The 72,089-nt window shown below is 38.2% G+C and overlaps 2 protein-coding genes across 2 annotated transcripts; both read left to right on the top strand.

Annotated features, from left to right (window-relative positions):
* The first annotated feature begins 33,015 nt into the window (after positions 1-33,015).
* On the top strand, positions 33,016-41,561 carry LOC139146124 (polycystin-1-like protein 3). The gene is made up of 6 exons (XM_070717553.1): positions 33,016-33,127; positions 38,508-38,625; positions 38,908-39,035; positions 39,375-39,603; positions 40,427-40,518; positions 41,091-41,561. Exons 1-6 carry the CDS (start codon positions 33,044-33,046, stop codon positions 41,181-41,183), a joined length of 744 nt encoding a protein of 247 aa, XP_070573654.1. The 5' UTR covers positions 33,016-33,043; the 3' UTR covers positions 41,184-41,561.
* Positions 41,562-54,293: 12,732 nt separating this feature from the next.
* On the top strand, positions 54,294-63,312 carry LOC139146210 (uncharacterized). Its single transcript, XM_070717617.1, has 7 exons — positions 54,294-54,348; positions 57,022-57,115; positions 58,168-58,496; positions 60,731-60,848; positions 61,132-61,259; positions 61,622-61,750; positions 63,220-63,312. The coding sequence occupies exons 1-7, from the start codon at positions 54,328-54,330 to the stop codon at positions 63,310-63,312; spliced, it is 912 nt and encodes a 303-aa protein (XP_070573718.1). The 5' UTR covers positions 54,294-54,327.
* Positions 63,313-72,089: the final 8,777 nt, after the last annotated feature.

Here is a 72,089-nt window from a genome sequence, read left to right as displayed (position 1 = left end):
AACAGTGTGGCTTTCCGTCCCAAAACACCCGTTTCATATCTCACGAGAAATCCTACCGATACATTCCCGGCGCCGACGGCGTCATAACGACAACGACGGTCGTAAACCGCACCCTGCGAAGTGCGAGGGGAGTTTTCTCAACGTCATCGCGCTGAGGATGTTACCGCATACAGTCTGTAATGTTGGTGAGACGCCACAGCAATAAATACTCCTACAGACATCCCGGTGTTAAAATGAGTTTATGCGAGTGGAAGTAATGTCTCCCAGCTGTAAAAACCGACGATTCTGGCGATTGTATAAAATTGTGCTGTCATATGCAATCGCATCGCCCATGTCTACTAGCGGAACGATAGTGCGTTGAAGTGCGCTATGCTAAGGTTCACAACCATATGGGTAAAGGCACTGTACTATATAGCTATGAAATTTGCACGAAACTAGCGGAAGGAATTTTCGTTCTTTCCCCCATTTTTGAGTAAACTGTTTCGTTTTATTTTACGTACAAAGTGGCCAACTACCGGAGAGAACCCAGCGAAACATTAAACACCTTGAAAGAGAATATTCCGCAGACAAATTGCCACTTGCTGTCCAGCGAGCTTACCAAACATTCTGTAGGTCAACGCTGTAATGTGTTACTCTGGCTCATAATGATGCGTAAAGGGTTTAACTAGAAAAAAACTCAAGCAAGTGAAGAGCTGACGTCATCGTGTGAAGACTCCACACAAAATGTAAAAACACTTCATTTCGCTGGGTTGAATTCAGAAGTGGCATTACGTTTCCAAATTAGACCAGTTTCAAACGCAGAAGTACCTGCACTATCCAACCTGCAAATATCCGAAGTTGTCGACGTCGAGAATCTGACAGGAACACCTGATCTCAGTCCGTGCTTCCGTCTCTTGTTATTTTTCAAGTACGGCACGTTGCATCCTCTTTCGCCTCCCCTGCGATTTTTTAAGGAGCGCAGGAAGTGCCGTTGAACCTGGACATGCTATTTTCGCACTATAGCCAAGGTCATTGTCTCCTGTTAATGCCAACGTTGTGCATGCCTTACATCACAAATGCATACATACGTGTTTTACGTCATTGCCTGAAGGTACTATGAATTGAAATCGTTACTTACGAGAAAATTAACCTACCTAATCTTTTCTCTCAAGATATCATCACAGACCACGTGCGCGTCAAAATTTTGTGGGATTGTACCTCTGTACGCTCATTGAACCTCGACGGTATCGTACTCGTACAACTGATATGAACCATCCCTTCCCTCCCTCTCTCTCTCTCTCTCTCTCTCTCTCTCTCTCTCTCTCTCTCTCTCTCTCTCTCTCTCTCTCTCTCTCTCTCTCTCTCTCTCTCTCTCTCTTCGATATAGAGATAGACAGATATATTAAGAAAGATTGATAGACAGGAAAACAGGAGACAGATTCAAGCATACAATGTAATACGTATAGCTGTATGTACCTACTTTTGCACCCACGCAAGCAAGCACATACATACATACATACATACATACATACATACATACATACATACATACATACATACATACATACATACATACATACATACATACATACATAACTACAAAGGCGTTAATTCCGACATTAGCTGTAATGAGTCTTTTTACGTTATAATTTTTATAAGAGAGGATTCTGTAGGGTAAAGCATGACATACTTGTTCAGTGACGTGTATCCATTTCACTGATTATCGTAGGACCATATTTTAGTCACGAGGAGGGTTCTGCAAGCATTGTAGAAACTACCTCTGAGCCTTACCTAACCATACATATTCTGCTGTTGCACTCATCCATGCGGAAAAGCCGCCCCTTTAAACGATAACGATATTTTTTGTTGTCTGCTACAAGCTGGCGCCTAATATGCTTCGATTGTAATGGAGAACCGCTGTTGATATGGATTGGTGATTAACACGCTTCGTTTCACCGAGGCTGTTGTCAAAACGACGAAAGATAACTGTCGATAGAAAGAAATATGATATAATTTCGCCAAGTAAACGCGTTATTACGACTACCGATGGCAAGCTGTCTGGAGCAGCTTGGTTGCAGAAGATACTTGCCCGTGCGGAATACAAATGCCTGTCGGGATTTTTTAGGTAATAAGGGCAGAACAGAAATGGTGAATGATAAGCAAACACAAACAGCAACAAGACTTTATTTCAGCGACATGTAAGTCAGAACAGTGACATTACATGCTCTTTACCGAGCAAGCTATGATGATTCCTAAACCATTCCAGACATGTCTTTTGAAGTAGCAAGACGATACCGCATGAATGATCGTCGACCACAAAAGTATACAAATTATAGACTGTTGGAATATCCTATCGTTTCCGTACTGAAAATTGGAGGTTTTGCATTTCTACTAAGAAACCAGTGACTCGATGAGGTAATCTGATATTTCAATTAGTGAAGTTAAACCTGGTGGATTCAATACGATTACTGTGGTGTTAGAATTAAGTTTTATTCAAAATGAAAATCTTGCCTTGGGAATTCTATGCCTCGAACACTTTCACAACGCTTCCAAACTTTAATGTAATGTGGCTGGTGTTTAGCTCCTACAGCAAGACGTCCCTTCCTTGGGGACAGCGTTAGCATTTTAAAGGGTACCCCGATTATAGTATTGAACATTCCATCGGTAGCAATTTCTTAAAAGACATAAAACTCGAATTGCCCATTAATCGCCCGTCAGAACACATTTCCGCAATCAACGCGACGTTGAATTGGCAGTTTTCATTGCCCGTAGAAATTGAATGGTCTTAAAAAGCGCCGACCGCCGATTGTAGTAAATCCCAAACGTTATACAGGTAGTTTTCGCTTTGCGCCATGGGGACGCGTGGTACTTAGCGATACTGCTGTTTGTGGATTGTCCTTTGGTATATTGACATTTCGGCATAATGAAAAAAACGGAGAAATAAAATCGAAAATTATCATGGGAAATTATGTTATTGCCGAAGTACCAATTTTCATAATAGCGGTAAATGTCTTACTTTCGCCAAAATGTTACATATTTGGTTCCCGCGTAACCGATAAAATCTTTAAGAAAGTTGTGTGTGCAAATAAGAGTACATTCTAACTTTTTTGAGGGTGGGTTTTCAATACCCCTGGACCAATCAAATTAGATCATTCAAAGAACGACAAGTGGCTTGACATGTATTTGCATTTGATGAACACTTTTTGAAGTTCAGAACATTGAGGTACAGTCGGCGTGATTGGATCACCACAATACATATAATCAGATAAGGTAGCAACACGTGTTCGCCAGTGCTTTCTATTCACTTGAACGTGACTAGTTCACCATTCGGAGAGATTTTCCTGTCAAATGAAATTTAACACCCCCATGAATTACCCCCGAACTTAAAAAAAAATCTATACAGGACGCGGTGGATGTCACATATTAACAGCCGTTGTGTCGTTTGACGAAGTACGCTGTATTTTTGAGTAACTGTCATTTCATCGGCGTACTGAGTGTATACACTTCGACTGATATCAGAAATACCGCTTTTTTCACCACAAGCGATATTGGCAGATACATTTTGCTGACAACTCTTTCAGCTGGTTGCAAAATGTAAAATGATAGAACCGACTTCTCACACACAAGTAATGCAAATTTGACCAATGTTATGTGCAAAGTGAGCAATTTCGCTACTTTCAAGGGAAAAAACAGTCACCCGCTGGATAATTACATAAACTAAACCCAAGCCTAAATATTCGATACCATAACATCTGCTGAAAGACAGTTATTGATCCGATTGATAACATTTGACAACGAAATGTAACGCAACTGAATGTGGTTGGAGCTCATGAACTAAGCAATATCTCGTGTAATTGTCATCGTTTACATAAAGTGTTTGAGCATTGTAAAAGTGATACGGGAGCGTTATCGCTTGATATCACAAGCTTGACGTATTAACAAGGTGAACCTCATTTAACCCCTACTGCACAGTCTCCGCTCGTATTCGATCTCCACGAAGTGTAATAATTTGCGTTCAATAAAACTAAAATAATTTCACAAATATGACAAACTGGATTCACGAGAAGCTCTTTTTAAACATCTTACTTTTTATCCAATGACTTCAAGAAAGTCTGTGCAACATTCTATCTTGGCTCTTCTTAATTTTATCAGCGTTTCCGGGATTAAAAGAATACTGATGGATCGGAGAAAGCATGCCACCATTTCATTGATGAATGTAAACAAGTCGGGTTTTTGGAAATTTCTCTTAACTGTCTTCTGATATTTTGGATTTTTATGTATTAGTGTAAGTAACATAAAATAAAGCCTGTGTTAGCATTTGTTAGCTTTTGATTTAAAGTGAAAAAGAGTACCAAGTAATATTAATGTTTTTCAAAACTTTTTCATTAAATTTTCTAACCACAGTTACCTGGACGCAATAGCAAAGCCCATACGTTTGATATGACTCAAATGTAATAAAGAGATGATGGAAATGTGGAAGAAATGACTATTTTATGACGTATAGGCTGATTTCATGGAAACAGTTAGAGTTAAATAGCCTGTCACGATTCTAAAGCTCGGTGGCACTGAATGCATGACATTGAAATTTTATGTGATTTGAGCAATTTTATGAGTTTTTTTACTTTCTATCAAAATCTGTACGTCAACTCTTATTTGACAGGTATCTATTCTACTTAAAGCAAAGGCCTTTTGGTACTGCAATAGACAGTAGAATACTGACAGTCGCTGGTTGCAAATTTTCTTCATTTTTCATTACATTATTACGGAGCTACCTCTCCTTGCTCTCGTTGTATCGATGGGCGTCTGACAGATTCACATATTACAGGTCTCAAACAGCGGCGTTGTCATAGTACGTGAGCAGCTCATTACGAGTCTATGCAAATGAATGCGTGTCCTTCCAATTTGAAAAGAATCACGTTTCCAGCTGCAATCAGCACAATGTTTCCTTGTCGACAGATATTTCAATGTCACCAAACGTTAGAAAATGTAGGAGCCTGCTTTGAACTTGCACTTGATGGAGTCCATTTGATAAGAAATGTGGTAATTGGCCATTAAGGATTTTCATGGTCGTTCTCCTACAGTGTACATGTTGTATATTACTTCCTCAATTATAATTTGCATCGAACACTCGTCGTGATTGATGACACATCACTGTTTACGAGGAGTTCTAACGAGGGCGGGTGGCGGGAGGGGAGACGTTCCCGCTAGATTTAAGGTCCTTGCAAGGTATGTTGTTTTCAGCGTTACTCATGTCAGCATGTCATAAAGCTGCCCTGGTGTTAACAACTTGGAAAATATACCAACAAACGGGAAAATATCGCTTTATGTTGGTCCGATCTGCAACACGTTGAAACACGAGAAAAACAAGTATGACGAGACTATGCCTGTCGGGAATGAAACTTGTTTTCGAGCTCCCATCCGTTTTTATTTGATAAGGTATAGGTGATGATGATGATGATAATTAGGCAATGATGATGATGATGATGATGATGATGATGATGATGATGATGATGATGATTATGATGATGATTGTAATGATGGTGACGATGATGATGATGGTGGTGGTGGTGGTGGTAGCGGTGCTAATTATTAGGATGATGACGGTCGCGATGGCAGTGGTGCCGATGACGATAACGATGACAAAATATATACAAAACACAAAACCCTGCACACAAGAGATAGGCGTCCCATTGATTCACTAAGTACCTACAAACAGACTGTTGTCAGACTTGTTTCTTGTATGCGAAGTACGATGATTACAACCATCTCCCTAAGGGTTCAATCATCACTACTGGTAGTCTCTTATCCCTGCAGCATATGATACAGTCTCCGCTGGAGGTATACTGTGAACTGTTGGCGATTTTAGTCAACACAATTCAGTCACTGCCCGTCAATTTAACAGTGTGCTACTTTTCAGTGAATAAATATGATTTGGTTTTTACCTCGCCTGCTGTTTTTGTTTTATTCTTTCAGAGAGCGATACCGATAATTTGTGATCTCATCTGTATATTCTAGAGTTTTTTTATAAGCAACAAATAAGAATGAACTTATATCCTTGACCGGGATTTTAAAGAGATGCATCATAGGCAAGCGACAACAAGTTACTTGACTTTCTCATATCACCCATTTTCTTGTCGATATTCTGAACTTCACAACAGATTTCATTAAAGTAGTAAATAACACTGAGGTAAAATGCAGATGCTGCTATCTGAAGCGTTCGATACGTCACCGATTTAACTTCCACGCAATTCGTCCAATTGGATTTTATTTCATCACAGTGGTGAAAACATATGTTTTTGGCATTGGCTGTTATAAATTGCTGGCTGCGTTCGCTATAACCCACAAACGAGACACAAATTGAACAGAGTCCGGCATCGAAACACAACTGCAAATCTTGATGCATGTTTATGTCACTTATGGGCTGCAGACTTTGTAGGGTCTCGGATTCAGTGACTCTGCCGATCATAACGACAGTACCTTGCGTCTGTTCGGATCTTATGTTTCATGGTGACTTAGTCTGGTGTCTTGAGTTGATTGATATTATAGGATAATGGGTATATTGCACTGTCAAGAACATGTCTAACTATAATCCTGACGCAATCTATGTTTACCGCCCTCTGTCTTGGATTTTCGCCAAGTTGTAAACCATGATCGGGATGCCTGATTGTTTATTTGTCTCTCTGTCCGTCATAGTGTCTTTCACCTGCATGTGATACTAATGGCCCTTTTCTCCATCACTTTGTCTTTGTACGCCTGTAACTAGTGCACGCATTGTCCATAGTACATTGATGTATTAATCTGTCCGTTCCTCAGTCTGCTTGACTGCCTTAATTGCGTTAACAGCCTGTTTGTCCTTCTACCTGTTTGTAAACCTGTCTTCTTCCATATTTCTGTACACTTTCAGCATAAACTCGAATAGCTCTTAAGCTGCATATATGTAGATGTAAGGTTTGAAGAATTTTACGGAGATGGGAACAGTTTGTACACGTATAATAAAACCTCCATTATGCTTTAAGCAACTTTGTGTTATTGCCAGAGGTACACTGAAGAAATCGTTCAGAAAACGTTCAATTACTCCAACCTCTGACAGGATCTGCACTCCTCTGCTAAGCCTCAACCTCTTCATATGGAAAATTGCCCTAGGATTAAATCAAAGTTTGATTATTAAACCTCCTAGGCTATTAATCAAGACGTCAATACGATGTCGAAAGCAAAAAAATGCTTAAAGTCTTGGTTTAACACAGAGAGAGAGAGAGAGAGAGAGAGAGAGAGAGAGAGAGAGAGAGAGAGAGAGAGAGAGAGAGATTTTGACTAAGAGACGTCTTGATTTGGAATGAGATGTATTAAAGCTGCATATTTTGTGTACCTTTAACAATACAGAACCTATCTTTGCATATATATATAACTCATCAATGATGCTGATCATTGCTACATTCTCTTTCGAACAGTATGCATACAGACAGTACAGCTTGAACAACTTCACGGTTTTCGATGATGAATTGCATTCCGCCCTCAGTGTGATGGTGATACTCGTGCCACCTAAGAGGGCGCTGTTATGTTTTCAAACTTTTTCCGAAGATACTTGTCATTTGTTTACTTTTTCAACAAATCCATTTCTGTTGGGGAAGGTATACTTTACACCCCAGTGTTGAAACAAATAAAAATAATTATGTGGTTCCCATTATATGCCTTTAAAAATAGGGTAGGTAGGTTGCGATAATGTTTGCAATCATTCAAAACAATGTAGCGCTTGATAGTATTTTCAATTCACTATTGAGGATTGGATAGTGTTATTATATTACAACACAGGGCTAGTATACATATATTGCGTGTTTGAATGCTATCAAAACTGAAGTGACTCATCACAATGCTTCAACAAGAAATTGAATCTTGTAAACATTTTTCTCGAAGCGTCCCTCATGTGGTTAAGGCGTTTGGAGGTTGGTCCAAGATCGCACGAGAAGGAGATGGGAGATAGCGTTACATTTTAATGAATGATTGGTAAACACTTGAATCTGAACAATCGAGAACAGGATATTCAATATATAATGATAATAATTTGTTAGTTATGGAAGTTTAGATAAGTATATTCCTTTGTACAGAATGTACACTAGATAGAGAATTCAAGATCCTTTTGCCATCTCGTAATAAATACTAAGATGGAGCACACAATCAACTTTTTGGTGTGTCAACTGCAGTTACTGAAAGCATTACGATCCCAAATGGTACCTCAACTCGTACTCATTGGGGAAAGACTGCATTAACTTGAATAGGTACCTGGAACCCGGTCCTTGCCAGACCAACTCGGATGACAAACAGAAGACTTTTAATCCCCCAAGGTGTTACTGTTCCATTGTTACATTTATCTTATCCAGCTGGTGAAAGACAGGTCTGTGAAATTAATCCTGTGATAACTATGTAGGGAAGTGGGGCATTCCCAAGTTAATGGAGCTTTCCAGTTATGTGCCCAAACTAATCAATCAGCGACAAGAACAAGAGACAGCAGAACAAGCAGAAGTACTATTCCACCGACCTTCACACGCTTTGGCCACATGAGGGGTGCTTCGAGAAAAAAAATGTTTACAATACAGGGCGTTGTAGTACTAGCGTGTGTGAAAGGATGAAGAACATTAGGCTTAAGGGGCAAAATATTTATATTCATTTGAGAAGTTTACGTGGAATAAGTTTTTTTTATAAATCATTACAACCTTTCAGGTCAAAGAAACTGGTGAAAAGTGTTAAAATAATGCAACATTAAATTTAATGTTGCTTCTTTTCAAACTTTTACTATCGGGTACTGTGTGGTCATGAGAATGACATACTGTACTGGAGCAGGGTTGTCGAAAAGTCACAATTTTACTGACTTTCGTTATTTGTTCTCAAACACAAAATGTCAACAACTTTTCATTTCACCAGGTTATACACTGAAGTACATTAAAATTCCTCATTTAATCTGAGAATGGTATTTATCAATGTTTTGTCTTGTGGTTAGCCAAAAAGTGGTAGCAAAGTTTCCTTAATATCTTAAAGTGTTGCCATGATATTCTTAGGGTCCTCGTATTCGCTTACAGTTATAGCGAATATTATGCCTCGCCAACGTGATCAAGTTTCAACTTGTTTATAAAGCATTTAAACAAAGGGAAGAATGTGTTTGACCAATTTTCTGTACTTCTCCTCTGTTTATAAAGTTGTATTATTGTATTTGATTTGCAATTTGGGCCGGAGGCCTGTAAAAGCAATAAAGTATTATTATAACTAAGCAAAGTGCAAATAATCTCTGTGATGTGAACGCTGATATTCGTCTGCTGCCCTTGCAGCCAGGCAAAGCAGTCTGGCTAGCACATTCAAGGCAAGCATAGGGTAAACCTGGATAACGTTTCTCCGACACGCGTTCAAAACTCCGCTCTTGACTTGATATTGACAGCAGTCATGCAGAAATTGGTCAACGATGTTTTTCGAAACCAAGAGCGTCTTAACTTTTTTCTGTGCGAAATGATATTGTTTACATGTGATGGACTTTGCTGGCTGCCATGTTCCTTGTTTGTAGCGTGGACATGTTCCTTGTTTGTAGCGTGGACATGTTCCTTGTTTGTAGCGTGGACATGTTCCTTGTTTTTAGCGTGGACATGTTCCTTGTTTGTAGCGTGCACATGTTCCTTGTTTGTAGCGAGCACATGTTCCTTGTTTGTAGCGTGGACATGTTCCTTGTTTGTAGCGTGGACATGTTCCTTGTTTTTAGCGTGGACATGTTCCTTGTTTGTAGCGTGGACATGTTCCTTGTTTTTAGCGTGCATCAGTGAGTAGAGTTCACTAAGGATCTAACTGTTTTCCCGCCAAACTTCACATGTTTAAATTTTCTATACTACTTCATGAAGATGCAACAATACGACAGAGTCAATTGATCTGCAAAGCTCAGTGCTAAAATAAACTACTTTTAACAAAACGATCTCGCTCGAAAGTGATAGTGCAATAACTCATTACAATAGAAACAGCTTGTGATTATTTGCCGATTGTTGTCTCTGGATAATTATGTATCTTTACAAAATATCATATGTCATATAGCAAGGAAATTACTTTTCGATATTTTCCTATGCAACCGTACCAATCTATCTAATGTTTTCCCAGTTGATTCAATATGGGAGATTGGCATCGTTAATACGAAAGTGTAACAATAAAAATAAGTCGAAAGGGACACTCGACAAAATAAATTTAATTGCCCTTGCGTCTTCATGAAGCAGTGCCCGGCAAACAGCGAACAGGGGAAGCTGGTATATTACCAAGCAGGTATATATTATCCTTACCGTAATATCCACGCCGTGTCTATCACACTTGCTAAAATTTCTAAACAATGTGTTAACTACAATGAATCTTCAAGCAGTAATCCTGGTGACACTCCTTTTTTGGCGCCAAACACATGCAGGTAAGTGGCAACAAAGGGACATTATTTAATGTTAGTCTATTGAAAACTTAAGCAATTAAATTGTCCGCCTTTCTCATTAACATTTCTTCTAAACATTTGTCGTTGTCAACCTCTCAAATAAGAAATGCACAGCATATGGAACAGAGACAAAGGTAAACGTGCTTTTTGCTTAGTGTGTTTTTAAGGAGTTTTGTATTGAGACTGCGGTATCATAGGAAATATGGGAATTATGAAAAATTAGCTCCGATCACAATTAGAAAAGCTCGGTTGCTTTTCCATTCCACCAATTTGTCTAGGGTCTGTCCTGCATCATATTAAGAAAATGACATAAACACTTCAACGGCTCAAGTATTGCATTTATTTCTTCATAGTGTTTTTTCTATGCTTAGCAACAAGAGGATATAATTTGACATAATGCTATAGCAATTACTATCGTGAAATAAAGAGCTATTTATTCTATGGATTTGATGCTTGAAGAAGTCGTAGACGTCACAAAAGGGAAGCAGTTAATTCCTGGATTGTCTTATAAGTGTTGATGCACGGCATATCAACTGAATCATGTCACCCTGCATGGATATAGTCTGACGTAGGCTTAATAATATTTATCGCAGTCGTCATCCTAAATCGAATACTCTGTGTCAATATTAAAAATAATCTGCATAGTGAAACAAACAATTTTATGGGGTTCTGTTCATCTATGGATGTGGTTATCTGAAAAACGACCAATTACGATGAAAGCTCTGAATGAGACCTTAGAGAAGAGTATTTCAACAATATGGCAAAGGCAGTTAGTGAAGCCTTGTACAGAAAGGAGGGGACGCATAAGGTTTGTGGACTACTGACTTGACCTGATGGTAACGGAAGGGAATTGTATTTCTGAGCATCGCGGTACGTGTGCTTTGCGAAAAGCTGTGGCTGGTCTAACCATCAATCACCAGCCTCATATCAATTGGATAATTTTGGGACAAACAGGCAAATAAGAGCTGTTAATGAGATTTGTAATCCCAATGAATACTGTCGCTTGGTTGCTATGGTACTCCTCCCTTCTGTCTCCCCATCATCTGTCTCTTATTCTGTCTTCCTAGGTCTATTTTCCGATCCCCTCCCTCGCTATCAGTAAGCTATAAATTTGTATGAATCGAGATCCCGACCTATTATCGTCTCGATTGAGACAGCAAGCAGGTCAAAATTCTCGTCTGTAATCTTATTAATCTTCAATAGTTTACAGTTTTATTTTCAAAAGAGATCATAAAACACAAAGACAAATTGTAATGCTTTTGGTAAAAGAACTATTCACAGTTCATCTTACTGATGAGGTAACTACTAAGGCGAACTATAAAACAAAATGAATAATTTAAATGTATCTCTGGCGCGATACGTTTACGTATACGGGCTTGCTTATACTAGGTTAATTGGTAGATCTTGGGCGCAAAGGGCAAAAATGCATCGTATTTTCCCTCTGGATATTAATTCATTTACTAACGCCTTTTTCAGGTGAAGATGTTCATGCAAATATCCGATTAGTTGGCGGAACTGGTCCCCACGAGGGCAGACTGGAAATATTTCATAATGGACAATGGGGCACCGTGTGTGACGACTGCTTCAATGAAAACGCTGCAAGAGTAGTTGGAAGACAGCTTGGAATTAGGTACTGTAGATAAACGGGTTCCTTGACCTTGCGATTGTTTTTGCCTTTGTCATCATATACTTTATGGTCTGACTTTGGATTTCAAACCCCAAACAGATTATGTGCCATTGGCATCAACTTTGTTGGTGAACGTTTGTACGTGATATGTACATATCGCAATTTTAACGCAATGACTCCCATGTATAGTGCTTATGTTTTGATCAAATTCAAAAATCAAATTTCTTGTACACATATAGCACTTTCCATCATCCTGCTCTAATCAAGTACACTAGTATTTAAAAAAACTTTATATGGTGGCTAACTTCACATCAGTTTACATATTATTCACAATGTTTTTTACTTCAAGTCAATAGTGTCATAGTGATGTAAGTTGCTCATTTTGGGCCGTGTTACATCTCCTTGCGATACTTCTCCCGTCCATTCTTGCCTTGAAGGCATTTCTTAGCAAACTTCTATGTTACCTTCTGCCTTTTGCAGTTTTGCAGAAAACATTGACTTTTAACGTCTGATCTGTTCAGCCGTTCATCATTCCGAAAACATTTGAAATCGTCCTTAACTCCATTTCAAACATCCGAATTCAATAAAACTAAATATGCATACACGAATTGCTACAGCTAAATCGATGACTTGAGACAAGTAATGCGATTTCCTTTCTCTTGCAACTGTCATTCAAAAACTGTGTTGTCCGTTGTTTAGCTTTGCCCTGTATTCTTCTCAAAACTTATTGGAGGCAGAGTCAGTGATCCGCCTTTCATTCGATATGTCCCGTCACACCAAGCTGCTGTCCGCTGGCAACTTTGATGTGTGACATGTCACGTCATCGGAGTATATCACTACCATCACCCCGTCGTCGAGGAGCAAAGTGTATGTTGCTCTAGCTTCAGCTAAAAAATTAATGTCTGACGTAATTGGAATAATGACAGTGAATACGATTAACGCATGATAACGCTATATCACTATATTCACCAAGTCCTACTGAACAAATAACGGGGCAGTATTTTATACACTATTTGTGAGGATTGCATCAAACCATCGACTGTAGAAGAAAGATGTTTTTAAACTGCAATGCTATGGGATATAACATTACTTTCAATATACGATGAAGACACTTCATATCTGTTTTGTATTGTAGTTGTAGGGTCAACGATTGTGTTTGCATTGTTTGCATTTGTTTAATTATATTATTTTTGCTACAGTTAAATTCTAATACAATTTCCAAATCCGTAAAATATGACCCTTCCTAAAACTCTTGTGAACTTTAATCCCAGCTTAAAACCATTTTTATAAAATGCAACCCCAATCCTCGTAAAATGCGTTTGAGATCTTCATTTCAAAACATTCAACATATATGGTCGCCTCTTTCCAGAGCTAACGACTCCGTAGGCAAAATAAAGAAGTATTTTAACCGAACAAAACCCTCCGATCCAACACGTGTTTTTGCCTGCTCAAGTTTCACGCGCGGTTTTGTCAAATTTTGCTGTTTTTTGACGCCATGCTGTTTCCTGAAGGCGCATTAACGGTAAACACAATATCATTGTATACCCTTGGTATATCTACGAGATGCAATCATTATTTGACTGCAGAAATTATACGCAATCAATGCTTAGCAACAAAGGTCTTAAGTATGCCATTGGAAGTAATTCCAAAGTGTCGGAACGATACAAACATTTCAGATCTGAAATTCAGATCCACTTACCACCAAAATGGTATGACTAAACGTAGGTATAATTTACGTGCTCTATTTTCGATATGTGCAGTTGTATCACTACACATTCCATCGACAACCCCTTCGGTACAGGCAACGGCACTATATGGCTTGACGATGTCTTTTGTACTGGAACGGAACACTATCTTGATGAGTGTTATCACCGTGCTTGGGGTTCACATAACTGTCGTCACTGGGAAGATGTCAGTATCAAATGTGCTGACTCCTTTGAAGATGTTAACCAAGAGCTGTCAATTTGTTGCCAAGGTACGTGTCGTATTTGAGTCTATTTTTTCTTTGGTTCAACTTGTTTTTCATACATATTCTTTTATTTGTCTTTCGTTATTTTGAACTTAAACATTTCAAAATAAATTTCCTTCTATTCCTTCTATTTTGAAAACTAAATGTTTCCCGAATCAACCGTATTGAACAAAAAGAACAAAACTTAAACGCAACACTGACTTTGAAGAAAATACCACTAACTCAAAAGTATCCCACCATAAATCTTTTATCACTTTATTTCCTTGCCTTACATCACTGTTTGTTAGGAAACCTATCCTGCGGAGTAGCGGAACGTCAAACCGTTGTATGTTAACATGAACTTTGTTATGCTGATCATGATTAGCAAACTTTCAAACATATTAATATTTTCTTACATTTAAAGGTGGTCATCATATATCCTGCCCTGGAAACATTGAAACATATATAGATTTCGTAAACCGAACAGCAAAGGTATCATGGTCCGTGAGGGTGGATCCTGAAAGTTGCTACTTTACTTTGTTCCTGATCGGAAGCCATGAGCCGGGAAGTTACTTTGGCATCGGTGATACTAACGTTACCTATGACACCATTGACGGCGTTTCTAGTTGCTTCTTCACTGTGATAGTGAAAGGTAATGCCGTGCCGTTATCTCGAATAATTTCAAAATGTCGTATAGTTAATTCATTGTATGTCTCAAATTTGATTTCTATACAACTTTTTGATTAATCCCTTTCATCACATCTACCTACACATGACGCATAATAAGCTAAAGAAAGATGTTCAAAATTAGAGGAAAGCAGCTAAAGTACTGCTATTTGCTTTCTAACCCATCGTCATCTTCATCGACTGCATGCTTATATTTCCTAACGTTTTGTCTTCCGTGTCAGACTTTATAACTTAAATGTAGTTTTGTGTCCTATTAAAACCGAACATATTGATCTTTATAATTATATGATGAAGTAAGGCCTCTATTGCAGTTTACTCTCACAGGTTGACAAGTCAGGTGTTCATTAGAGAATGCTTAGAAAGTCAAATTGGATGATGCACTATTTAGGAATATTTAGTATTTATTTATTTCACTGAAGACTTTCCGTAATTTTTGCTCAGCCACATGAGGAATGAGAAATTAAATAACAAGGGGAACATGTCAATGGAGTGTCAATCTATGATTTCCTGAAAAGCAAAGAATGTTGTGATATTATATATGCCTTCATGTAGTTTTCCATGATTCCTCACAGTATGTTTGCAAGCGGGCTTCCTGTTTGGAATTTCCCTTTCACTCCCTGTTCTCTATATTCATCAGATTAATACAAAACCAAATTATAAATGTTAAATAACGAATGGTACTTTCAAAAGCCATAAAACAATAATATGGGACATTTCTGATTTGTCTGGATATGAAATCAACCCTACATTAAATCAACATATATTTTATGTCCGTAAGCTCATATTTGGAAAAATAATATGATGTATACATCGTTAAAGTATTAATATTTATATGTTTTTCCAAAACATCAGTAGGGAAGATGGAAACACTATTCAAGACTTTAAACGAAAATATTGGGAATATGTCATTATCACAGGTTCGTAAATCAAATATGCAAAGAGTGTATCTCTTATTATTAACTTTATCATCGAACTAGCGTCAGACATATAATTGTCTAAACCTTTCTCTATTACACCGTCAAGGTGGCATTCTTGCTGAAAACCGAACTCTTACTATATTCTATCAATGTGGGCTGAAGTCAAGGTGTGCTGATGAAGATAGCATAAATCGGTTCAAACATAATATTAGGTGGGAAATCTCAGAACCAATAAACACGATTGAACAGTTGAGGAGTTTGCTGAAACACATTTGCATTGTGAAAATAATAGAGACAACAGTACGGTGAACTAATTGAGACGCAGTTTTATCAGCAATTGCGGTGAACATTTTCGTTTTGTCAACACATAAACTGGAGTACAGCCTGCGCTATCTTTATCTGTGTTCAGTTTATCCAAGAGAAACACCACATTTGTTGAGAAGTCACAAAGTGGTCGTGGCATATACAGTATAAATATTCATGTCGGTATACTGCCTTATGTCCCTTGAAAACCTATATGCATGAAAAGATGTTCTCGGATTTGTATGAGAGAATAGGTATTAATAAGGGATGGAAATAAGTACATTATCTGCTAACCAATCCCATCGTGATAAACATTTCTTTTATTCCCGACAGATCATCGAAAGGTTTGATGAATTTCCAACAATAATCTCCAACCTTGACAAAATGTCCTTCTCATCCTCAGAAGAAAGTCAAGCCACGGCAGAAGGTCGGTAAATTAACCATATCATTGGTTTTCTACAACACAAAAACAGCAATCATGTCCACAGAAATATCCCGTTGTCGTAAGGTTCCCACACCCATATATTTACATATTTTTCAACATGACTGTGACCTTTAAAAATAGAATATGTGTGAATGTTAGCTTCTTTGCCATATTATCAGCAATGAAGAAATCTGGCGTAGAGCAAATACCACAGAAAAAGGTACGCAATTGTCCTCGAAAAAGTTTTGTTTATCGAAGCTGTGCTTAACTTGAACGGGCAAGTAACTGTATCATTAAGTGATATTTACTACATGTAAGTTTGTTTGTATGTAAACCGTAATTGTTTGTTTTACTCCCTGAAACCATGTTCGCTAAACAGTATTTAGCCTGCTAACTTAGTCTCTACATGTCTTGTTTGCATTTTATCGTTGACATTCAAGTTAATTCAAGTGGAGACTACGATTCAACTATCAAACATAGAAGTGCACTCTTAACGTATGCACGCTGCGGTGACAAAAAAAGCAGTTTCCACTTGCTTCCAGGAGTGAAACAAAACTTGACATCACCTAGAAACCAAAAACAGGGAAAATCACCAAAAGTTAGCTAATAGCGCTTTTAAAAACTATTGCAATTTTTACTACTCCTCGTGTAAAATTAACATGTTCAAACGATACATATTACGCTCTGTGTTCAAAAAGCACAATTCTACATCATCGATATGCTAAAGAGTATGCAATGTAACAAGTTAAACATTTCGCAGCACAAAAACTCAAATTATTTGTTTTCATATTTTGACGACTAACCAGATTGGATCCCTTCTCTATTTCAATGACTGTACAGTGACCATAAAATACATCGTTAAATTCATTTGGAGAAAGATTTAATTCGTGGAGATATGGCAGAGGTAATAGAATAAATCGATTAATACGGTACATCTAAGCGTGCATTATGTAAGTTAAGAATTTTAAAAAATATTGTGTTGCTAAAAAGTTATAGCTTGCGTTCAATGTCAGCTTGTTTTTGAACGTAATATCCATTTTAACTTTCCTGTACGTTGCAGAGATTTTAGAGCACATGAATGAGGTAATTACAGCTTTCTTGGCAGTCAAAGCGATCAACAAAACCAGTATTATTGGTGAAGAATTACCAATTAAAACCATACTACAATTCACCGATAGACTCTCTAGGTTTGTTCTGCGAAATACTGAACCAGGAAGCGGTCAAGTCGTATTGGATACACAATACATTCGTTTGAACTTGGAGAGTGACTCTGCAGAGAAAGTGACAAACGCCACTATTGCACTCGGAGATGGCGACGGGTTTGTCATTCCACCAGCAAAGAAAATATTCTCCAATCAGTCTTTAGATGATGGAGTCATTAACAGAATAGTAAGTTTACTTCCAAGTTATATTTCTCTTTCCCAAAAAACCAAACGGGACATAAATTCTATAAGGTCGACTGAGACCTAATTTTTATCAAATATATTTGTTTATATTTTTACATAGAAATATATGTTGCCGACCAAAATAGGTCATCGGACTTTTTACTGGTTGCGAGCAGTGAAAATAACAAGGCCTTTCTCTAGATATTAAGAATTTTAAGGTTAATTATATTTGATTTCATATTTGTATCAAATACTTGATTTGAACAAAAATGAGAGACAAGCGGACAGTTTTTCCTTCAATGTTGAAAAGTCATCCATTATAGATAACAACATGCAATATGCTCTGAACAGAACACCTGCTCACTCTAGCGTTTGTACGTTCTAAGGCATATAAACGGCGACAGGTGCTTATCATTTACACTTGATGTTTGCATGTACGTCTCATGTGTGCGGCGCAACTCTAACAATCTCTAATTATCACGACAATCTGCTTATTAAATGTATCATACGGCTCAATTACCCTTAATTATACTTCCCCTCTTCCATGGCATGGCCACAACTACTCCGATACAAAAAAAAACTGGTTAAGTGTGTCCGCCCAAAAAATCATCCACTGAGTAACCGTAAAAGGGGGAATAGCATTGAAGTCCCTTTGAGCAGACAACCTCATTGATATGCCAGCCATACAAACAAAAATCTAATCAGTTCTTACCCTTAGCATATGGTTCCTATGTACCAAATCTGACGTGAATCCGTCCGACCTTTTTGATGTTATCGTGTAGACAGACAGACAGACAGACACACACACACTCACAGAAGGACACACACGGACAGACAGACAGACATCGCTATGGCATTAGCTCACGTGTGAAAACACGTGAGCTAACTAGAGTAAATATCCACAACCGGCATCCAGAAAGCGCTGGTACAATTTTTACTGGAAGGACAGCGTGTCAGAAGGACGTGACATTCGGTAAAATGTTTTATACAAAATATTTGCCCGTCCCTTATAAAGGAACGGTACAATTATAAGTGTTTAGTGGTTTTTTCAACACTCATAGAATAAATTTGCTCTCCTTGGCCAATTTCAGTGAAACATTGACAACAATTATTCATTGAAAATTATATTTATTGTTTTAAGAAACACAATGACAAAGGTACTGTTTAAATATTATTAATAACAATTTTATGCTTTTTAATATGTTTCGCAGGCGGTAAGGAAAACAAATTGAATGTTTTTATATGAGATATTAGTTTTTCGTTTTCCTCTAAAGTCGTGCACAGTCATTCACTTAGCTCAGAGATAAAACTTTTAAAAAAATATGTCCTTTGAGCTTTAGAAAAAACAATTATTCATTGAGCTGCCCACGATGCCTATGTTTGTAATTTTCTAGAAAAATGGACGTGCTATTCGTTTTGAATTTCAACCAAAATGTTGTTGAATGCCTCACATTCGGCACAATTAGTACGGGTCAGTCACAGTGATATGATAACTTCCCCTAGTAACAGGTGATGCTTATGAAGCCGACGCGATCTGGAGAGGGTCGGCAATTTCCATGTATCTTATCTTGAAAAGTTTTCTCCCGTTAATTTTGTCCATGCCCTTGACCATCACATTTCGTCCTCCATGATATATATTTTTTAATGTAAACACACATTCTGCTTCATCCTCCTACTTACCTGTCACTATTACTTTTGGGTTATCTCATTTGCTGCCTTCCAGAACGAGGCAAAAATTTAAATACACGTGATCTCATCCCAGGCGGAAACCGCCATGAGATTCCATATTCAAACAGTTCTCATTTGCCTCGGTGTGTGAAAACACACCGTGTTTCAGCCTTCCAGTATATGGTTTTTTGACGTCCGTTTTTGCTCTACTGTTCCTTCCTGGGAGCGTGAGTTACGGTATCGTCTATTATTTCCTGTTTATTTGCTCTCTTTTAGCAGTCAGTTTGGTTGACGGTAGTTTTTCAGGCCGTTTGAAGTTCTGCTTTGAGTTTCTGTAGCAAGTGTGTGTTGCTATTGTTTGCTTTCCACGCTCTTGAATGCAGTGACGTGTTTGGTCAGTCTGCAGCTGTGCGAGCCATTTTCTCGTGCATTGTGTATTGTACTTATGGTAATTTATCGCGCTGGTTTTTGTGTACTGTAGGTTTACCGGTTCTGCTTGTATCATGGACCTATGTGATGTTCCTGTGAGTGACGGTTCTAAGGTTTGCGCTGCAGCTAGATGTAGGAAGATTATTCCTGCTGATGACAGCCATGACAAGTGTCTTGCATGTCGCAAGTGTTCAAAGGCTAAGCCTTGTGATATTTGCAAGGATTGGTCGGATGAACTCACATGCGTTTCCCCCATAGGGATTAAGTTTGACGGACGCCATATTGGGAAGGGCGCCCTCTGTGGCCACTTTGAGAAATGGTACCAGCATTACACGTATACAATACCTACCTAGAACTGTGTTTTTTCATGTGACTGTTAGTGAAATTTGCTCAGCAAACCATGGAACTGACATTTAAAATTGATTTCATGTATGTAAATTTCTATTTCCCATAAGAGTTTGATTGCATAGCTTAATACTATTGATATTTTAAGAACAATTTTAAGGCAAAGTGTGTACACTTTACAAAAGATATACATGCAGTGACTAGTGAACACATACACACACTTCTTGTTACATCTGTCATACAATAAAGCACATCAGACACAACTATATATAATTATTTATGTCTTTTAATACATTAAAACATTTTTCTATTTCCACACAATTAATGTTTATCAACTTTATTTACATGTCAAATTTACTTTCTGTATTTCCCGCGTTTCTTGACAACAGCGCTATGATGGGACGGATGTGTTTTAATGTGATGGTCTTTCATCATTAATTCAACTTTCTTGCAGTCATCACCAGGTACACATTGGTAGTTGCGCAAAGACTCATTGAATCTATGGTGAACGGATTCAATCCCCTGCTCAGATAATAAGCCCAACCCTCGATTAAATTTTTTTACCCTTTCCAATACATGGCATTCCAAGAGATGCAATTTGGAAACACACTATCTTGCGGAAAGGTTGACCTGTAGTGGCTTAGAATAGTCTAGTCGGAAGGTAGGGTTCCCATGCACCCCATGGATGTATTTTTTTAAACTACATTTTTGTAATCCTTAGGGTCTATATTTAATGAATTTTGATGTTCCCAAAATCAAATCGTGTCCCATGGGGTTCATTTGGCGCCATCTTTACCGCCATCTTGGCTGCCATCTTGGATTTCAACGATGGGGTAGGGGTCACGTATCTACCGCTCGACGGAAACAGAAACAATAAAATACTATAAACGTTACATTTTTAGAAAGCCAAGATCATGGCCTTTTCATTGATATATAACTTAATAGGGATTAATTAATATTCGAACGTCGATTAGACTTTATATCGGCCATTGGCCGTAAATCGTAAAATTTGCTAAATTTCACACCCAATAATTAAGTTCCCGTTCCTCCAAACAATTTTTCATAAGGTATTTATATATTGTTTGGAAGAACTCAGTGCAATAAACAAGAAAAACAAGATTAAAAGTATGTGTCTTGAGATTTAGTGGGTGCATGAGCTTGTTTTCTTATTACGCGGTATGCCACATATCCGTGTGTAACATAAGGGGTAGGGGTAATGTTTCCCTTTCTGTTTCGAATCATGAATGATGAAACCATAAAAATGTTACATTTTTTGAAAGTGCTGCATCAGACCTTTCTAAAAATATATAGATTTATGGGGAAAAGTTGCATATTTAAAAGTTACAAAGCTTATGCCTTTCGGTTTGTGTCGATTTTAAGTGATTTTTTAAGAACGAAATTACAACATATGGGGTAGGGGTAATGTTTCCCTTTCTGCCTCGAACCATGAATTACGAAACCATATAAATGTTATACTGTTTGAAAGCTCTGAAATGGGCCTTTCCAAACATGTATAGTTTTATTGGGAAAAGTCCATATTTAAACTTACAAAGCTTAAGCCTTTCGGTTTGTGTAAATTTTAAGTGATTTTTAAGGACGAAATTACAACATATGGGGTAGGGGTAATGTTTCCCTTTCTGTCTCGAACCATGAATTATGAAACCATATAAATGTTATACTGTTTGAAAGCTCTGAAATGGGCCTTTCCAAACATGTATAGTTTCATTGGGGAAAGTCGCATATTTGAAAGTAACAAAGCTTAAACCTTTCAGTTTGTGTCAAGTTTAAGTGATTTTTTTCAACAAAATTTTAATATAAGGGGTAGGGGTAATGTTTCCCGTTCTGCCTTGAACCATGAATTATGAAACCATATAAATGTTATACCGTTTGAAAGCTCTGAAATGGGCCTTTCCAAACATGTATAGTTTTATTGGGACATGAAATGTAAATTGTAAAATTTGCTTAATTTCAAACCCAATAATTAAGTTCATGTTCCTCCAAACAATTTTTACAAGGTATTTATATATCAGTTGAAAGAACTTAATGCAATAGAGAAGTAATAAACATTAAAAGAGTGTATCTTCTTGAGACTTATGGGGTGCGTCGATTGTTTACCTAATATATGGTATGCCGTACATCCCTCTATAATATACATTTATGGGATAGGGGTATGGGTAATGTTTCCTCTCCTACAAAACGCAGCGAATAAGGAAGCCACATAAATATCATATCTCTGAAACACTAACGCAACTGTTTTTCCAACAAGATATGGCTTGATGGGGTAAACTCAAAAATTATGCAGTGACAAGGGGTAAACTCAAAAATTATGCAGTGACAATGCCTAAACTCAAAAGTTTGTGTTACTTTACTGACATTTACTTGTTGAAAGGAACATAGAAAAATACTCTATAGGCATTAAATAGCACTAAAAAGCTAAAATGGTGGTTTAATAAAAGACTTTTTACTCATTTCAATAACTCAAATTAGGGAAAGAAAATTAACAGCTATAATATGTCAAAAATTATATATTCCAAACCTGCAAACACTAAATTGGATGTCATAGTCGTCATGCAAAGTTGATATGACAGCAGCAACAATCAATCCCTTTTCTTTAATTGTATCGCAATATAAGCAATAAAGCACCACTTTGAAAGGATACCACACGGTTTCGACCGGTAAACAACATATACGCACGAACTTCAGTCGTGTGTATAAGGAGTGAAATGGTCAAAACCGAGCTCGAGTGGTGTACCCAACTTATAGGGGTTGTTTATCGCTATATTATATCAGTATATTGAAACTTGTGATGAAAATACAAACAATGTGAAAGAAACCCACTTTGGAGATAGGAATGGCAAACTTTACAGTATATCGTAAATACATGCACAGTCACGTGACCGTCTGGGCAAATCAGAGGTCACTATTAATAGTGTTACTTTAATACCACACGGGAACACGAGAGAATCTTTTATCGCTGAAAACCAATCACCATTAAGCCACAATATAGCTTCTCCAGAATAAGATAATATAGATCGACAACACTTTACCTTCCTTACCAGAAAACAAGAGATCATAACCAATTTTTCGAAATTATTTTACAACGCAATACACTATATACTCCCAATGAGGATTACATTTTCGACTGGGTACTAAAATTCAATAGCAAAATAATTCTGGAACTAAAACCCGAAAAGCCAAATGTCACAGAACGCATTCAAATTACGCAACTAAATAGTAAACAGAAGGCGAACAAACACTCTCTACACCGAGCAATAAGAAGGCGAGACAAACATCAGAAAATGACTAAAAAGGCTTATATTCCCATTGACACCTCAATGTTTAAAATGCCTTGTGAGTGAATCTATCATTAGTTTCTTATCATGGATGACATTTAACCAATGTTAGACCCTGACGTCTTTGAAGCAAAGACCCTACAAACGGACGTTTTAGGGTCAATGCTTGAAGATACCACTCCCACCAGCATGATCGAATCAGAGAGACTAGATTGATCTAACTTTCGAGCTAGATCAGCCACCAGCAGCTGAGAAAAAATAAGTCAACATAATCATCAGAGTCAAGCGAGCTAGACAACGGCTTCACACATTATACACCACAGAGAGGACATTCTTACACAATTCACAAAAAGCGTTCAAAAGCTTCGTTAAAGGCATTGTTCGCGATCCCAGGGACGGGCATGGCTGGTTGCGTGGCAAATGCAAAATGTTAGTCATGCTGAATCAAGGTGTAATCAAGTAATAGCTTATTTATAGATTGGGAAAATCCTAATCCTGATAGAATGATGGAATATAAACTTTGTGAAAAGTTGAGAAAATTTGCCACTTCTTTGATTTGTATGTTTTACATTCCACGTTGTACTAGCCTGTACTGTACATGAACAGTCAATACATCCGGCAAGTATTCCGTGCTGTTCTTTTATAGTTAGGTCCCCGCAATCCGAGATAAGTCTTTCTATAGTGTGAACCATTCTCTTCGATTACTGTAATCTACTCCAATAAATTCCCATTGAACTCATTTGTATGATTACAGGGAAGCCTAAGCCTATCTCTTACAATATAAGATTTGAGATATTTGACAGCAATATGTATGCAATTTTCATATTTTTCATAGGCCTAAATAACACACAGAAGAAAGTCATACTCAATGTTTTGTCCAATTGAAGTCAAATTTTCACCGAAACAAGTAGAGGTGGCAGTCTGTAAGCCAAACGAGAATTAATATTAGCAAAGATGGATATTCATTAAGCCTTTCCCATTTCCGATCCAGTTACTCATACAACGGGGTATAAGCGAAAGCCAAGAGTATCGAATGTGTTGAAACCTAAGTGGCCCCTATTCAGTACCACGTAGCCTACAGGTACACCTTAAAGAATACTTACCAGGCCAAAATACCGAGTGTTGAATTCCTTCAAAGGTGGCAACACCTGGAAAGACACTGCGGCAACCAATATATCACCCTGATCTCTAAATATTTACCTCTACACCCAATAAAGCACCGGGACTCAAGACAGTTGTACATCACAAACTTAAGAGAGCGATCAAAGACGCTCGCTACACAGAACGCAGGATGGAAGGCTGCAAAGACGATTCTTCAAATAGGCAAAAAAAAGAGGCTAAAAACAACACAAACATTCACAGCAACGACGACAGGTCGGGTTTTCTTCCTATACTACGGTACAAAACCAAACCAAAGGGTCTTTCAAAGGCCACCGCACTTCCCTTAAAGCCCGGCTCGAAATGGACTGGGATCATGATTAGTGCCAAGTTTGGTTGGGCGTTTTGGGGCATGGCTCTGCATAATGAGTCTGTTGGTAACGGTTGCGATCGTTCGCATTATCTGCGGATCTGTTTGCTCTCAGATCACGCTCAGGCTCGGACTAATATAGATACGTACAGCCTTCGTTTCAAGGTTCGTTTCAGTCATGCCATGGTAAATACTCGAAATAAAAAGAAAGGAAAACTATCAACTTAATCAAACAAGAGTTTGCTTGAATGAATTTACCGAAGTTTCAGGCCATATCAACGTTCGTTGTGTGAATGATTCAGCTGCTGACCGCCATGTACATACGGAATATTGGCGCCATCTAAAGTCGAATAATTATCAAAAAGTAAAAAGCTTATATCTGGGCTTTCTAAGAATGTATTGTTTATGGGTTTTTTTTTTTGTTTTTGTTTCCGACTAGCGGTAAATATGTTACCCCTCACCCATTCCTATTTTACTACCGAGGGCGTGACAGCCCTTCACAGACAAGTCGTTACACTCTCACACACCATCAGTTAAATGGAAAATAAGCAGATTATGACAGCTGAGAATACTAGCTAACAGATAATCATAATGGATAAAATGCCTTAGAGGGGACGATTTCGATACCTGGCCAACGGACTAACTGTTTTTTGCATATTGTTCAAAAAATCACTTAAAATTGACACAAATGAAAGTCTTAAGCTTTGTAACTTTCAAATATGCAACTTTTCCCAATAAAACTATACATCTTTCGAAAGGCCTATTTCAGAGCTTTCAAACAGTATAACATTTATATGGTTTCATAATTCATGGTTCAAGGCAGAACGGGAAACATTACCCCTACCCCTTATATTATAATTTTGTTTAAAAAATCACTTAAATTGACACAAACTGAAAGGCTTTAGCTTTGTAACTTTCAAATATGGACTTTTCCCAATAAAACTATACATGTTTGAAAGGCCCATTTCAGAGCTTTCAAACAGTATAACATTTATATGGTTTCATAATTCATGGTTCAAGGCAGAACGGGAAACATTACCCCTACCCCTTATATTAAAATTTTGTTGAAAAAATCACTTAAAATTGACACAAACTTAAAGGTTTAAGCTTTGTTACTTTCAAATATGGACTTTTCCCAATAATACAATACATGTTTGGAAAGGCCCATTTCAGAGCTTTCAAACAGTATAACATTTATATGGTTTCATAATTCATGGTTCAAGGCAGAAAGGGAAACATTACCCCTACCCCATATGTTGTAATTTCGTTCTTAAAAAATCACTTAAAATTGACACAAACTGAAAGGCATAAGCTTTGTAACTTTAAAATATGGACTTTTCCCAATAAAACTATACATGTTTGGAAAGGCCCTTTTCAGAGCTTTCAAACAGTATAACATTTATATGGTTTCATAATTCATGGTTTGAGGCAGAAAGGGAAACATCACCCCTACCCCATATGTTGTAATTTCGTTCTTAAAAAATCACTTAAAATCGACACAAACTGAAAGGTTTAAGCTTTGTAACTTTTGAATATGCAACTTTTCCCCATAAATCTATATATTTTTAGAAAGGTCTGATGCAGCACTTTCAAAAAATGTAACATTTTTATGGTTTCATCATTCATGATTCGAAACAGAAAGGGAAACATTACCCCTACCCCTTATGTTACACACGGATATGTGGCATACCGCGTAATAAGAAAACAAGCTCATGCACCCACTAAATCTCAAGACACATACTTTTAATCTTGTTTTTCTTGTTTATTGCACTGAGTTCTTCCAAAAATATATAAATACCTTATGAAAAATTGTTTGGAGGAACGGGAACTTAATTATTGGGTGTGAAATTTAGCAAATTTTACGATTTACGGCCAATGGCCGATATAAAGTCTAATCGACGTTCGAATATTAATTAATCCCTATTAAGTTATATATCAATGAAAAGGCCATGATCTTGGCTTTCTAAAAATGTAACGTTTATAGTATTTTATTGTTTCTGTTTCCGTCGAGCGGTAGATACGTGACCCCTACCCCATCGTTGAAATCCAAGATGGCGGCCAAGATGGCGGTAAAGATGGCGCCAAATGAACCCCATGGGACACGATTTGATTTTGGGAACATCAAAATTCATTAAATATAGACCCTAAGGATTACAAAAATCTAGTTTAAAAAATACATCCATGGGGTGCATGGGAACCCTACCTTCCGACCCGACTAGAAGGGCAGAAATTGCTGTTCCTGAAAGATAGAAAGAAAAGAGAATCAGAATGTACATAGAGTCATATCAGCATTTCCATTTTATACATTTTCTGCCAGCACTGAAAAGAGTGACACATTTCACGACAGTATAACACATGCAACAAACAAAATGTGAAATGCAAGAATACTTATCTTCATTTTGAGTCATATGTAAGTAGAACATCTGTACAAATCTGAACAAAAACAATAACAAAAGAGTTAGTTATAAAATTCAAGAATTCTTATATCAAGAAGTAACCCTTTCAACAGTAAGCATGCACATATAGGTGTCTTGTCTATGTAGACCAATGTTAACAGAACAACTGAATTGATAGGTGTCTTGTCTGTGTAGACCATAGTTAACAGAAGAACTGAATTGACAAAATAAGATATGAATGCTATATCTGATGAAATAATCCTATGCCTCTATGTACATACCCAACCTATTGATTTCCTCATCTGAAAGCTCTCTGTTGACTGAGTAGATGTTATGACATATTGCAAACTGTGTGAAAAGTGGTTGGTACTTCAACACAATTTGTCTGGCATTGTCAAGTAGCTGGGGGCACACTCTCTCTGTCTGTGAGACCACACTATCACAGAGGATGGTTACATTCTTTGGCTGAAAATGAAAAGCACAGAAGTAGAGAACAATCTCATGACATATTGTCAATACTAACCTTGAACTTGTCATACATTACATGCATATTTAAACATAAAAACATGACACAGACATGTGTCACTGGGCTGTGCCAGGGTGTGTCACAGGGATGATGATTTTAACTCTGCATACCTACAAACAGTTGCATAAAATAAAAAAAAATACAACACACAATTTGCATACATATATATATCAAAAAATGGAACAGTAATAACATGCTTTAGTATGTCAACTGTTGATAAATGCATATGAAACAAATAAATGTATAATTAACTGTAACAGTGATTTTGCCTTATTCAGAACACATAGAAATGAAAGTTAAAACTGCAAAATCATATCTTCTGCTCTGTAATCATTTTGGAAAAATCAAATATTACTTGATAATTCTACCTAAATAAACAAATTAAAGAAAATGTTATCAAAAATATTTCACATGCATGCTCACAAAGAATTTATAAACTGTTCTTTACTAGGATGGATACCTTACAACATCTATCCACATGATTTCCTACAAAAGCCTGACTATGGTAATCCTGTAGGTGAACATTAATTGTTGCAAGGGCTGCCTCTAGTCCTTTCACAGTATAACCTGCATGTTGTGGAAGTTTAGCCTTTAGGTCAGCAATTAATTCAGCCTGCAAAACAAAGTAATCATGAGTATTCCTGTGAACTGAAAGGATTATCAGTAAATTGACAAATTCAATTTCAACATACAACATTTTAAAGTATTAACCTTTTCCTTGACTTTCTCCTGTAAGTCTCCACATTCCTTTTCCATTTGTTTCAATTTAAACAGAGAAGGTTGAGCATTATCTTCATCGTCATCATCATCATCATCGTCATCATCATCATTTTCTAACATGACACTGTCAATGTAGCCCCGAAGAGTTTCACTTCTGGCTTCCATCTCACTAACAGCAGATTCCTCTTTCACAATTTGACCAATGATGGTGACATACTCATCAAATGGACCACTTGGCAGAACCGGCTCATCCAAGTCATCATCCTTGGCTAAGTGCATGAATATATCTATATCATGCTTTTGGCATGCATTCTGAAGCATTTTAAACCAGCGGTGGAAAATCCCTAGGGAAATGTGTAGAACTGGCAAAGCTACCTACATTATAAAAAAAGTTCAAGATCATATCACATTGAATATCCAGGCAAACCTATGTAAAATTTAAAAATAATCAAATTAGATTAGAAGTGATGTACACAGTGAAAATAGCTGGCAAGTTCACTAACCCTTGAAAGTGGAATGTCAAAGAAAGGCTGGCGAATACAATTGTGGAACTCCTTGGCATCTTTAAGCTTTGATCCATCTTTCAGAAAATTGGAATAGTCCTGTAAAATCATGTCAAGGGTTCTCTCTGGAATGACAGGTCTATTCTCAGGTGCCATGACTGATGTCTCCCTGGTGATGAGACACCACAGACAGAAGAACTTTCCTGTAAAAACAATAACAGAGTTTTAATGACAAACTAAAGACACTATAGTTGCATCATGATCATGATGAATTGCATTTCAGCTTTTATGTGATGAGGCCAGTAGTGTACATACCACTTGCTCCAGACAAGCCATGGATCTTCAATAAATATTCATAGTCACCGCACAGCCATACACGGAGCAACATTTCCCTGAAAGTGATTTAGAAATGGTGTCGTTAAGTTTCAGACATTATCTTATTGTAATTGCTTCAATGCATTATGGTAGACACATATCATAATTATCAAAATAAAACCTCAAAATATATGATTTACTCCCCTTGGGCAGAATATTTTGGTATATTCTGACAGATGCAGAAATTGTCTACTTGCCTGCAATGACAATGGCTATAATGTTACACATATGGAGACCATGTAGACAAGCAAAACACAGGAAATCTTAGCATGTTGATTGAGTAAAATATCCATACAAAAAACAGAAATACATACAGGCAAATTCCTACACTTACAGCAAATTTCATTTCAACTTACCTCCATTTGTGACCATCCAGTTGATTCACTTGCCCTGCATTTACATCCATTGCTGTGCGGAGATTCTTATCAGAATCACCAGCAAGGAAAATATTCCAGACTACAGTATTCTCAACACTGTTTGGCTTTTCTACATTTAAGATCTGAAATGTAGACTTCATGGACCCACCACCATGGTCTCCTCCAACCTTGACCCATATCTCATTGCTGGGTATTTCCTTGCAGGACACAAGTTTCAGTGTACTAGTAAAAGCAAAATAAAATTAATACTCACTGCTATTATCTGGAAAACAAACATTGAAATGTTAGAATAGTGTATTTGAAGTTCCTGCAAAACAAATAAACAACAGTTATTGAAACAGTACCTATCAAGGGCATTTAGTCTGCTTGTCACTGCATCCACTAGGCTTGGTACGGCAATGCACGGTGCCAGTCTGACCTCGCTCAGTCTGACCCCATCACTACCTCTCACCGGAAATGTAAAAGGTAATTTCTGTGAGGTCAACTCTAGCCTCAATTGATCAGCCAGCTCTCTATCTCTCTTCTCTCCTTGAATAGGACAATTCCACTGTCGCAGCCACCTACATAGTTGTATGTAAAATAAACAAATACATGTTATGATGACATGGACTCAATAATTTACAAATGTACACAGCCATATGCATGTAAATGCTACAAGTAGTATTATATTTTGCTCTAGTTAATGTAAGGATAAGAGTTTTTGGTGTTGTTTAATCAAGGGACTGTAAGCATGCATTGTCTGGGTATGTAATCAAAGCAAAATTGATGGCTAAGGGAGGTCAAATTTCCCCTTGCAGTCTAATGGGCTTTGAATATGATGAATACAGTAAGTTTTTGACTGAGATAGCACTCAAAAAAAGGTACCCAGTCACCTACCAAAGATACCAAAGTCAAAATTGCTCGGCCAAATGAATATATTGCATATTTTGAGATGCCAAAAATAACTAATTGTGACATGCAATTGAATTAATTTGAACCAACCTTCGTAATTTTCGTAGGGTTGACCACGTAACACCCAAATCACTTTTCAAAGCAAGACCAGCTCCTGGTGGGGCATTTGAAATCAACCCGAGTGATTCCAAAACAGCCTCGACGAACATCTGCACCAACCTGTACAAGTGCTGACTCACTGCTGCCGCTAACTCTCTGACGGAGATCTGCAACACTCTTTGCCCTTTCAGCAAGTGTATACTTGCTACACTCTGTGCTGGTCTTGCGTGGTCTTGTGACCTGTGTCATAACAAGTGGCTGCAGGTACACAATGAAATGAACAGAAAATTAATCTTTTCCCAGTATGAATAAACAATTTACTTCATGTTACAGTTTGCACTCCTGATAAAATATTTAATCTACCATCCTAATTGACAGCAAACTGGTCCAATTGTCAAAGCCACGTAAATTTATCAAGTATTTTATGTTAAGGACCATGACTCAATAAGGACAATAAACTACATGTAATCTTGAACAGTTAATAAATTGCTGTTATGAATGCATAAGTCTAAAACATAAATCCTGTATGCCTTAAGATATAGCGTGATGTTTGTTTACTTACCTGTCCTCCTGTCTTAAATTTGACAGTTTTGTCTCTGGTCATGGTCAGTTTTTCCTTGATGATGGTAGTGGCAAGCATTTCAAATTTTCTTGTGCCCCTGAATTCACTCATGTTGCCCAGCAATGTCGTAGCAGCTGTTTCTGTTGTGCTTGGAGTAATTTGTTGTTGTTGCTGGATGTCGTTTTCACTGGGACTGATTACATTACAGTAATCATGATCCCAGTATATTGATGAGGAGTACTTGCACCGTTGTGCATGTTGTGACAGATGCTCAAGAGGTACAGTGACAGTACACCCATACATAACATTGTCACAGGACACAACAAGAGCAGACAAAACATTGAAAAACGCCAGTGGAACACTCACAATAGAGGACACAGAAACAGGTACACGACACACAGGACATGACTGTGACGACGACTTAACAAACCATTCACAAATACATTCACAACAAAATGTATGGGGACCATCACACAAAACCTGAACACAAGCATCTGTCACATCCTTGCATATTGGACAGAGCAATTCTTGAGAGAGGGAGGATGTTGTGAACCTCTCATGGTTCAGCTCAAGCTTATGTCGCAGTGTTTTGGTGGCCTTGGAACGTACGGTGTTGCATAGTTCTTCAGTATCTACACTCATGGTTTCTTCAGAGTCAGTCAGCTTACCAGAATTTGGAGCTGGTGATGGTCCAGTCGAACTCGAACGTACGCCTCCTCTCGCCTTCTTTTTTCGACCACCCCTGCTCAACTCGACGCAAACACTGCAACTTCCGGTTCTTTGGTGTTTGGACCATTCGTACGCTGTTGTCTTGGGCGTGTACGGTCTACCGGCAACTTTTGCCTTGTTGAAATAGTCCAAGGTGCGTTTGCAGTGTTTACAAATACAATTTGGATGGACAGTTTCGTCGTCCTCATGTAAATTTATGCCGAAACATTCACATATCGCCGATGACAGTGGCATTTTTCCATACTTGGTGACCTTATCAGACAATTTGTCGGCACAAATTCGGCATCTGCTTTCAAGCAGCTTTTGGTGAAACTCAAAATTTCTATCCATGTTTGACTTTGACAACAGAAACGACCGAAACAAAATATTGGCGCACTTTTTTTAGCCGGTAGACGCTGCGCCGTGACCATAGCGACGGCCCTACAAAACACACAGAACACGCACACACAGCCCGTATCGGCGGTCTACATTCATCGAATCTCGATCAAAACGCAAAAAAACAAGCCATTCCGACAACACGTAAACAACACAGAATGACGGGTAAAATAATGACATCAGTGGAAAAACTTATCATTTGTTCTGGTTTTGTACGTTTCATTCGTAAAATGGCAATAATCTATACATTTCAAGTCAAAATGTCAGCTTCACGCAATCGACGCCATTAAAATACGCGATCTAACGTCGACAACAATAAACACGCGTAAATTGTAAAATACACGACAATGTCGCCGATCGATATAATGAATAAGAGGCAAAAGGACTTACGATCCCTCGGTAACGACCGTTACAAGAAAATGTCCCTCAGAAAACAGATTACAGATCGTCAAAATCGCCCACGGCGGCATACCATACACATGTGTTCGACGATGTCTCGCGAAATATCGCAGTTTCTCGCTTTATTCGCGTTTGAAAAACGTTTGTTAGTGTGCATTTCTTTCCTCAAACTAAAGACCTATGTACGTACGTAGGGAAACGCATGTGAACTATGGCGCATTTTTAATAATCCTGAATTGCTGCAAGGTAGGCAAACTTCAAAAGGTAAGTCTCAGAAGGACAAGTCCAGGAAGTCGGCTAGTAGTTCAGATGTTAGTCTGCCCTCTGACCAGTCATATGTTTCGAAGGACGAGATTAAGGGTATTCTTGACACTAGATTTGAGCAACGTTTGGAGAAGGTTTCCTCTTTGTCGGCCGGTTTTCTTGCTCAATCTCAGATTGCCGGTGTGACAGAGGGCAATCATGTGGAGCCCGAACACCAAAAGAACAATCCGATTAGGGACTTACATGTGAGCCCTACAGAGGTGATAAGTAATCGGAGACGGCAACTGTGTCGGGAGTTGTTCCACAGCCGTCCTACAAGTATAGAGATCCTGATTCTGTTTCTTTGTTTGCTCCGAGTGATCTTGATGAGAGCGCAGATGGAGACGGTCATTCTATGTCTAAGTCACAGGATTATGTGCGAAGTGACATTGCTCATTCTGATACTCATTCAGAAATTTCTACTACTGATGCTGACATGTCAGAAGCTTTGTCTGGGAAATGGCATGACATTATTAACATTATTGGCAATGTGCTTGGCTGTACAAAAGATGATAGCAATCATAGTCAACGTCAGTCTTTTTTACTTGGTGGAGATAGTACAGTTACAGGTGCTCCTCGTTTGCCCATTGAGGGACTGATTGCACAAAGATGGACAGCTATTGAGAAGAGTTTGCCCAGAGTGTCCAAGTACACAAAGTCTGTAGACAAGAATTTCAGGTTCCTTGAAAAAGACTTTGAGGAGTTTGCCAGAGCGCCTAGTGTAGAAAGTTTTGTCCACACTAAATTGGCGGCTGATAAGAAACATTTTTCAGCTAAGGATTTGAGAAGTTTTACCAATAAGGCTGATCTTGGACATCTTATGGTAGATAAAGCTCTGAGAGTTTTACTGAGATGCATTTCACATTCATTGTTGGCAACTGCTTTTGTACATACGGCAGTTTCGCCAGGCTCTAATATTCCTGATGACCAATTGTCTAAGGGTTTGGAATTTTTGCAGTTTTCTCTAACTTCTTCAGCAGATCAACTCTTGCGTGCCATTGCTTTGTCAGTTTCTGCCAGAAGAGAATTATTCCTTGATCAGATGGATTTTCCTGCTAGATCAACTCGAAATCGTTTGACTAAGCTTCCTATTCGGGATGATAAACTCTTCCATTGAGAAGTCTCAGATATTTTTCACCAGGAAGCTGAAGCAGCTAGAGATGTTAGGGAAATAGTCTCCCTTTCTAGACCACGTCAGGGAGTTAAGCGACCTGCTTCTTTTCAGCCAAAGTCGCAGTCTTCCGCTAAACTAAACAGACTTTCTGCAAAGAAGTCTGTTTTCTGCTACACCTAGTAATTACTTTAAGGGTAAAAGGGATAATAAGGGCTTTAGACCACCAGTGCCGCCCTTTCCGGATAAGCCCAGAGACCATTCTTTTAAACAATGACGGTTTGCCAGGGGCTCAGTGTGTAAATCTAGCACAGTTAATTCAAATTCCATTTCCGGAGGTGCCAGTAGGGGGAAGATTATCTCTTTTCAGTCAGCACTGGGCCAAGATAACCAACGACCCGTGGGTGTTAGGGGTAGTTTCAGAAGGTTATCGATTGGAATTTCTTCAAGTTCCCCCTCTTACAAGCAAGGTTATAAATTTTCCTCTTCCGTCGGGTTTAGGAAAGAGAAATGCTATCCTTCAGGAAATAGATTCATTAATCTCAAAGAGGGCTATCGAGCCTGTCACAGACAGATCAAAAGGTTTTTACAGCTCAATGTTTCTAATTCCAAAGAGATCAGGGGGTTGGAGACCAATTTTAAATCTCCGCCCGTTAAACCATTTTCTCAAAAAGAAACACTTCAAGATGGAAACTCTACGTTCCGTATTATCGGATCTGTCAAAAGGGGATTATGCAGTTTCAATCGATCTAACAGACGCTTATCAACATATCCTTATTCACCCAGACTGCAGACATTTTCTCAGGTTTGCAGTGCAGGGCAAGGTGTTTCAGTTTCGGACACTGCCTTTCGGTCTGTCGTCAGCACCCCGTGTGTTTACCAAGGTCACAGCAGTTTTGGGTGCCTTTCTTCGAAAGCAACAAATTTATGTCCACATGTATCTGGACGATTGGCTAGCCAGGCAGACGCAGATCAGGTTATTGCAGCGGGATACAGCACGTATTTTAAGGACAGCTGTCAGTCTAGGCTGGCTACCAAACGAAAAGAAGTCAGAACTTTGCCCCAGTCAGAGCATTCATTATATAGGGGCGAAAATAGATTTGGAGGAAGGGATTGCTACTCCAATGCCAGAGCGCTTTCAAGCTATTTGCGAAATGGTAAGTCATCTCTTGCCTGGCAGTTTTCAGACGGCGCGGCATTTTCTTTGCCTCCTAGGTCTTATGGCATCTTGCGTTCAGCTCATACCATTGGCAAGGTTGAACATGAGGCCAGTGCAAATATTCCTTCTGTCTCAATGGAGACCACATCAGAATCCTCTAAGTCATCCTATAAGGGTAGACGCCCTGTTAATACAGCATCTTCATTGGTGGACCAACAGAGTCAATTTTTTCAAGGGAGTTTCACTGTCCCTGGAGCCCCAGAGGTTACAATAACCACGGATGCTTCAATACAAGGTTGGGGGGCTCATATGGGAGATTTTACCATTTCAGGAGTCTGGTCAGTAGCCCAGAGACAAGAGCACATAAACTTTCTCGAGCTTCAGGCAGAATGGGAAAGTTTAAAGGCCTTCGTCCATCATATCTTAGGGAGATTGGTTCTTGTAAGGTCAGACAATTCAACCGTAGTATCATATTTGAACAGGCAAGGGGGAACACGGTCTCCATCTCTCTGCATCCTCACTTGGCATCTAATGAATTGGTGCATTATCAGAAATATCAGGATCAGGGCAGCTCACATACCAGGCAGGTGCAATCTGATAGCAGATGCTCTGTCCAGGAGACGACCTATCCCAACAGAGTGGATGTTAAAACATCAGGTGGTAGAGTCCCTTTTCAAGGTGTTAGACAGGCCTCACATAGATCTGTTTGCAACCGCACACAATGCCCACCTGCAGGTGTATTGTTCTCCAGTTCCAGACCAAAGAGCAGAGGCAGTGGATGCCTTTTCAGTTCCCTGGACAAACATGTTCGCATACGCGTTTCCTCCAGTGTCTCTGATTTCCAGAGTACTAAGCAAGATGAGACACGAGGAGTGTGTTGTCATTCTGATAGCGCCGAATTGGCCAAGACAACCGTGGTTTCCTCGATTGCTGGAGTTGCTAATAGAGATTCCAATAAAGCTACCAGAGACCCCAGACATTCTGAGCCAACCGTTGTCGGGTTTTCTTCACCCAGATCCATCAGTCCTCCAGTTGACTGCTTGGAAACTGTCAAGAAACGTTTTTGCTCAGAGGGATTTTCAGCGAGAGCTGCAGAATATGCAGCGAACTCTCGTAGATCATCAACCATTAAATCATACAATTACAGGTTCAGAGTATTCAGTGATTGGTGCAAAGAACATGATGTCGATCCCATGCATCCACCTCTAAGTTCTGTGGGTGATTTTCTGGTTTTTCTTTTTGAGGCTAGAGGTCTAAAGCCCCAAACTATTTCAACATATCGTGCAGCGTTGAGTTCTTTCCTTCCTAGTTATGGTGAACATAGTGTAGGTCAGCATCCTCTTTTGGATAGTCTGATTAAAGGGTTTTTTGTTAAGCGTCCTCCTCAGAGGAGACTTTTGCCTTCTTGGAGTCTTCCTTTAGTGTTAGACTCATTAAGGCCAGCTCCTTACGAGCCTATTAGTGAATCTGGTTTGAAGTATTTAACTATGAAGACTGTTTTTCTCATAGCTGTGGCGTCTGGGCGTAGACGTAGTGAGATTCACGCTTTGTCTATCAACAGTGCTTATCTCAGATGGGAGCCTACAGGTGTTAGATTGTTGCCTAGGGCAGGTTTTCTGTCAAAGAATGAATCTGTATCTCGTGTTGGTACAGAGATATTCATTCCGAGTCTTGAAAATATTTCAAGTGATCCTCAGGATAAACTTATTTGTCCTTGTAGGGCTCTTCGTTACTACATTAAGATGACTGCACACCTTCGTGGTAATACAGAACAGTTGTTTATTAAGGTGTCTCCAGGTCAACATGGTCCAGCATCCAAGGACACTATTTCTAGATGGTTAAGGGATACAATCCAACTTGCCTATGATTCTTCCGATGGCCATTGTAGACTTGTACATTCCATCAGAGCACATGATACGCGAGCTATGGCTGCCTCGTGGGCTTTGTTTAAAGGAGTGTCAGTGGATGACATTTGTAAAGCTGGTTTTGGCTTCTCCAAATACCTTTATTAACTTTTACCTCAAGGATGTGCCTATGGAAGCTAGTTTTGCTTTAGGTTCTTTGAGGTGTGGTTCTACCTAGGTTGGGAGTATTTGTTTGACATACCCTCCTCCAATTAAGCTTTGGATTCTGTGTAACCCAAAAGTAATAGTGACAGGTAAGTAGGAGGATGAAGCAGAATGAAAGTTTCCCCCCAGGAAACATCTTTCTGCGAGAACTCCTACTTACCTGTCACTCCTCCCTCCCTCCTCCCCACTATTTTGATAGTCTATTATGGAGGTTGAGAACTGTTTGAATATGGAATCTCATGGCGGTTTCCGCCTGGGATGAGATCACGTGTATTTAAATTTTTGCCTCGTTCTGGAAGGCAGCAAATGAGATAACCAAAAGTAATAGTGACAGGTAAGTAAGAGTTCTCGCAGAAAGATGTTTCCTGGGGGGAAACTTTCATACCGTGTCTATTAAACAAATTGTAAATGAACATGCTTCAAACTAATTCATTTTTATGACTTTCTTACAATCTGTTTTCATAAATTTTGCAGCTGTCTGCCATTAATCGCAATGAATCTACTAGAACAATAGCATCTCAAATCTTTGAGGTCCCGCGATGAGATTTCTTACGCTCCGCATCAGCGCTCATGTCACATAATGTTTTTGAATTGCACAGGGTATAATATCGATTTATGTCACACTATCGATCAGCAAGGAGTGTGACCATTGCTTGTTCTCGTTTTTAAGCTGCGAGAAATACAGTTCAGAAAAGGCGTGCGACTTCAATTTCTCGTAAATCCATTTCGAAAAACTACAATTCTGGTAGGGTCGTGATGACAAATGCATTTTTCACAGATGTATTGTCTATTCTGATGGCCAGAAAAGTGAATTCTCCCACCATTGTCCCAAATAACGAGAAAAATGTCTAAATCTTACTAAATTCTCGCGCCATCTCGCACTATCCCACAATATCTTATTGGTGACATACATCTATTTTTTGTAATATACACGGGCACTTTCTGTAACATGATCGCGTTGAGTAAAGTAAATCTTATTTATATTATAATATTTTTTTCAAGGCCACACGATTCAATAGACGATCTATGCAAATAAAAAGTGAAAACAATTCCTACATCATTTCGACAGACAATGTGCTTTCATTGTCTTTCACTGACAGAAATGGCCGTGAAATCCAAGGTAAGTTTATTTTTCAGCTGGTCATTATTTAAATTAAATTAAAATGAAGCAGAAACACATGAAAATCTATCATATAATAGTTATAGTTTCAGTACACGTTTAATCGAAACATTGAAATTATCAGGCACTTCTTTTTGCTATGTCTACTATTTAAACTCCAAATAGCAAAGTCTATTATCTGTGACTGTAAAAAACTTGAACTGGTTGTAATTTTGCATGTCTTGAGAGCTGCACTCCATTAACGTACTTTTTCCCGATAACCATTCCTTCCAAATATCGAAGCGAAAGAAACAAATGAAGATATTGGCATTTCCTTTGCAAGTGATCCTCCTCCACAGGAAACGTTTGTCCCGGTGACTGGTGTTTACCACGTGATTGATGACATCACGTCCTTTGGCATGAACGTTCCAGTAAGCTGAATTTAGTCAATAAGTTTCTTATATTTACAAAGGATACGTCCTGCAACAATATACAGTTCAGTTGACCATCACAGTTGATGGCTGTTAAAAGCTACTTGATCTACTAACTAATCGACGACTATGGTGGTTTGTTTCATGACGGCACTTGGGAAACGAATGAAAATGATTAATTTAAAAAAAATGTTTAACTTTCAAGCATTCTAAAGATTTCGAATAAACATGTATTATTTGTGTGGGGACAAGTTGATAACTATTTGACTTTGATACATTATTTCATGTTAGCGTATTTATATACTTGACAAGTTAAAGGTCTTCCTTCTGACTTGACAGATAAAGAGGCTATTCTATGCAACCATAATCCGGTTTGAAAATTCTGACGTTCTCTACGGAAAGACGACAGCATATGTTTTCAAAGAAGAAGTGGACTATTCAGAGGAGTACCGTGGCTACCAATTTTCTGTAGATGTCCGTTTTGATGGAGACTACTCCAGTATCTTCATTCCTATGCAATACTTTATGATGACTGGGGATTATTATATGACCTTTACTCTTGTGTCGAGTAAGTTGTAATAATTTCCTTGCGTGATATTTCGTATACTACTTGCATACATGTTGAACATAAGTTGGCAGACGAGCCCTGCATATTGCGATGACACAAATCAGAATCAGTACTGTTTACTCCGAGGGACTTCACTTGAAACAGGCAGCATTCTTTTAGCATTATTTTTCACCAAAACTTTCAAAAGTTTCAAATTAAGGCCCGTAAGTGTAAACATGTGTGTTGACGACAGCGTCATCATGTATGGCCCTATACAGGCCCATATAGCAGATAGACCATAATATATGTTGATCAAGCCGCGTATACAATGACTTCCGCCGCGAACAGTACATGCACACTGCCTGGCCAAACACAGTCGCTTAATCCTCTTACTGTCAACGGTATGGTACATATCTAGAGTAATTATTCAACTTTTCAGAGACCTTTGGTCGGAGTGCTAAAGACACGTTACTTTCAAACAGTCGAAATGACTGATTAAACGAAAATGAGAGACAGCACAACTCACAAGCACACAATAAGCGACACTTCTCCAGGTAGTGCAAGAGAATCACAAAACTCTCTGGCCAACCAACAATTGATCGCGCTGACAATAAACAATCACGCATCAATTACGATATAAGAACTTACCGTTGTCAACCGCACATACAGAAGTCATCAGTGTCCCTGTCTTCGTCAACTTTCACACTCTCTCTCTCTCTCTCTCTCTCTCTCTCTCTCTCTTCTCTCTCTCTCTCTCTCTCTCTCTCTCTCTCTCTCTCTCTCTCTCTCTCTCTCTAACACAATCATTTGGGTTGCCTTGTTCATTCATTGTCATTCATTGTAGAAGTGGAGGTCACCTTCTTGATGAGCTTGAAGCAAATCAAATGCAACTACCTGGATGATGAAAACTCCGTTTGGAATACCGACGGATGCAAGGTGTGCACTGTTCTATTGTCCATGAAGTGTAAACAGGGATAGGAGATAGCCAGGAGAATTAGCAGCAAAACGGGTCGAAGCCAGGAGAGTTAGCAGCAAAGGCGGCTGACAAACCCGATGTACCAACGAAAAAATTTCAAATTTATAATCGTAAACAAGCCGGCTTGGTGAAAACTAGTGACTTTCTGAAGTCATGACACGCCTACAATATGCATTATAAATCCATACCGGAAAAATCGTTATTTATAATTTTCTGGGTAATAAAAGAGAATCCGACAACGATTTAATAGCTTATTTGACCATGAGATAATAAATTTGTCAACAATGTTATACTTTATCGGCTGAGAACTAATTCAAAATGCGTATAGATTTTCAACCAATGAATTAATCGTGTAACGACGCAATAAGCACTCATGATCAAGAAAAAAGCTAAGAGGTCAAATCCGGAATCGACTAACCTTTTCAAAAATTTTCCTAAATGTCAAGGTTAAGCAAACACGTGTCTTTTCCGTGTCTTTTTCTTCTCCTGGATCAACTTTTGTCTCACTTAAGTTCTATTATTGTATTCCTAGGTATCGCAAGCATCAAACATCACAACAACTGTGTGCTTGTGTGACCACCTGACAACATTCGCTGAAGACAAGTATGCCGTTGATCTTCAATAATTCTGAACATATTCCATCAGAAACTTTGAGTAATTTGTAAAACCTGTCATTTGAAATAATTTCTTGCGGAAATATTTTTCAATTATATAACTAAATAATATATTTATAATATCATGTCAATGTGTGACAATTCTAAAGTGCTCTCAAAAGGTTTTTTATTTCTTTACATATCATGCATTCTTTTAATGTGGTGTAAAAGAGTTTGCCATATTTTGTTTAATTCCAGATCAATGACTTTTGTTCCATTTTCAGTGACTATTGAAACCTACTTGACCCACTTGTCTTATTTTGATAACATTTATTAGTTCATAGATATAGAACAAGTATCAGAACTACATATATATATATATATATATATATATATATATATATATATATATATATTATTTACATATATTTACGTAAAATCTGGAATACCTAAAATACAATTTTAAATATAGGCGGGCATGGCACAGCACAAGCAGAACGTCTCCAGTATTGAGTAGAAACACTTGAATCGCATGATATAGAAAATACTTGAAAATGACACATTCGATTGCTTTGAACTACAATGACATGTTGTGAACATTTTATGCAAAGTGACTATAGATCGCACGATACCATTCCAAATTTGAACTCGATTTTTCACCCTTACATCAATGTAATTAACACTGTTATGTACAGTATTGTGTTTTTGCTTGGTTTTGAAATGCCAATTATATTTGTTTACAGTATTCATCCAAACTTTCGCCTTTCGACAGTGCCAACTATTTCAGTTGCATTGATATTCATTTTTCAGTCAATGTTGTACATCTAGTGCAAGAAGCGATATGCAAAAGTGTATGCAAATGAGAACAAGTGTGGCGAAGTGTAGCGAAGCTAAATTAACACTACAATGAAAGCTTAATGTGTTTGAAGTATTGGTTTATATTGTATAAAACATTCTGTAAAATTTGAAAATTTAGTTTCTTTGATATATTGTCAAAATAAAGGTAAGAATGGCGTACTTGATTGCTTGTCATGGAAGGATATACCTGTGTAAAGCGGACCTATGTTTCGCTGACCGCACACTCTATAAAAAGTTTGCACCTCGGATCTTGCAGTGTATAATCTTGTAAACAAACACTAACACACAAACTGAGAGAAAACATAGCGTGTTTTTTGTTATCTATCGAGCAAAGTAGCATTTAGAAACTTTCTCTGAATTATGAAAATATGTATCTCGTGTCAAAATAACCATTGAGTAAAGAACACCTATTTAATATTAAATATTTGCTATATTTTTTGAAGTGAAAACTTTTACAACCAACCCTAACACGTCTGTCTGCTATATTTTGATGCATTCTTATTGTTCGTTTTGCTGTACAGCCTTCAGCTGATGACCTTCCCATGAGCCTTTACCATAAGATACTACTGTAATTCCATGCCCTCGAAGAATTTTCACAATGCTTGTCCGTTGAATCGTCGAGAGCGAGCACAAGATAGAAGAAAGAAACAGGTACTGTCAGAACGAATACTAAGTTCACCGTCAACAATTCATTTCCTTGTCTCTTTGTTTTATTCCTAAAACCATGTCGAAATACATAGAAATCGGACTGATCATCGAACCCGTCAGCGAGTGTAATGTCAAATGACATTGTTGACAAATGAAATTTTATTCTTGACTGGAGTTAATTTATCGATAGCGAAATTGCATCATACACTATGTGCAGTGTGTGCAATATCAACAGTTTGAGTTGAATTTAAAGAACGAACTTTCCAGTGACGAGTAAGCCATTAGTGACAGGTATAAAGATTTATATGGAGCGTATTGGTAGTGGTGGTGTGCCCTGTGCCGAGGTTGTACGAGGTTAACTATTGCCATTAGGCCAATGAAATAATTTGTGCCGTTCCGATAACCCGACCTTTCCTATGTTTTGCCTGCCGACCCTAAACATTTTAGAGATACGTAAACACGGAAGGAAAAAAAAGAAAGAAAAAACCCGTAAGTTAGTTACCTGACATTTGATTTTTGCTTGAACGAGGACGTATTTTATCTTTTATTCCTTTAATATGTATGATACGTTTTCTGAAAATGTTTGGCCAGTGACTGTAAGCCAGCAGTGACAGGTATAAGATTTATATGGAATGTATTGGTAGTGATGGTGTGTCCTGTGCCGAGGTTATACGAGCTTGACTATTGCCATTAACATACAACAGCATATTTAAATTCTGGCATGCAACATCAGAAGGCATTTTCTCTGACTAAGAGCTCCCGAGTGTTCCGCGTAGGCCAATATTCCATCATTCCGAAAATAATATATGTATTACATATCTTTAGACGGCACATGTTGTAAGCTACCGAAAAAAAACAAAACAAAACGATTCTTTTGATCATGTTTTGGCAACTATTATCATAAACACAAAATTATAAATTGTCTCTCGTTCCATCATGGCTGAAGCAGCTGTAGTTGTAGAATCCGTCACTTGCCGGGGGGAGAGGAGAGAGAGAGAGAGAGAGAGAGAGAGAGAGAGAGAGAGAGAGAGAGAGAGAGAGAGAGAGAGAGAGAGAGAGAGAGAGAGAGAGAGAGAGAGAGAGAGAGAGAGACAGAGAGACAGACAGACAGACAGACAGACAGACAGACAGACAGAGGTGTCTTGATTTTACAATGAGATGTATTAGAACTGCATATTTTTGTGTACCTTTGCTATACAGGACATATATTTGCATGTACTACTCCTGAATGCTGCTTACGCATTGATGCACTCTGATTAGAGCAGTATGCATACACGCAATACAGCTTGAGCAACTTAAACTTTTCAATGATGGACTGCACTCAGCGCTCGGATTGATGGTTATATGCATGCCACCTAGGAGGGCGCTGTTATCTTTAAAAGCTTTTTCCGCAGTTACTCGTCATTCGTGCACTTTTACGGAAAAGTTATATTCTACAACTTAGTGTTGAGCCAAATAAAAATAATTATCTGGTTTCGGATGTATACCTTCAAAAATAAGGGTAGGTAGGTCGGTATTAGTTTTTACCATGATTTATTTTTGCAGTTGTTCAAAACAATGTAGCGGTGAATAGTTTCTTCAAAGCACGATTTCATATTGGATAGTGTTGTTATAAGTGACTAATCACAATTCAACATGAAATTGAACCGTTTATCATCCTCCACAATCGTAGATGAAATTATGAGATTACGATTCACTCATATATGTTGAAGAGCTCTCAACAATAGTATTCATACGAATAACAACCCCTGCTCTCATATAACAATAAACTCCATCCCTCAAATAAGGGGAATAAAGACAATACTGCGGATGTACACATGAAAATAGGTACCTACCCTAGTTTGTACTCGAAATACAGAATTAAGAAATCGACGATAGCATAGCTGGATTGATTGTATATGCGAACTTTCGTTCGATTGACCCGATACGGATTCGGAAGGTAACTTTGCTAATCGTATTTCAAGGCTATGTCACCACAGCGATGCAATGATGGCAGCAGTATCAGCAAAGGATAAAGAACGTAAGGCTGAAGGGCAAAAATATTCAGTTTGAGAAGTGCACAAGGCATAAGAATTTTTTATCATCATCGCTTTTCGGGCAAAAGGAACTGCTAAAAAGTAGAAAAATAATGCAACATTAAAGTTAGTGTTCAACGTTTACTGTGTGACTTTTCAAAAACAGGGTTTTTGAAAATCCACAATTTTACTAACTTGCCTTTCTATCAGTGCTGGTGTTATTTGTTGTGTAACACAAAAATTCAACAACTTTCATATTACCAAATTATGTACTGAATAAATTCAAAATTTTTAGTCTTGTCAATGATTTGTCTAAAGACTTGTGGTTAGCCAAAGAAAAGACAGAACGTTTCCATTAACATCTTAAAGTTTTTGCTATGATATTCTTAAGGTCCTCGTAATCGCTTACAGTTATAGCGAAAATATTACATGTTGACATTCTCCGTGGACTCACCAATGAGATCAAGTCACTAGGACAATACATGTAGGCAAATTAAATACCAAGCGGTGTTTGCAAGGTTGCAACAAGGTTGAGTGTAAATAATCTGTGTGGCCGTGAACGCTGATATATATCTGCTTCCCATGCAGCAGGGACCAGCAGCATGACTAGCACATTCAATGCAAGGATAGGGTAAACCTTTATGACGTTTCTCTGACATGTGTTCGAAATTCCGTTCTTGTTATAGACAGCAAAGATGTTTTCGTCACAAATCGTCGGCACTTTTGCTGGATGATATTATTTATATATTATTGACATCGCTGCCTGCCATGTTGCTTGTTTTTAGGGTGCATCAGTGAAGAGAGTTCAATAACGACCAAACACATCTGTCTTTGCCGCCAAACTTCATCTCTTGAAATTTCAACAGTAGGCCTAACCCATTTTTGTATTGATTTAAGGCAGTATGCTTCTCGGAAGTGAAAGACCGACTCTTTTGCTCATACTTTGCTCAATGAAATTTATATGACAATTCTCCTTACTAAACCAAAACTAAGAACCATGGGTCACCAAACAACTATGGCACTGCAGAGACAAATAACCCTAGATTTCCCGATATTTGAAATTCGAAATGGCCGCCATCCCTGTAATACTACCCTTTTCAGTAATAGAGCGCGAAGCCACTGCAGTGAACTGCAATAAAATTGCTCACACTAATTAGTTTCAGCTGTAGCCAGCTGGCATAGTCGACAACATTGTATGTCCCATGCAGACAGTTTGTCTGGGGAAGTTGAAATAAAAAAGATTTGTACATGGTAATGTTACATTGTATCTTAATCTTGAACACAGGGTGCCAATCGTAAACTCTCATTTACAACTCAGCCTCAGACAGAGCTAGTTTTGCCTTTGTACAAGCAGACTTTTTGGTCTTTATCAAGCAGCCTTGTTCAACACCAAAGTGGCCACGGCTACAGCTGAAACTAATTAGTGTAAGCAGTTTTATTGCAGTTCACTGCAGTGGCTTCGCGCTCTATTACTGCAAATGGTTGTAACTCTATGGGGAAAATATTATTTTCAATTTTCGAAAAACTAAGAGGGTAAACATTTTTCTTGCATCAAGAGCTTTAAAATGAGCCACACAAGTGGTAGACCACAAAAATACTGATAAAATTTGACAGCCTGAATATCTGTCCGCGAGGGAGCGTTCTACCTTAAATATATTAGGGTCGGCAGGTAAAATTTAGAATATCTTGGCTTACCGGAACCACAAGACTTTTACTTTTACGAACATGAAATTATATGGCGGTTTCAAATGATCTACAAAGTCTAGTGCCAAAAATAAAATACTTAATGTGACGATCTTGCACGATAATGATCTGAAAATAACTCAGTACAGTAGAGCAAGTGCTTGTGATTAATTGCCGATAATTAATCAGAATATATGTACCTTTACAAGATGTCATGTGACGTATAGCAAGGAACTTACTTTCATGATATGTTTAATATGAAGCGATAATAATTAATTGAACGTTTGCCCACTTGATTCAATATACGTACTCTTGTTAAAACGGAAGTGTAACTATAGAAACAATATGAATATTAAAGTGCACCAATTTGTCGTGAAGGGCAGATAAAAATAAAAATGTATTTGCGCTTGCATCTTCAAGAAGCATTACATGTATCAAGCAAACAGAGACAGAGGAAGCTGGCAAATTAGCAAGCAGGTTTTACCTTATCCACAATTTCTGCGCCTTGTCTATATCACAGGCGATATTTTCTAGTTAATTACCATGAATCTTCCCGCAGTTATACTGGTGATACTCAGTTTTTGGCGCCAAACACACGCAGGTAAGTGGCAACAGAGAGACATGAATGTGTGTTCATTTCAGAAAATTATGTATTTGGTTTGTCAGCCTTTCAGACGTTCTTATATTCTGATTCTCCTTTCATCACTCTCCCAAGTATATCTTTGTATAGCTTTCAAATGACAAATTCACAATACAAATCAATGAGAGTTGTAAACGTGCTTCGTGCCAAATGTTTTTAATTTTTTTATATTTTCATCGGTAAAAATAAAACAGAAATCGAAGTGACTGTGGCATATTCGGGTCATGTAAGGGCTTTACAAAATTCGCGATAACTATTTTGAATCATATTTTACCATCTTCTTTTGGAAAACGCTATTCGGTAAAACACTTGCAGTCATAAACCGTGACCAACTTGCGGTGTTTTGACCCAGAAAAGTGGAAAAAATACTTAGAAATGGCCTACAAGGTAAGCCTACAGGGTTTCTATAATCCTACAGTTTCATTTCTTAGACGAGGGTTTTACATTATTCCTTATATTCCGGAGATAACACTGTTTCCGCAATATTATCGTGGTGAACGCTTGTGTTGCGACGCCATTTTGAAACTTGGCTGATCGTGTTGGTTGTTTAGTTGGAGAAACTGTGCTCACGCTAATCACAGAGAATTAGACAATGTTTTTCATTGAACATCAGCGTAGACAGAAGAAAGTGTCTTTCCGCGATGTCAGTTGGTTCGAAAGCAAACTATACCATGGCACTTTCTCAATATGTTTCGGTCCGTTTTTAATTGGGAATTACGAAAGGCTAATAAACTCACATGGTACTATGCCTCGATTTAATTTAATGAAACTTTAGAAGTTTCCACAACTGAAAAACTCATGTTTCATCTAATTCGCTATATTGTCTCTATTACTCTCGGTATAGCATGTCGAAAAAATAAGCACTCCAAGGCCGAGTCGTTGTACGGCATGGGCAATGGATGCAGTTGTTGTATAGTGCAATAAGGAAAATGCTAAGCTTTTGTATCTATGCCTCTCATCTTTGTTTGGCAGACGATTGCGTCCGCCTCGATTTGCCGACAACATTCATTATGATCTGCCCGATAACGCTCGATCATTTATGATGGTTTAGGGGACACATGAAACGGACATTTCAACGTTTTCCGCGCTTAGCTTTCAACCACACACAGACACACCATGGACAAATGCTGTCTTAAATATTAACACGTCATAAGCTGAATTTCGACAAAACACAAGCTCATTAGTTGATCACACCACAGTCACTCAGAAAACATATCTGTAATTTCAAAATCTTGCTTATTCTTACCACCTCTCATTCGATTCCACTGCGACTGTTTTGACAATTGGATCATATACGCCGTGAATTTAGAAATGGGCAACAAAAACCTGGTCTAAAAGGGCACAAAACGGAAAGTGCATACTGATAGCTCTGCCGAATACTTGTTTGATGCAACACTTTTTTGCAACTTCATATATTTGATAAAGGTCATCGAAACGACATTTGCTTTATCAGCAAATGAATTGCGTTGTCTCCGACGCCTATCTGTGCCTGAGTCCATGCCAAAAGTCCGGTACATGCCAAATTGTGAAATAAATCATCCTGCAGCTAATTATCGACTGTCAATTATTAATGAGCTTAACTTGCTAATAAGGGAACAAGTACAGTTGTGTGTAGGTGTGAGTGGGCTTTTCTATAGTGCTGCCCAGGTTTTGAAGAGACTGACTTAAAAAGCCTGGCTGTTTTTCATTTTACATGACCTTATATATCAACGTTGTGGTATCACTGAAAATGTTAGAATTACAAAAATTGCTCCATTCACAATTAAAAAGAAATCTATTGATCCTTGGTTGCTGTTCTATCCAATCGATGTGTCTATGTTTTTCCTGTATCATATAAAGAATTTGAATGACAGAAAACGCATCAACGGCTTAAGTATTGTTTTGTCTTCGATAGTATCTTTCTATGCTGGCAACAAAAGTGAATATGATTTGAGTTAATGTTGCAAATATCATCGTCGTGAAATACAGAGCTGTGAACTTTATCGATTTGACCCTGGAAATCGCGATCGTCAAGGTAGTAAGTGCCTCGAAAGTGAAAGACTTAAGCTTTTGCTCAAATTTTCCTGTATGAATCTTTCAACCATTCTCTTTCCGAATCAACAATAAAAATCGGGCGTCATAATGCAGAAATGCGAAACAAATTACCCAACATTTTGCGATATTTGAAATTCAAAATGGCCGCCATTCCTGTGTTAACTATATGAGGGAAATTAAATTTTGGATTTTCGAAAACCTAAGAGAGTCAAAGTTTTTCTTTCCCAAAGAGCTTTATATCAGCCCTGCAAATGGTACATCAGAAGAGAATTGTATAAATTTGAAGTCCGACCATCTGTCCCCAAGGCGCGTTCTACATTAATGCACAGCAAATCAACTCAATGTAGGCCTACGTGCATATAGTATGACGTCTAGGCACAATAACATTTAATCGCCATCGTCAACCTAAATTAATTACTCTGTATCACCATCATAAATAATACGTATAGTTACGGTCATGGCTGAGGCATAGTGCAAAGAAACCATTTCATTGGGTCCTGCCTGTTTATGGACGTGTTTATCCGAATGCGACACATTTTAGATAAAAACTCCGCATGAGCCGTGACGAAAGATTGTATCAACACTTGTCAAGGCGGCTAGTTGAAGTCTGATGATGTTGAAAACAGGGTTCGCATATGTTCGGGACTGCTGACTCGACCCATGGTTACTCTACACGGTTACTCTACCCAAACCTGACGGAAATGGGAGAAAAGTTTCTTTCTGAGTGTCACACTACAGTTGCGCTATTAAAAGCTCTGGCTGGTCTATACCAATCATCAACCTAGTTTTGCATTATTATGTGAGTAAACAAATGTGCAAAAAAAAGGCAAATAAAAGTTGCTTTATGAGACTTATAATCACCATAAATACTTACTCTCGGTTGCTATGGTACGTCTCCCTTCTGTTTCTCCCTCCTGTCTCTTCGCCCACCTGTCTATCGGCCTGCGTGTATTGCTTTCCCTAGTTTTTTACGGCTCCTTCCCCTCGCTATTACCAAACAGTAGCTTAAATTAATGAATCTTCGAAAATTAACAGTTTTCAAAAGAACTCATAAAAAACACAAACAACAGGTTGTAACAATTGTGGTGAAAGAGTTATTCACAGCTCATCATTTTGATGAGGTAAGTACTGAAGAAATACAATCAAGGCGAACTACGAAACAAAACCTGTACTCTAGTGATAACACATGGAATATTATAACTCTGACCGAAACATACCTCAGTCCGATGATATTTGACTCTGAAATCCTGACAAGTAATTACAGATTATTTCGCAGAGATAGGCAACACACCATAGGGAGTAAAAGAAAATGTGGCGGTGTATTGATTGCAAACGAGGGACGATTTAAACGCAATACGTGGAACAGATCTAGAAACAAACAATAATCGTGTGGGTACAGATCGCTGCAGTAGGTCGGTTCAAAATCTTTTTGGCAACTGTTTATATCCCCCGGATTCGCCCGAAGCAATCATGCTGGAACTGGACGAATCTTTGAACCGCGTTCTAAATAACGACAACCCCGATCGTCTGTGTTCTGTAGGCGGGGATTTGACGGCATCAGTTTGTGGCTGTAACTCTTGTAAAATGTTGCCAAAAACACATCATATTATCTCTTTGCATATTAATACATTTACTGATTCCTATTTCAGGTGAAAATGTCCATGCTAATATCCGATTAGTTGGCGGAACTGGTTCCCACGAGGGCAGACTGGAAATATTTCATGATGGACAATGGGGCACCGTGTGTGACGACTGCTTCAATGAGCATGCTGCAAGAGTAGTTGGAAGACAGCTTGGAATTAGGTACTGTAGTTAAACGTTATCAATACTTAACGGTCTTTGGATTTCAAAACACATCATTTAAACAATTCTGTACAATTGCCATCAACTTTGCTGTTGAAAGTTTGCACATGATCTACATATCGTATGTTATACTGCTTCGGCATTTTTGGATCAAATTCCTAAATCAAATTTCTGCGGCATGCACATGACTATGACAGATACAAACAATTTCTGCTGTGGGATATAAGCTGGAATCACGGAGGGACCGTGCTGGAATATAGATGAACAATAATGGACTCTCCGACCTGGTGCAATCATTTGTCGACGTGTTCCCCTCTCGAACCATAGACAGTGAAATAAAAAATGGACAGGAAACTTTGGAAAATATCAGAGTACCATGTCACTTCCACTATGCCATACAGGTTATAATGCGCAATCAACAGCCACAGACACGCTTACCCTATGATACCATCGATTCTATATCATTCTCTGTATCTGACTTAACATGGTAACTTTGTACAAAAGGCCGCATTTGTAAAGAAATTCTTTTCATGTGAAAATTGGCCCAAAACTATCGGTTTAGTGGATTTTATAAACTTTTGAATTCAATTGGATGTGAAAATGACCATGACATCGTTTTACCATGTCCATCGAAAGAAAAGAAATTATTTTTTACCCCAACCTTTCAAATTCTATGGTGTCCAATATCATCGCATGCGATTCATACCTCCCATTATATAATAACTTTGTACAAAATGTTCCAATGACAAACAAAATAATCGCTCCAATATTATCAACGTTGTATGATGTGGTAGTACCTTTAACACGGCACTAGGGGTGTGATTTGACCATGCTTTTAATATAACCTTTGAGTAACACGGCAATGTGGAATTGTCAGGGCAAACGGTCCTGTCCTATGTGCAACTTGTCGATATAATGTTGCCTACTGTATGACCGGGAAAGTGTCAAGATTCAGCCGTGATTCTGTCAAATTTTGTTTTTCTTGAAGCCAACCTGTTTCCTGAAGGCGCATTAATGGTAAAGACAATATCATTTTATACCTTTGGCACATATATATGATTTAACCATTCTTTGACAGCAGAAATTATACAAAATCAATGCTGGCAAACAAAATCTCTTAAATATACCGTGAGAATTAATCTCAAACTGTCGGAACGATACAAAAATTTCAGAGCTGAAACTCAGATCCAGTTACCGCCAAAATGGTATGACTAAACGTAGGTATAACTTACATATGCTTCTCTCCCCTATTGTTGATACGTGCAGTTGTATTACTACGCATGTCATCGGTAACCCCTTCGGCACAGGCAACGGCACTATATGGCTTGACGATGTCTTTTGTACTGGAACGGAACACTACCTTGATCAGTGTTATCACCTTGATTGGGGTTTAAATAACTGTGCTCACTGGGAAGATGTCAGTATCAAATGCGCTAACTCCTCTGAAGAGATTAATCAAGAGCTATCATATTGCTGCAATAGTGCGTATCATATTTTGGCTTTAATTTTTCTTTGTTTCAATATACGTTTTCAAAGATAATCTTTTATGTTTTTTCTCATAATTCTCAATTTAGAGATCTGAAAAATAATTCCCGCCTTTTCTACCTTATCTTTTGAAATTATATAAGTTTCTTGACTCAATTATATTGAGAAAAACAGAAAAAGACGAAGACAAAACTGAGACTTTGACTTTGCAGAAAATACCAGATACACAAAAGTGTCCCACTCTAAGTGTTTTATCATTTTTACCTTATTTCCGTAAAAATGATGAAGCATAATCTGTAGATTAGCAGGGCGTCAAATCATTGCACAATGACATGAACTCTGTGATAGCCATGATTAGCGAACTAACAAACATATTTCCTTGTTCGTATTTTCATCTTCAGGTCAGTACGGTTCTCTTATGTCCTGCCCAGAAAACATTGAGACATATGTCGATTTTTTAAACCAAACAGCAAAGGTATCATGGTTAGCCGAAACTTTTCACCATGCAAATTGCCCCCACCCGAAAGGAAGCCATGAGCCGGGAAGTTACTTTGGCGTCGGCGATACTAATGTTACTTATGACATCATTGACCATGGTGTTAGTTGCTTCTTCACTGTAACAGTGAAAGGTAATGTCGTGCTATTACTTCGAACAAATAAAAATGCCTGACTGTTAATTTATAGCGTGTATTTTGGCTTATAAACAATGTTTAAATTGACCCATTTCTTACAATATGACTCATGATATTAACGTTCAAAGAAAATTGATCGAAATTAGTGGAAACGTGCAGCTAAAGTACTGTTTGGTGTAATATCATCATGTTCCTCGACTGCTTGCTCTGTGTACGTATAGAGTATCTTTATAGAATCACATTTGGTGATACAGCATTAAGGAAACAAAAGTGAGTTTTATTTCAGCGAGGACCTTCCGTCATTTTAGTTGTTGCTTAACCACATGTTGAATATAAATTACATCAAACGGGTAACATGTCACTGCATGTGTCAATTCATTATTTCCTGAAAAGCGAAGAATATTGAGATTTTTTTAATATTCCTCCATGCATTACTGAATGAATCTTCACTGTATATCTTGAAGCAGACTTCCTGTTTAAAATTTCCTTTTCCCTCCTAGTTCTCAATGTTATCAAATTAAAACAAAACCAAACTATATCATCAAATATCAACAGTGCTTCAAATAGCCATGAAACACTGAGATTGAATATTTCTTATTTGTCTGCACGCAATATCAACCCTACATTAAATAAATGTTATTTTCTAAACCTTGTTGTGAAAGACAAATAAATCATACACACGTGTATTTGTTTTCGTGGTTACTGTCCTTGGCTATAGAAAGAATTACAATTTTCTGATTAGCGTGTCACAACAGAAAATATGTTGAACATAAAAATAATGTTTGTGTGTACATATTTTCCCCTCCATTTTTACACCTGTACATCTTAGTACAATCAAGAGTCAATAAAGGGTAAGGTATATATATATAAATATATAAATATATAAATATATATATATATATATATATATATATATATATATATATATATATATTCTTCCTCTAATGTAGTCTCAAGATTTTATCGAGCCTTCTTACTACTAAAGCAGTTTCCTAAAATTAAATATGGCTGAATGTTGATGGAAAAGCAACGAAGAGTGGTCCTCGTAGTGGTAACGTTTGATTTATTCACATTTTAAGGCGTCACACAGTCTCTTGAAGTCAAGACAATCTAGTTAATTGCATCGACTTGTCTATTCTCTCTCAACATGATCGTGACATAACAAACAATATAAGTAAACATGTATAGTCTCCACAAAGCTGTTGATTTTTCCAAAACATTAAAAAGAATGAAGAATATTGAGTTACAATGTATATAACTTCCATTCATACATTATTTAAAAAATGGTATACGTTGTTTAAGTAATAAGATTCATGTATTTTTCCGAAACATCAATAGAAAGGTGGAAACACTATTCCAGACTTCAAATGGAACAGATATGAATATGTCATTATCACAGGTTCGTAAAGTATAAAGAAATTGTGCTTATCTTATCATTTAGCTTATCATCAACTCAGCGTCTAGTATTTGACCGTATAAATCTTCCTCTATTCCAAAATGTCATTATTGCTAAATACAGAAATTATCTTCTGCCTATCCGTCAGTAGCGTCCTGATGAAAATAAGATAATTCGGTTAAAACTATAACCTATAGCAAGGGCTCCAGGAAAGCATATAGCCAATTATAGCAATTGAACAGTTGAGAAGTTTGCCAAACAACTAGCAGCAACAACAACATGATGCACATTTTGAGAGCATGTTTGATCGTCAATTCAGTTGAAGTAGCATATTCAGCAATTGTGAATAACATTTTGGTTTCGACGATCAACAAACTGGATTTGAACCTGAGTTATTTTGGTCTATGTATTGTTTATCCAAGAGAAATGTTGTATTTGTTGAGAATTCACAAACTGGCGTGTCATTACTGTGTTTATTATATACCTACATTCACGTGCCTGTGTAAAGCTATGGGAAGAAGCGCCCTCAGATCCGTGCATTTTTTTTACGTATCACACCCGGCCCGATACCCAAATATGGGCAATCGCGTGCATTTCTTAACTACCTCGATTCTGGTTACTACGCGCGTTGCTATCCGCAAACGTTCCATTCGTACACAAAGCCAGCGCGAGATCAGGAAAACGTCTGCTCGCTCAGATCGTAGTTGCGTGTGACGACAGTGTAGCCGCGCAGATGACATCGGCTTTTATTTCTAATTCAAGTGAAATCCTGTGTGTACTAAGTGCGTGCCCGTTCAGTTTAAATTACATAAATTGACATCACTCTTTTGTCCCTCTTACACCTCGATTTCCGCCTGGATCTCTGTTGGTCACCTACCAGTACGCACGTTGCTTTGCGCGTTTTAGAATTCTGCAGGTAAACAAATGACGTCATTATGCATATCAATCCGCGACGGGAAGCGGCCGTCGCATTTATGAAAAATTGACACAAATGGCGGAGAATTTTTGATATCGCGCTTATTTTTATCGCCGAAACAATGTTGAATATTATGTAAACTACATATTTATCATTCCATAAGGTATATGATAAAACCTTTACGGCCCTGATACGGCTTTTGCGGCCCTTGGTCGTATGGCCTACGGGCCCTCGCACGCTAACGCCCTTCCGCCGTACGACCTCGGGCCGCAAAAGCCGTATCAGGGCCGTAAAGATTATTACGGCCCTGATACGGGTTTTGCGGACCGAGGGTGTACGGCGGAAGGGCCCGAGCGTGCGAGGGCCCGTATGCCGTACGACCGAGGTCCGCAAAACCCGTATCTGGGCCGTAAAGGTTTTATCATATACCTTATTGAACGGTTGTGATATGTTTCAGTATTTATCAATAAAATTTTGCTAAAGTTATGGGCGTAAATAAACAAAAACATGAGCCACGCAACTTTGCGGATTATGTACGATGTTGTCATTTGTTCTGTTGTGGAACGCGTCACGAGCTTGTTCTATGCGAACGCCAATGTCACCGTGATATGAGTAGATGATCCTGCTCGTTAAATTACACTTTCTCAGCAAAACATTGAGAGGAGACTATCAAGCACTTGTTTTAAACCAATTTTGATCGGAATAAGATTCGAACTGTCAACAATTTACTTCAAAACTACGAGCGAAGCGCAGAGAAACGGGTTCGAATCTCGCGCTGACGTACGTGCTTTCGAAGGGAATGTACGTGGATAGCAACGCGCGTAGCAACGACGACGAAAAAGTTCGAAAAAGCGCGCACACTACCTTATTTGGGCAGGGTGTGCCTGGGCGTGATACGGCAACTTATTACACACTTGTAAGAGCGCCTTTTCCCATAGGTTTACATGGGTACGTGAATCTAGGTATATGATAAAGATTATTTCTGAACTACCTTGATTCTAGTTACTACCCGCGTTGCTATCCGCAAACGTTCCGTTCGTACACAAAGCCAGCGCGTGATTAGGAAAACCTCTGCTTGCTTAGATCGTAGAGGCGCGTGGCGACAGTGGAGCCGCGCCATAACATCGGCTTATCTTTCTAAATTCTAGTGAAATCCTGTGTCCACTAAGTTTAAGCCTTTTAAGTTTAATTTACAATAAATTGACATCACGCTTTTGTCCTTCTGACACCTCCATTTCAGCCTGCATCTCTGTTGGTCACGTACTAGTACGCATTTTGCTCTGCGCGTTCTAGAATTCTGCAGGTAAACAAATGACGTCATTATATATGTCAGTCCGCGACGGGAAGCGGCCATCGCACTTCTTAAAAAATTGACACAAATGGCGATGAATTTTTTATATCACATGCATTTCTATAGCCTAAACAATGTTGAATAGTATGTGAACTACATATTTATCATTCCATAAGGTATCTCCATCCTTGACAAAATACCTTTCTCGTCACTAAAAGAAAGTCAAGCCATGGCAGAGGGTTGGTAAATTAACTATATCATTGGTTGTCAACAAACCTTTACGGCCCTGATACGGCTTTTGCGGCCCTTGGTGGTACGTCGTACGGGCCCTTCCGCCGTACGACCTCGGGTCGCAATAGCCGTATCAGGGCCGTAAAGATTATTAATAAGGGATGAAAACAGAGTACATTATCCATTTAAACGAAGTATTTGGTAACAGATTCTATATACATCGTTTATATTCTGACAGATTATCGAAAGGTTTGGTGAATTTCCCGCCATAATCTCCAACCTTGACAAAATACCTTTCTCATCACCAGAAGAAAGTCAAGCCATGGCAGAGGGTTGGTAAATTAACCATATCATTAGTTTTTGACAAACACAAAAACAGCAAACATATTCACAGAAGTATCCCGTTGTCATATGGTTCCAATAGCCATATATTTATATCTTTTTCAACATGAAAATGCGTAGACATGACTATGACGTTTAAAAATAGAATAAGTGTGAATATTAGCTTCTTTTTCATATTATCAGCAATGAAGAAATCTGGCATTGAATAAATACCACAGAAAAAGCTATGCAGTTATCCTTATAAAAGTTCTTGTTTATAGAAAGTTTGCTTAACTTGAAAGGGCAAGTTACTGTATTGTTTGGTGACTTTTTACTACATGTAAGTATGTTTGTTTGTAAACCATAATTGTGTACTCTACTCCCTGAATCCATGTTAAATAAACAGTATTTAGCCTGCAAATCTAGCTTCTACATATCTCGTTTGCATTTTAGTTAATTCAAGTTAATTCAAGTGCAGACTACATTTAAACGTTCAAAAATATGAGTGCACTCTAAACCTATGCACGCTGCGTCGACAAGCTTAAAAAGCAGTTTCCACCTGCTTCCAGGAGTGAAACAAAACTTGATACTACCTACTTTAATCCAAAACAGGGAAAATTACTAAAAGTTAGTTAATAGCGTTTAAAAACTAATACTAACTTTTTACTACTCCTCGTGTAAAATTAACATGTTCAAACAATAATACTACACTCTAGATCAGCTGTGTTCAAAAAGCATAATTCTACATCATCGATATGCTAAAACATTCCTCAGCACAAAAATTCAAATTACTTGTTTCCATATTAAGGCAAGAAGATGGGTATCCTTTTCTATTTAATTTTACTGTACAGGCCCATTTAAATATATCGCTAATTTCAAACGGAGAAAGTTTGAATTCGTGGTGATATCGCAGAGGTAATAGAATAAATCGCTTAAAACGGTACTAAGCGTGGATTATATAAGTTACGAATTTAAATAAGTATTGCTAAAAAGTTATAGTTTGTGTTCAATGCCATCTTGTGTTTGAACGAAATAACAAGTTTAACTCACCTCTACGTTACAGAGATTCTAGAGGACATGCATGAGGGAATTACAGCTTTCTTGGCAGTCAAAGCGATGAACAAAACTAGTGTTATTGGTGAAGAATTGCCAATTAAAACCATTCTACAATCCACTAACAGACTCTCTAGCTTTGTTCTGCGAAATACTAAACCAGGAAGCGGTCAAGTCGTATTGGATACACCTTACATTAATTTGAACTTGGAGAGTGACTCTGCAGAGAAAGTGACAAACGCCACCATTGCACTCGGAGATGGCGACGGGTTTGTCATTCCACCAGCAAAGAAAATATTCTCCAATCAGTCTTTAGATGATGAAGCCATTAACAGAATAGTAAGTATACTTTCAAGTTATATTTCTTCTGCTCAACAAAAGAAATTGGACATAAATTCGTTAACGTTGACTGAGAGACAACTTTATCAAATATATTTGTTTATATTTTTACATAGAATAATATGTTGCCGACCAAAATGAGAGAAAAACAGCATGGTCATCGGACTAATTACTTGTTTCGAGTAGTCAAAATAACAAGCCCTTTCTCTTAAACAAATTGGACACTACTCTGATACAAAAACTAGTAAGTGTGCCGCCGAAAATATCATCCACTGAATGGATTACAACATGAAAACGTAACCGCGTACACAACAATTTTCACTATTCATTACGTTCCTTTCATACAAAAGGGGAATAGCATTGAAGTCCCTCTGAGCAGACAACTATTATTCTTGAAAGATTTTCATCTGCCATTACTTCATGGAGGTGCCGGCGGGAGTTACCAAAGCCTAATCAGTTTCACTCACACATCAAAATACAGATACATAATATATGTTCTCATTTCTCTTAAATCCGTCAGTTGTTTCAGAGATTGCTAATTTTCAGTGATGCAAATTACAAATGCACCTACAGATAGATTGATAGACAAACAGGCTAACGGACAGACAGACAGACAAGTAGGCAAACGTCGTTGGTAGGACATGCACTTCACTTCTGAGACTATTAAAATGCGGGGACTTCAAGGCAGTTCGACAACCAAAATAACTTGCCGCAATTGTGAGTGTGATCATTGAACACGGTACATGAGTTATGATAAAGTGTGAACAACTAAACACACTGACTACCACTCATTATGTGCGAGCAAAGTCATTCAAAAACTAGAGTAAATATCCACAAGCGGTCCTCAGAGAGGGATGGTACTATTTTTACCGGAATGGCAGCGTGTCAGAGGGGCGTGACATTCGATAAATTTTCTATGTGCCCGTCCCTTATAAAGGAACGGTGCAACTATAGTGTTTAGTGGTCTTTTGAACACTCATAGAATAAATTTGCTCTCCTTGGCCAATTTGGGTGAAACATTGACATCAATTATTCATTGGAAATTATATTAGAAAATTTGTATTTTCAAGGACATCATATCAAAGGTACTGTTTAAATATTATTAATAACAATTTTATGCTTTTATAACATGTTTTGCTCAGGCGGTTAGGAAAACAAAGTGAATGGTTTTATATGAGATAATAGTCTTTAGTTTTCCTCTAACAGTCATTCAATTTGCTGAGAGATAGAACTTTACAAATATGTCCCTTGAACTTTTGGAGAATTATTCTCTGAGATGCCCACGATGCCTAACTTTGTAATTTTCTAGAAAACTAGACGTGCTATTTGTTTTGAATTTCAACCAAAATGCTGTTGAATACCTAATTCGGCACAATTAGTACGGGTCAGTCACAGTGATGTGATAACTTCCCCTTGTAACAGGTGATGCTTATGAACCCGACGCGATTTGGAGAGGGTCGGCAATTTCCATGTATCTTATCTTGAAAAATGTTCTCCCGTTGATTGTGTCCATGTCCTTGACCATCATATTTCGTCCTAGATGATATTCATTTTCAATAGAATGTAAACACTCATACCGTGTATATTAAACAAATTATAAATGAATATGCTTCACACTAATTCATTTTTATGACAGTCTTACAATCTATTTTCAGGAATTTGGCAACTGTCTGCTATTAATCGCAATGAATCTACGAGAATAATAGCATCTCAAACCTTCGAGGTCCGACAATGAGATTTATCATACTCGTTTGATATATTTTGTATCACACCAACCGCTCATTTCACATAATGCTTTCAAGTTACACAGAGTGTATCGATTTATGCCACACTATCGATCTCACACTCACAGCAGCAAGGATTGTGAGAATTGTTTTTTTTTCTCGCTTTTAAACTGCGAGAATACAATTCAGAATAGGCGTGCGACTTCCATTTCTCGCACACATCAATTGCGAGAAACTACAATTCTGGTAGGGTCATGACGACAAGTGCATTTCTCGCAGATGAATTTTCTATTCTGTTGGCGAGAAAAGTTAATTCTCCAGCTGTTCTCCCGTATAACGAGAAAAAAAGATGAAAATTTCTAACTAAATTCTCGCGCCATCTCGCACTATCTTACAATGTCTTCATAGTGACATACATCTGTTTTTTTGTAAAATACACGGGCACTTTCTCTAACATGATCACGTTGATGAAAGTTAATCTTATTTATATTACATTATTTTTTCTTCAAGGCCACACGATTCAATAGACGATCTATGCAAATGAAAATTGAAAACAATACCTACATCATTTCAGCAGACAATGTGCTTTCATTGTCTTTCACTGACAGAAATGGCCGTGAAATTGAAGGTGAGTTTCTGTGCTGGGATGCATACCATTTTCCAGGTGGTGATCAAATAAAATTAAAATGAAGCAGAAACATAAACATATCTATCACATAATAGGTCTGTTTTCAATACACGTTATATCGAACCCTTGAATTTGCCTGGCATATCTACCATTTCAACTCCAGATAGCATACTCTATTAACTGTGATTGTAAAAATTTCAACTGGTTGTAATTTTGCATGTCTTAAGAGCTGCACTCAATTAATGTACTTTTTTCCATTAACTATTCTTACCAAATATTCAAGCGAAAGAAACAAATGAAGATATTTGCATTTCCTTCGCAAGTGATCCTCCCCCACAGGAAACGTTTGCCCTGGTGACTGGTGTTTACCACGTGATTAATGACGTCACTTTCTTTGGCATGAACATTCCGGTAAGCTGAATTTAGTACGTAAGTTTCTTCTATTTACAAAGGATACGTCCTGCAACAATATACAGTTCAGTTAATCATCACAGTTGATGGCTGTTAAAAGCTACTTGATCTACTAACTATCTACAACTAGTTTATTATAGTTTCGACAATTTGGGTGTGTTTTATGACGGCACTTGGGAAACGAATGAAAATGATTTATTTAAAAAATTTTGTGTAACTTTCAAGCGTTCTGAAGACTTCCAATAAACAGGTATTGTTTGTGTGTGGACAAGTTTATAACTTTTTGACTCGGATTCATTACTTGCGTATTTATATACTTGACAAGTTAATTAAAGGTCTTAATCTTTATTCTGACTCGACAGATAAAGAGGCTATTCTATGCAACAATAATCTGGTTTGAAAATTCAGACATTCTCTACGGAAACACTTCAGCGTATGTTTTCAAAGAGGAAGTGGACTATTCGGAGGAGTACCGTGGCTACCAATTTTCTGTAGAGGTCCGTTTTGATAGAGAACACTCCAGTATCTTCATTCCTAAGCAATACTTTATGATGACTGGAGATTATTATGTGACCTTTACTCTTGTGTCGAGTAAGTTGCAATAAGTTCCTTACGTGATATTTCGTATACTACATGCATACATGTTCAACATAATTGGCAGACATGCCCTGCATATTGCGATGACACAAGTCAGAATCAGCACTTTTGTGGCGTTGAGAGGCTCCAGGCGTGCTCCCAGGGACTTTACTTGAAACAAAATCAGCATTACTTTAGCAATATTTATTACCAAAAATTTCAAAAGTTTCAAATGAAGGCCCGGAAGTGGAACGATGTGTATTGACAGCGTCATCATGTATGGCCCTATACCGACCCACATAGCAGATAGACCATATATATGTCGATCAGGCCACGTATATACCAACGATTGCAACGTACATGACGTCTGCTGTGAACATTACACCCACATCGCCTCGCAAAACGCAGTCGCTTCCTCTTCAGTCAACAGTATGGTACATACCTACAATAATTATTCAGCTTTTCAGAAACCTAGGGTCTGACAGCCAAAGACCATCACTTTCAGTCAGTCGAAATAACTTATTAAACTTCGCTCTCCCAAATAAGAGACCACACAACTCACGAGCACACATAAAACGGAACGTCTCTAGGTAATACAAGAGAACCACACAACTTTCTGATTAACCAACAATCTCTCTCTCTCTCTCTCTCTCTCTCTCTCTCTCTCTCTCTCTCTCTCTCTCTCTCTCTCTCTCTCTCTCTCTCACAATCATTCGGGTTGCTTTGTTCATTCATTGTAGAAGTGGAGGTTACCTTCTCGATGACTTTGAAGCAAATCAAATGCAACTACCTCGATGAAGGAAGCGCCCTTTGGAATACCGATGGATGCAAGGTGTGCACTGTTCTTTGCTCATGAAGTGTGAACAGGGATTGGAGATAGCCTAATTGTTCAAAACTAAGCAGGTCGTTGCCCGGCCAATTAGCAGCAGAGGCTGCTGACGCTCCCGATTTACCGACCAAAATGTTAAAATTTATAATCGTTAAAAAGCCGGCTTGGTTAAAACTAGTAACTGTCTACAGTCATGACACGCCTACAATGGGTACTATAGATCCAAAATAGTTATTGGATTTTCTCGGCAACACATAATAACGTGGCCAAGACTTTATAGCTTATTTGGCTATGAGATATTAAATTTGTCAACAATGTCATACTTTATCGTCGAAAACTAACACTAAATGGCATAGATTTTCCACAAATGAATAAACACATGTTTACAGGATCTTAAAAGAAAAGGTAAAGTGGTTAAATGTGGAATCGAGGAATCATGGGAACAATTATATAATCCTAAAAGGCCCGGGTATAACAAACGCGTGTCTTTCCTGTGTTATATTTTTGTACTTGATCACATTGTGTCTCACGTTAGTTCTATTATTGTATTCCTAGGTATCGCCAGAATCAAATATCACAACAACTGTGTGCTTGTGTAACCACCTGACGACATTCGCTGAAGACAAGTATGCAGTTGGTCTTCAATAACTCTGAAAATAGTTTTTCAGAGGAATTCGTAAAAGCTTCAGTCATTTGAGATGATTCCTCGTGCAAAACATCTGCAAATTACTTTACTAAATAATGTCTTTACAATATCATGTTAATGTGTCACAGTTACTCCCACATGAGGTTTTTGTTTCTTTAATCGTAAATTCTTTTCATGTAAAAGAGTTTCAGATATTTTGTTTAATTCCCGATCAATCACTTTGTTCCATTTTCAGTGACTTTTGACTCCTAATTGACTCACTTGCCTTATTTCCTTAAAACATTTATAAATCCATAGAAAGAAAATTAAAGTACTTAACCGATTAAGTGAAATGTGACTAAAAGAGTTTTTGCACGGAACTACAAATATATACAATTATAAATAAAATAAGCGAAATTTATCATTATATACCTCTATTAGAAACGGGCATAGCACAGAACATCGCGATTGTATAAATACAATAAGGAACTTTTCCAGTTTTCAGTGTAAACAAACAAGTTGTCTCGTGACATAGAAATTGCTTGAAAATGACGTATTCGATAGCTCAGAACTACAATATGTAACATGTTGCGAATATATTTTACGCACAGTGAAACAGTCCCACTGCATGAAAACCCAATAATACTCATTGTATTTTGATGGATTATTGCCTGTATTTTAGCTGAAGAGTGCATATACAGATGAATACAGTCAATAATCCATCGCTTGTATTCAGCAAGCCTGTATTCATGTGGATTCATGTGAATTCACGTGTATTATTCAATAATACAGTCGACTCATTAATGTGAATTTATCTGTATTATTGCGTTTTCATGCAGTGTCCTATTATATACCATTCTAAGTTTTATCTCGATCTTTGATCATTACATCAATATAATTAACACGGTTATAAACAGTGACGGTGTTGAGTTTTTGTGAGGTTCTGAAATGTAATTATATTTGTTTATACTATTCTTCTAAATCTCTTGATTTCCACAGGACTTTATAGAATATGTATGTCAACCAATTCAATCAAACACATATCACATTTTCAATTCACGGAAGTTATTTAGTTTATACCGTTAAATAAGAAGTATATTTATGACCTGAAACACTTGCTTGATTTATCCCTAAAAAGACATTTCTCACCGTGTCAATTGTTTGCCCGGAGCGCCCTCACACTACTGTATCTGCTAGTGCAGCTTGAGGGAAATGACTAGAATTACTTATGCTAAATATTTTGAAAGTCTAGTTTCACAACGGGTTCCACTGTACTTCTTTCTAAAAATTCAAGTTAAGTATTCATACTATGTGCTCTATGTGTGTGCTATGAAATTATCATTTGAAATGGCATTCAGATCTAGAATAGCCACAGTATTGCACTTAAATGTTTTAAGTCCTACAAGTAGTAAGAAAAGGTGGTCAACTGGGATAGAGTAAGAATTTTACACCCCATTTTATTCATTTATCTACATGAAGCGAAGGAAAAATTAACCATCCATGTAACTAAAGTATGACCCTGACCTATATACGAACTCACACACGCGCAACAGCTGGCAGCTTGCGCAGCAGTGCATTGTCCTGAACTAAGCGGGGAAATTCCCTGCTGAGTCAGGCCTGGACTTGCGCAATGTGCTATGACTCACCCCCACTATCAAAACGGAACGACATTCTATTCTCTCTCTCATTTGTTAGATAGATTCTGACTGAGCCGTACCAGAGCCGGTCTGCTCTTACAAAGGCAACCCTTCGGTTACGGTTCCGAAGGTGCGGGTCTCGTTTCTGGATGTGAATTTTATCTGCTGGCTGTTCCCTTTTCACTATGTTTGGAGTCGTCGGAACGAGCGGAACCATAGGGATGTTGCGCAATACCCCTATCAGAACACTGTTGTGCAATACCCCTATCGGGACGTTTTCAGCAGGGGCTTTCCAGGAATTTTGCAATACCGTTCCAGTTGCTTAGTAACTTGTGATGTCATGTTCAATGTCTGTCATTCTACAGTTTTCAGAAAAATCGTTCCGATAGGTTTCTGTGAATTTTTTCTGAATCTAGTAACTCTTTCATATCCATTCAATCCATAATGTCTTAGGTATCTTTCCAGAGGTGGACTAAATCCTTCTTGTTTTTGAATTTCTAGTGCCTGATGAAATATGTCCTGAATAAGTTCTGACCCGTTTTCTGTTGTTGCACCTTTTTCTTGTATTTGTGTAAGCAGCTGTTTATATTGCACGTAATAATGTTTATATTTCTCTCGTCTCTTTGATACTCCGTTTTTCCTTGTATCACATCAATAATAACACTGGTATAGGAGTTAAGCTAAAAGAACTGGAACTGTCGGAATTGCTGCTATGACAGCAGAACTTACAAGAATTCCCTTAGTAATATTGAGAGCCATATCAATTCGACCCATTAATTTGTAACTTCGTCGATATGCAGCGCTAGTTCTTTCGATATAGTCGGCCAATTGTTCAACGCTTTCAACAACTGAGATGTGCATTTTTTACTGTATATGTAAGGATGATAAAAAATAATTGTAGTAATATAGAAAGACAATATGGCAGAAGGAGGAGAAGATATACCACTCCAGGATTTCGATGATGCAAATTTAAATGATGATGACGCTACTCCTGAAACATTCTATATAGAAGATAATGCCCTTGCAGAAGCTGATCCTTTCCTTGCTAGCTCAAGCGCGCGGAGCCCGCAGGTAGATCGTGTGACTGGACAGAGAGTAAAATTGAATACAAATGGCTGAACAATTCTTAGATGAGAATAATATTACTGATGAAGCAGCACGAATTGAATTGATTTTTAATGCAAATATTAAGGATGGAAAGCTGTATTATAAAAACCTCAGGCTATCAAAACTATCAGGACGTGGATTTAGATCACTCGAGACAGTAAAAAAAGAAGCGGGAGGATATGAATTTGTAAGTAAAGTATACAGTTTGAGGGAGGCAGCGCAGAGCCCGAATTTGTTAGTTCAACATTGTATTCTGAAGATGTGAAAAATGATAAAATACCGGCTGAGAAGATGACGCCAGAAGACATGGGTGTATACAAAGATGAACTGACATTCTTACGACAAGATGCTTCTGGTAATGCAGATAAAATACAAGCTTTTGAAAATAAAATCGAACAATGGAACAATCTAAACCCAGAATATAGAGCTATTAATGATGAATTAAGGATTGCGAATATGCGTATTAGCGACCTTAACAATGAAAAAGTTAAAATAAGGCTAGAGAAAAGAGAAGTTGAAAAACAGTTAAAGGAAATTCCTAAAGATCACACCCAAGGAAAAGAAAAAGCCGAGAAACTACTAGCTGAACTTATAACAAGAGAAGCTAAAATTGACAATCGAATTGAATACGAAAATGGTAAGATTAGTGAGGCACGTGAAAGTCTGGCTACGACTAGGTCTCTTCGTGATGTAATTTCCGATCCAGAATTATCACTCAGACTGAAGCTGACAGAGTTATTTAAACGAAATGGTATTACAATAGCTGCAATACTGACTGCCCTTGGAATGACAATATCAACAATTGCCCTGGCTGTGACTAAAGTAGGAGGAGGGGGAGCAGGAACTGGAGCAAACACAGGAGGTTCAGGTCCGCCCAAAGTATATACAAAAGCGAAAGAAATTGTAAAGCAATTTGGCGAATGGTTAAAAACATTGGCCGCAAAAAGTGCTGCTGCAATACCAGGTTTAATCGGTTCCCTTGTCAGTTTTCTATTAAAAACAGCAGGATCGGTGGTCGGATTTGTTGGAGAACAGCTATGGATATTTTTAACTGGATTAACATTAGTCATTATAAATAAAATTATGTATTAATATATGACCCCGCATGTTTGGTGAAAAGAATATTGCAAAGTTTCTTTCTAAAAATAAAGACCTGTTTGGTTTCTCTGTCGAATTGGAATGGTGCAAACTTCGGCGGGTAAATCGCCATATCCTTCGAGCAAATCCAGGTGTCCGACTCAAAGATGATAATCTGTATCATAACATATTAGCTTTCGTGAAGGAATGTCAAAAGACTAACTTCTTTAAGCGACTAGAATTCATAAACGTCTTTCAGGAGATTGACAATGATGAAATGGAAGTCCAACATCTACAAGAATATTGGGTTCTTCGATTGATTCGCGACACAGGCAATCGATTTATCTTTCAGGCAGACGGAAATATTTACGTAAAGATGTGATTTTTTCTTCTAAGTCATTATATACACGAAGTGAAACTTAATTTTCTTTTCAACTGTAATTTCTTTTTTTCTTCTACTATATACATTACACGAAAAATGGGGTACGATAGAACATTATTACCGACTTTCACAACCGAATACCGAAGGGAACGAAGTCAGAAAGAACTCATCATGTGATTGCTCATAATCCAAGTGAGGCAGATCCAGGCCAGACACTTATCATACGATGTCCAAAGTTAGAAAGCGGAGTAGTACTAGTTCCAGATACTTTCGACCTGGTTTTTGATCTCGAAGTAATGGGAGGTGAAGATACCCGTGTAGTACAAAATGTTGCAAAAAATTTGGTGGAGCGTATGAAACTCACATTCGAGGGGCAGGAACTTTTCAATTTGAATAAATATAACCTTTTTGAAGGTTATCGCGATCTCTTCAAACATAAAAAGGAGAGAGCAAATATGACACTGTACGGAATTCAGAACGAAAATCTAAGAAAATTGAGAAGTGGCGCGGCCGATGCAAATGACGACAGGTCTTCAAAATGGGACGATCTTTTACTTTTTGACGCGTATAAAACAAAATATGCTATTCGTTTGACTCATCCTCTCATAACAGGCCATGGGGTTGCATATCCAAAAGAGTTAGGGAGTCATATTGAATGGGAAATTACGTTGGCACCAGTCTTACAATTAATTGTCAATACCGTTAGTACTAATAACCCCAATTATAAATTAAAAAACATTCAAATGGAATACGAAACAATAACTGATCCCGACCTCGCGAGGTCAACTGCTGGTTATTACAACAGTGGGAAAAGTTTTCTCTACGAGCATATACATTATTTTAGAACAATCCCATTCAAAGAATCGAACACGGTTATCAATGAAAATATAAATGTACCACGACGTAGCATTAGAGGTTATCGCGATACTATTCACTAATCAATCGATCCTAGGTTTGCAGACACTGAACTTTTACCATAATCCACGCATTGAATCTGTGTCTGTATCAATCGAAGGCATTGCAAATAAAGTGTACGCTCAGAAGATGATACCAAGACAATTTTGGCGAGAGGTGCGACGGTATTTTGCTGAAGATAAAGATTGGTGTGAAATTGATATAGATGAAGTCGATTATTTTACGAATCAATTCTGTCTGTTTATCGATCTGCGTAGTTTTAAAGATATTGAGTTTCATGGAAATGGTCTTAGAGTAATGAACACAAAGGACGGAATTCAACTTGAAATTCTGAAGAAAGACACCTCAGTTAAGGGTGCCGACGACGCTCGCGATGATAATATATTTGCCCACGTTTATGTTATCAGTGATGCCCAGGTCACTGTTGAAAATAGTAGATTAAAGTCTTTACAATTTTAAACCGTAGGTCATTCCTATCGGCCATGTTTCTGCCAGCCATTCGCCCGTGTCCAGATCGTATAACTGCACACGTTTGATATCATTTGGCGCCATCATAATTTTACTACGCTTTTCACTACGGATTTCTCCAGCCTTTTTTCCGTACAAACTGTACAAACTGTGCCGGCTCCGGCTCCTTCCAGTTTCAAACAGATCTTATAGTCTTCAAAGTTCAAATGTTTTCTAACACAAACATCTTTCACCCCTTTATTTTTTTTCGTCTCGGAAACGGGAGTTCGAAAAGCATACACTTTCGAGCGTATGCCGACAAAATCAAGAATAGGTTCACCATTCAACTCATCTTTAAATTTACCTATCACTTTTTTATTAATCTTCGGAAAGTTGGGCCCACTCATCCCACTAGTATCATAGTATCGACTCCTTCACCATTCTTTTCCACATCTTCCCGAACTATATCATTGAAAGTTACGTCCGGATCGGGATCGGCACACTGTAAACAAAACTATCAGTATCCATGTAGGCTAATCGTATTCCAGGGAACTTCCGAAAGTAATTGTAATGCGTCTCATACATAAGCAGCTTAGAAAGTTCCAGTACTGCGGCGCCGATGAAAACTGGTTTTACATATCTATGCTCATCCGTTTTCAGTTCCAGTAGGGCACTGTCGCAGGAATCGCCATCCTCTTCGGAAGTTATGAAAGTTATATGTTTCGTCTTTGGATTATACTTCTGAATCTTTTTACGGCCGCTATCCGTACCGTTCCAGTCCGAAACAAATTTAAAGTCTCTGTACTTTCGAACATCTCTATTGTCTTACCGAACATTGCATTATTCATCAGCTTATAGAAATTCTTTTCGAAATCTGTCTTTCCCTTTGCCCTCATTTTAGTGTTAAAGTCAATATATTCTGCAAGACATGGAGCTTCATCGAAAGCAAGCACCCGATAAATCTTTTTCAATCTCATTCCCATCCGAAGATAGAATTCCAGCAACTTGTAGTGTAAGACGTATCTCTCTCTGTCCAACACACTTGTAATCATCGAGTGCCCTGCCTCGGAAATTCATAGTGATGTGGCGCTAATGGCAAATCGCTGTGTTCTTCATGTAATTCGACCGGATATTCTAAGTCTACTTCTAGAAAACTTGGTGGAAGGTGGACCAGGTCCCCACCTCCCCCGGAACCGGCCCTGCTCCGCCGCTCTGCCGTCTCGGGCATACCATTCGTCCCACTCTTCCATCGTCATCAATGAAGTCCGCCCGTAGGCATTGCCTGACTCATTGCCCAGCCGTAGAGATTGTTTGCATCGAGATATTTTATTTCGGTCACTGGTTCTCAGATCGTAATTCCCACCAGCTCCCTTCGCGTCATCTGTTGCATAAGCAGGATGATTTGTCTGTAAATAATGAATATTACACTGGCTGATACCGCCTCGAATTCCCCTCTGTACGAAATTCATCTGCTCAGCATCTTGAATGAGCCCAAACTTATTACCTGTATAAAGTAACATAGCATCCCATGTTAGACCGGGCGCCGACATATAGTGGGCTGGATCTAACTTATATGCTTCTAAACATGTGTCGCGGAAATTTTCGAATATATTTGCAAGAAGGAGAACGTCCGTCTCACAATAGAATTCCATATAATCTTTAATCGTCTTACATCCCACTTCATCCCACACCTTCAATGCATGCTCATAATCAGATTCTGAAATCCCCTCTTCCGTCAATTCGCTATAAAATTCCCCCCTCGGTGGTAGCTCCTCTTCTCCAATCGCTCGGAGATCTAAATATTCATACGGAAGAAACCTTTCGCCTCTTGAATGTCCGGGTACGAAAGTGGGGCCGCCGTCCACCCATCCTCCGGCACAGTTTTTGCCAACTTCGCCAATGACCCCATCATCAACTGAGCACTGTCCATAAACTTTATAGAAAAGAAACGTTTCTTTATCTCCCTCTTCCCATCAACAACAATTGAGGCACTAAAAATAAATGTTTTCGAGAGACCCATAATTCCACCATTGCTCGTCTTAGCTATTAAATTTGGCTCTTGTCCGGGACCCTCATCTATTTCATGTAACTTTTTCAAAATAAAAGAACCATCGTATCCCTTGAGGTTGTGAAAGTAGATAGGAATGGTTCTCGACGGGCGACATCCCTCGCAATAAAAAGTCGCCTCCTCCTTCACTACTCGGTATCCTGCCGGCTCTCCACATGCAATACAGACTGGATCACATCCGTCACGCTGGTAATTAGATCTATCTTTCATCGGTATTATTTCCAATAATACGATTTCGAATAATACTCAGGCCCGTTCTTTCATATCCTTTAGAAATCTGTAACACAGGAGAGACCTGTGAATGTTCTTTTACCATAAACGAGTGGGTGGCCGCCCTTCGCCCCCCGTTCCACCATAACATACGAAAGACAAATTGGAATGTGTCGGCCGTCCCCTTCTCAATAATTGCCTTCAGTATCTGCATAAACAACGTAGGGGGCGGGGACCTTCTTCCGATGTCCTTCGAATTGACATACTTCCTTAGGAAAAACTGGCTGGGCGTCGTCTGTTCCACAGTACACCTGATGTAATTCTAATTCTTCTGTTGACTTAAAACCTCTTTTACAAACCGGACAAATACACTTCTGTCTGCGCTCATTCTTTCGATTAGTACGAGAATTACGAAGGCGATTTAACGCAGTAATTGGTATGAAGTGGCACCTTCGGGCTTCACCGATTATCAGTAAGATATTTGCTATTTGATCGCCTTCCGTTCCGTCAGGGCTCCGCTACTATATAACACAGTTATGTCGGACGGGGGAGTGGGATCATTTTCGTAGATCTGAAATACTTGAAGTTTGACCCTGGATTTTGCTGCTCGAAGCGCCTGAATACAGTCATATCGGCGGGCGTAGGAAAGGGAATACCTTCCCAACAGTAGTCAGCAATAAACGGAGCGTACGTATTCCATTTTTCTCCTTACCTGACCACATTTCTTTTTCACGAAACTCGGGGTCGGTCCACTTTAAACTTGCTACGACGGCGTATGAAAACAGTTCTCGCTGCCCGAAGGTAGACACAGATCGCTAACACAATGCTTATTTTTTAACCATCCGGGAAGTTGGACTGCGCCAGGCCCAGCCCCGGCCAGCCCCGAGTAAAACTTCTACTAGAATTACTTCAAATTAAGTATCTCCTCGAGAACGAGACCAGAACCTCAACAGCTTC

The sequence above is a fragment of the Ptychodera flava genome, chromosome 12, assembly GCF_041260155.1.
Source record: "Ptychodera flava strain L36383 chromosome 12, AS_Pfla_20210202, whole genome shotgun sequence".
Taxonomy (NCBI): domain Eukaryota; kingdom Metazoa; phylum Hemichordata; class Enteropneusta; family Ptychoderidae; genus Ptychodera; species Ptychodera flava.
This window is presented reverse-complemented; position numbering and strand designations above follow the sequence as displayed.

Excerpts from the sequence above, each read along its gene's own strand:
- LOC139146124 (XM_070717553.1), top strand. The coding sequence starts at position 33,044 with ATGTACGTACGTAGGGAAACGCATGTGAACTATGGCGCATTTTTAATA. Across the intron at positions 38,626-38,907 it reads AAATGGCCGTGAAATCCAAG|CGAAAGAAACAAATGAAGAT; the intron begins GTAAGTTTATTT and ends CAAATATCGAAG. Across the intron at positions 39,036-39,374 it reads CCTTTGGCATGAACGTTCCA|ATAAAGAGGCTATTCTATGC; the intron begins GTAAGCTGAATT and ends CTGACTTGACAG.
- LOC139146210 (XM_070717617.1), top strand. The coding sequence starts at position 54,328 with ATGAATATGTCATTATCACAG. Across the intron at positions 54,349-57,021 it reads TGAATATGTCATTATCACAG|ATTATCGAAAGGTTTGGTGA; the intron begins GTTCGTAAAGTA and ends ATATTCTGACAG. Across the intron at positions 61,751-63,219 it reads ACCGTGGCTACCAATTTTCT|GTATCGCCAGAATCAAATAT; the intron begins GTAGAGGTCCGT and ends TTGTATTCCTAG.